This window comes from Gossypium raimondii, chromosome 9 (assembly GCF_025698545.1).
Source record: "Gossypium raimondii isolate GPD5lz chromosome 9, ASM2569854v1, whole genome shotgun sequence".
Lineage (NCBI taxonomy): Eukaryota > Viridiplantae > Streptophyta > Magnoliopsida > Malvales > Malvaceae > Gossypium > Gossypium raimondii.
Window position 1 is genome coordinate 32,905,785 of NC_068573.1, and position 70,706 is coordinate 32,976,490.

At 32.2% G+C, this 70,706-nt stretch overlaps 8 protein-coding genes, 1 long non-coding RNA gene, 2 other non-coding genes and 1 pseudogene across 18 annotated transcripts; 7 read left to right on the top strand and 5 right to left on the bottom strand.

The window, feature by feature from the left end:
- Positions 1–392: 392 nt before the first annotated feature.
- On the bottom strand, positions 393–3,491 carry LOC105799101 (probable histone H2A variant 3). The gene is made up of 2 exons (XM_012629472.2): positions 3,271–3,491; positions 393–865 (listed from the first exon to the last, which is right to left on the bottom strand). The coding sequence occupies exons 1-2, from the start codon at positions 3,376–3,378 to the stop codon at positions 569–571; spliced, it is 405 nt and encodes a 134-aa protein (XP_012484926.1). The 5' UTR covers positions 3,379–3,491; the 3' UTR covers positions 393–568.
- Positions 3,492–5,175: 1,684 nt separating this feature from the next.
- On the bottom strand, positions 5,176–9,352 carry LOC105799102 (cytochrome c1-2, heme protein, mitochondrial). 2 transcript variants are annotated; one of them, XM_012629474.2, is made up of 9 exons: positions 9,215–9,345; positions 9,088–9,111; positions 8,936–8,991; positions 7,447–7,643; positions 6,959–7,238; positions 6,803–6,874; positions 6,316–6,432; positions 6,154–6,219; positions 5,176–5,549 (listed from the first exon to the last, which is right to left on the bottom strand). In XM_012629474.2, exons 1-9 carry the CDS (start codon positions 9,216–9,218, stop codon positions 5,433–5,435), a joined length of 933 nt encoding a protein of 310 aa, XP_012484928.1. In that variant the 5' UTR covers positions 9,219–9,345; the 3' UTR covers positions 5,176–5,432. The 2 variants fall into 2 exon arrangements, with proteins under 2 accessions (XP_012484928.1, XP_012484929.1); XM_012629475.2 differs by having other exon boundaries at positions 5,478–5,618; positions 9,215–9,352.
- Positions 9,353–18,682: 9,330 nt separating this feature from the next.
- On the top strand, positions 18,683–23,086 carry LOC105799103 (periodic tryptophan protein 2). Its single transcript, XM_012629476.2, has 7 exons — positions 18,683–19,974; positions 20,170–20,421; positions 20,507–20,599; positions 20,776–21,147; positions 21,846–22,190; positions 22,276–22,503; positions 22,586–23,086. The coding sequence occupies exons 1-7, from the start codon at positions 18,763–18,765 to the stop codon at positions 22,754–22,756; spliced, it is 2,673 nt and encodes an 890-aa protein (XP_012484930.1). The 5' UTR covers positions 18,683–18,762; the 3' UTR covers positions 22,757–23,086.
- Positions 23,087–23,889: 803 nt separating this feature from the next.
- Positions 23,890–24,547, bottom strand: LOC105799104 (late embryogenesis abundant protein D-7). 2 transcript variants are annotated; one of them, XM_052621414.1, is made up of 2 exons: positions 24,457–24,547; positions 23,890–24,363 (listed from the first exon to the last, which is right to left on the bottom strand). In XM_052621414.1, exons 1-2 carry the CDS (start codon positions 24,508–24,510, stop codon positions 24,046–24,048), a joined length of 372 nt encoding a protein of 123 aa, XP_052477374.1. In that variant the 5' UTR covers positions 24,511–24,547; the 3' UTR covers positions 23,890–24,045. The 2 variants fall into 2 exon arrangements, with proteins under 2 accessions (XP_052477374.1, XP_012484931.1); XM_012629477.2 differs by having other exon boundaries at positions 23,890–24,369.
- A 16,058-nt stretch (positions 24,548–40,605) lies between these two features.
- Positions 40,606–41,559, top strand: LOC105797910 (uncharacterized). Its single transcript, XR_001134851.2, has 2 exons — positions 40,606–40,726; positions 41,226–41,559. It is a non-coding gene; the product is annotated as an uncharacterized LOC105797910 (long non-coding RNA).
- A 2,561-nt stretch (positions 41,560–44,120) lies between these two features.
- LOC105799105 (uncharacterized) lies at positions 44,121–46,430 on the top strand. Of its 6 annotated transcripts, none has more exons than XM_012629478.2 (6): positions 44,121–44,320; positions 44,456–44,528; positions 44,883–45,130; positions 45,289–45,379; positions 45,892–46,000; positions 46,073–46,430. In XM_012629478.2, exons 2-6 carry the CDS (start codon positions 44,524–44,526, stop codon positions 46,124–46,126), a joined length of 507 nt encoding a protein of 168 aa, XP_012484932.1. In that variant the 5' UTR covers positions 44,121–44,320; positions 44,456–44,523; the 3' UTR covers positions 46,127–46,430. The 6 variants fall into 6 exon arrangements, with proteins under 6 accessions (XP_012484932.1, XP_012484933.1, XP_052476479.1 ...); XM_012629479.2 differs by having other exon boundaries at positions 44,459–44,528; XM_012629483.2 differs by having other exon boundaries at positions 44,126–44,320; positions 44,878–45,130.
- A 3,231-nt stretch (positions 46,431–49,661) lies between these two features.
- Positions 49,662–52,669, top strand: LOC105799106 (methyl-CpG-binding domain-containing protein 11). The gene is made up of 3 exons (XM_012629485.2): positions 49,662–49,817; positions 49,902–49,976; positions 51,591–52,669. Exons 2-3 carry the CDS (start codon positions 49,914–49,916, stop codon positions 52,374–52,376), a joined length of 849 nt encoding a protein of 282 aa, XP_012484939.1. The 5' UTR covers positions 49,662–49,817; positions 49,902–49,913; the 3' UTR covers positions 52,377–52,669.
- A 26-nt stretch (positions 52,670–52,695) lies between these two features.
- LOC128032590 (NAD(P)H-quinone oxidoreductase subunit H, chloroplastic-like) lies at positions 52,696–54,433 on the top strand (annotated as a pseudogene).
- A 173-nt stretch (positions 54,434–54,606) lies between these two features.
- Positions 54,607–56,376, bottom strand: LOC105797911 (pseudo histidine-containing phosphotransfer protein 6). The gene is made up of 5 exons (XM_012627788.2): positions 56,184–56,376; positions 55,977–56,107; positions 55,733–55,876; positions 54,951–55,023; positions 54,607–54,865 (listed from the first exon to the last, which is right to left on the bottom strand). The coding sequence occupies exons 1-5, from the start codon at positions 56,250–56,252 to the stop codon at positions 54,812–54,814; spliced, it is 471 nt and encodes a 156-aa protein (XP_012483242.1). The 5' UTR covers positions 56,253–56,376; the 3' UTR covers positions 54,607–54,811.
- A 6,652-nt stretch (positions 56,377–63,028) lies between these two features.
- Positions 63,029–63,841, bottom strand: LOC105799107 (uncharacterized). The gene is made up of 2 exons (XM_012629486.2): positions 63,520–63,841; positions 63,029–63,392 (listed from the first exon to the last, which is right to left on the bottom strand). The coding sequence occupies exons 1-2, from the start codon at positions 63,754–63,756 to the stop codon at positions 63,207–63,209; spliced, it is 423 nt and encodes a 140-aa protein (XP_012484940.1). The 5' UTR covers positions 63,757–63,841; the 3' UTR covers positions 63,029–63,206.
- A 6,574-nt stretch (positions 63,842–70,415) lies between these two features.
- On the top strand, positions 70,416–70,486 carry TRNAG-GCC (transfer RNA glycine (anticodon GCC)). The gene has a single exon. It is a non-coding gene; the product is annotated as a tRNA-Gly (tRNA).
- Positions 70,487–70,492: 6 nt separating this feature from the next.
- LOC128033018 (small nucleolar RNA snoR114) lies at positions 70,493–70,584 on the top strand. The gene has a single exon (XR_008189354.1). It is a non-coding gene; the product is annotated as a small nucleolar RNA snoR114 (small nucleolar RNA).
- The last annotated feature ends 122 nt before the right edge of the window (positions 70,585–70,706 follow it).

The following is a 70,706-nucleotide window of genomic DNA, read 5'->3' on the forward strand; positions in this document are numbered from 1 at the left end:
TTTAAATTCGCTAACGTGATATTTTGATAATTATGTAACAAAAATGACATTGCAATAGACTTAAATTTAACAAATAATTTTAATAGTATTAATAATTCTATAAAAATCATGATATCATTTTAATCAAAATAAAATATTTAAACTAACTAATGATATTATCAAAGTTGAGATACCAAATTATATAAAAATTAAAGTATAAAGATTAAATCTTAAATATACCAAAAGTGGAAATTCATCATTGATATATAGAAAAACTGTTGATAGGTGTTACGATAAGGATATTTAATTTGTAATTTGCTGTCAGTGAATATACAAGCAAATTACAGTATAATTTAAGTTCATGCAAATAAAACTTACTATTAGATATTAAAATATATTATTAACACAGGGTATTAGAAGAAAAAGCATATCAGGGAGCACTTTGTAATTCAAAATATCAGCTGTTTGAATCCATCTTTATAATTTAAATCCTGAATCTCCATGATTATCTACTGAAACAAGCAAGGACTTGAAACATTTTACTGACGTTTATGGGTACAGATTAAAACAAACAGATAACTTACATGAACTACTCCTTCGAAGATTTGTTGATAAGTGATTTGTGAATGTGCGGGATAACACCGCCGCCTGCTATTGTTCCCTTAATCAAGGTGTCAAGTTCTTCATCACCCCGGATAGCTAGTTGCAAATGTCTTGGTGTGATTCGCTTAACCTTCAGATCCTTGCTTGCGTTACCTGCCAGTTCTAGCACTTCTGCAGTCAAGTACTCGAGAATTGCAGCTGTGTATACAGCAGCTGTTGCTCCGACCCTTCCATTTGCACTAACCCTTGTTTTCAGCAGTCGATGGACACGACCCACCGGGAACTATAGGAGAACATACAAAAATAAGAAAAGTAACTGATTATGATTTAGAAGAACCAACTGGCATTCTACTTGTATACAAAGTATAATAAAATGTTCAGTCTATCATGTATCCTACAGAAGATGATGCTAATATGCCGTGATAGCATGCAAACCGCAAAACAATTTAGGATGCAGTGAATACACTCTTAATTCAAACACGGAAAAGGAAGCTGATTTCAAGATTCCAGAAACCCATTGGCAATAACCAAGTCAAGTTCCAGATACCACAAGAACCATTAATAAGCTTGTAACTGAGGAAACCTATCCCAACTGGCTGAAGAATATAACCAATTCAACCATCATATCCACCAAAAGCTACCAAATGGAAAAAGATCAGGGTAGTAGGCTATTCCTATGGTGGCCATAATGAGCCTAAGAAGATGCAGAACCAAGATTGAGGAGGTGCAGTATGTTGACAGCATATGGGAATAGACCAACTCATACATACCTTTTGATTCATAAATTAATGAAGCCTGCCCCCCTTCCTTTTTCCTTTCTCTCTATCTCTAACACATGATGGCAAATGTTGTTGTGTGTAGACTTTACCAGACCAGAAAAAAATTGGTTTATAATTGACAATACTATGAGCCATCTTTTTAGATGAAACTAAAAGACCTGCTTTGTATATAAAAGTAACACGCATAGCATTTATCACAATCAACAAGACCTTAATAGACATCCACATCGCTTTATTCGAAAACTCAGTTATCTTCCAAATTGGTAAAGACTTCAGATAACAAAATGTCAATGTCTACTAATGACATGGCAAGTAGCTGTAGCAGGAAAATTGCAAGCAAGTCATATGCAGATAAATTTCAATTCAATTAGATCAACCAAAACAGAGAAATTCAACCGATATTTAATAATCAAAACAATTGTAAGAGACAAATACTGCTGAAGTGTCAATGCTTTATCAAATGAAGCATATCCTGAAATGTTGGCATTTGACAGGGAGCAAGGTTACTATCCAATCATTTCTCACAGACCAGATCCTCCTTCACTTTAAATTTCAACAGCTCCTTGGCATAAGGAAATTACATTCAAATCTAAGATGCTATAAAACTAATCCACTAGATGTAAAAGCCTGAACCAGAGTAATCAACAGGAGCATATTGTCCAAACTCCAATTGTGTTGCTCTGGCTCTTCATTTTTTTCAAAGTACCTATGTCGACATCCATATCAGACATCGGTATAGGGGTATGATCCTCCAAATACAAGGAAAGCTTAAAAAGATTGCCGTGCTGCACCCATTCCTGTATCCAACACTTATGCCCAGTCCAAGTAACATAGAACCCTACACCCCATCATTCCCCCCTTTCTTTGCCCTACTCATGGAAATAGTAATTAATAAGGCAGAACTCTAGACCATAATTGTTCATAGAATACATAAGGTAACCAACAAAGAGCGTAAAACGTAATTGTTCCAGTATTGTCAAAAGTGCAAAGGTGCACTCTGGGTGCTGGAACCCTTAAATTACTTCAGGTGCAAGGCACAAAAAAAGTGCTAGCCTGAGTGAAATAAAGAGCAATATGCGTATGTGTGAGTTTTTGCAAGTCTGTGTGTATATATAATATATAAAGCTTAAGATATATAGTAAACTCCAAAGTGTGATCTAGTTTATCTACAAAACATGCAATTTTTTTATTGGTTAATATGCATAATTTCCTTATGGTCAATGTTTGTTGTTGAATGTTCAAATGTTGAGAAGTATAGAGTTTGATATTATCTTTTTCTTACTAGTAAAGGCTTGCACCTGATCAAATGGGCTCACTTGGAGGGTCTGAGGCGTTTTTGTTGAATAATGCAAGGCGTGCCTAGGCACACGCCTTGACAACACTGAATTGTTCATAATAACAATTCAACCATCAAGGGAACCAAAGTACTACCGTTGGTAAAATCTTTCACAACAAAGCTACAAGGTTCATTTATAAGGCCCATATTACCGTTGGAGAAAACAATAAGCATATACAGTGCAAAAATGTCCACAAACACAAGTCAAATAGAACAGAAACAAGCTAAAACGATTGGACATGCATAAGAAGCCAATAGCCAGCTTATCTACAGAAAACACTTTAACATAGCAATTTTTTTTACTTCGATTTGAAGCAAAAGAAATAGCTAACTACTAATGTAAATTCCTACTTAAATAATTCCACTGCAATTTCAGAAGCACTTTTATCTAAAAACAAACTAACTAAAACACCATTTTCTTTGATCTGAAACTATACTTTTTGCCCAGAATTAAAGAATAATTCATAAATTAAGATTAAAAAAAATTCTAAACCACGCAAATCATCAGAATATGAGTTAATTCAAGCAGAAAATTAACGGCCGGAGAGAAAAGAAAGAGAAACGATAAAGGACCTGGAGACCAGCGCGAGAAGAGCGAGAGACGGGTTTCTTCTTGTCCTTGTCCTTGTCCTTTGTGGATTTGCCAGCCGTTGTCAACCCTTTCGCACCTTTTCCCGACATTTTCCCGCAAAATTACTTAGGGTTTTCCCGCCGGAAAAAAATATCGATGGATTGCTTGGGAGGGAAAGCTAGATATGGATAACCTTTTGAGAAGTAAAACAGCGAAAATGAAACGAACGGTTTTTTACTTTTTGGACCTTCTAGTACGTGGCTTCTTTCTTTAGTTGACGATATTACCCTCCAATATCTTCCCAAACTACTGTTTTGGATTCTATGAGAAAATTAAAACGTGGGAAATACAGTACTTTTGTTTGCTATTTGAGATAAACAGTCACTATTATTAAATTATTTATAAATTTACATTTTGGTTATTTAATTTTAAAAGTTATTAAATTGTTAAAATTGTTATTTTATGAAATTTTCTATTTCTATTTACCTGCTTTAATCGAAAATTCACTTCTCTTTCTCTTTTACAATTCAATTTGTTTTCTTAAAATAACTTTAAATGTCATGAATCTACGAACCGATATTCAAATAGCTTTCTTCTCCAATCTTCGATACTGAGTATCAGATCAGCTTGGATCTAAGGTATGCTCTTCTACTTGTCGATAGATATTGATCCACTGTACTGGTCGTTGAATTGTTGCTTGGAGCTCGCTAGTCGAACTTTATTTTTTTGAAGAAAAACTTAATAGCCCAATGACTTAAATAAAAACTTTCAAATAGTTCAATTACTTAAATGTAAACATTCGAATAATTCAATTATCATTTTGTAACTTTTTGAAGTTAAATAATCAAAACGTAAATTTACTATAATTTAGTGATATTAGATGTAATTGAGTTACCTTTTAATTAAGAAGTAATTATATATATATATATATATTAGTTTTTTGGCTTTATTGTTATATAGACCTTTGAAGTATACCCAAATTTCAAATTGATTTTTAAATTTTTATTTGATTAGAAGCAGTCTGTATACTATTCCGTCTCAATTTATTAAAAAGAAAGAAAGATATCAAACATGATTCTTGACACATTTTTATTGACTGTCGTATATTTTTGAGTAAAATGAGACAAAATTAATAGTCAGTTGTTAAATAAAATCCAAAGATGTTATAATTGCAAGCAATCTTTTCTTTTCTTTTCCTATATTAAGAAATAAATTTTCAGAAACTAAAATAAATTTTAAACATATACATGCTAAATATATATTTAAATCCAGCACTCATTCAAATATGAGAGACTGAAGTTTATATTTGATATAGAAAAGAAGCAAGAACCTAGATGGTGTAATGAATTGAATATTACCGATCTATGTCTTCTCAAGTGCATACTTCCATAACTGAATAATACATTTCTCCATCATTCACAAATGAATAAGATCATTATTTCTTTACGTTGCTTCGACTTTTTACTTTGCTCAAGATATTTCTACTTGATGCTTATTGATATAAAGTTGGGATTGTAAGTGATTGTTAGTAATAAGAGTTAGAAGGGAGGAAAAGTTTTTGCAGGTGTGCGTGTGAGAGAGAAGATCCCGTTCCTTGAAGGCCTTAAAGAGGGGCACTGCCAGTCCTTATTGAGGTGCCAAGTGTCACTCTTGTGCAGGCTTTGTAGTTGATCTACTGACTTTTTCCCTTTTCCTCGTAGGTATGAGTTGTCAAGTCATCACAACGGATCAATGTGGTGTTCAGATGGCAAATGTTCCATCCATGTCAAGGATGCGGAAGCCCACGTCATGGGTTCGCGGTGGCCTTTAGCTCAAGGTGTTGATTTACAAGATCGGTTGCAAACGGGGTGAGCTTACGAGGTGTAGATATAACAATGTTCTTGTCCAACACATTTGAGACGTAGGTATTGGGAAATAATCTCCTAAGAACCCTCTAAATACATTCACGTATTTTAAATAAATTAAACATACATACTCAAATCCGATATTCACACCCAAATCCGAGTAACTTCGGTTTCTGATCCTAATACAATTCAATGCAGCTTATTCTTTAGCTAAGTAAACAAATAGTACAAGGAAAAGGAGATCAATCTGTCCAACTGTATTAGCAGTTTAATGAATTAATTATTACCAATCTATCTCTTCTCAAATAAACAGAAGGGAATCAATTGACAACATCAAGCACCAGTTTTCGGGATTTCAAAACTGACCATTTCAAACGCCGGTAATAAGCTGCTTGGAGAAGTGCAAGTGATAGCACAAATATCCACTTAAACCCCATCTGTATCAAAATTTCACACCAAATTCAATGTCTTAAGTAGAGCTACCTCAGCTCCCATCTCAAACTGTGCTGAAATGGAAAATAAAACAAAACAATAGGGAAGTCTCACATACTTCAAGTTGAGATATTCTAAGCTATGTTACTTTTTAATTTTCTTTAAGTACTCATGTCTGATACATATCCAAACAAGGATATAGCCGTACAAGGATAGGACTGTTTAAATATATAAAATGACATTAGAAGTCATTGAGACACATCCACTAATCAGGCACTCACCCCTATATCCGAGTAATATGACCACTAACTTCTTTTACTAGTATTGCATCTGAAAACACTAAACTCAAAAGTTTGTTTGGTTCTATGAGCATGCTCAAGCATACAGATTTCCTATTGCAAGAACCATAAAAGTGATTAATTAGGCCAAAAATCAATCATCATTGATTCATTTCACATGATTTTAGCCAGGAGATGGGATGATTTTCACTTTTTAAGTAGATATATCTATGTAAGAGGATCAAAGGTCAACAGTCAAGGACCTAGTTTAACTGTACCAACTTATTTCCTATGGAACATAAAGCTCTATGCAGGGGCAAAAAATACTAACCAGTTTTCTCTCTTCCATTTCCGGTTCAGCCGCCCATGATAAAAATGTCACCACATCTTTCCCCATCTGCACCAAGATTGCCAAAAGAACATGAGATGAGACATTTTCTTGAGCCAATGAAGCTTGCACGATGATCTAGAACTGGATGGTTAAGAAGATTACTTGGGCCTCTGTAGCTGGAGTACCATCTTCATATTCAATAGCATCATCGTTAAGCATTTTCGGCATAGCTATTGCACCGCCGGGAAAGTAAGGGTTATAATGCAGACCTTCTCGAATCTAGGATAGAGGAGTATCATACAACAGATGTTATAAAATCATTGAAAAGTGAAAGACAAGAAAATGTTACTTTATAATGTTTCCCATCATCAGAGTAAGAGAGCCATATTTTACATAAATTTGCTTTATATGTACTATCTTAGCAACACATACTGTCATCTACATCTCTAACCACCATCAAATTATAACACACACACACCAGAAGGGCTAGCCATAATGAAAGAAACCGCACTAATGAAAGTACAAGGTTTAAAACCTGAGCTGTATCTTTGAAGTTGAACATGATGAGACGATTGTACACTTGCCATGAGACAGATCATAGATTTCCATATTCATTAAAATTTTATATGCAAGTGGAAGAAGAAATTACCGAGATACCAGCAGGAGGATCACGATAACCGGTTAGAAGACCAAACACATAGTTCTGGCCATTATGACGAGCCTGAAAGGACAAAGAGTTAGACATTGAAATTACAAGGAACTCGATTTGATGCTTATTTTCATGAAATCAAGATGCTAGAGACACCTTGGTGATAAGGCTTAAGTCTGGGGGATATGCACCTCCATTGGCAAACCTAGCTGCTTGTTCATTTGCATATGGCTGTGGGAAACGATCACTTAGCTTACCAGGTCGGGTGAACATCTCACCCTCATCATTAGGGCCATCAACCACTTCAATCTCAGCTGCCATAGCCTTTGTTTCTTCTTCGGTGTACGCCACACCAACGAGATCTCGAAATGAGATTAGAGACATTGAATGACAAGAAGCACAGACTTGTTGGTAGACCTGGTGACCCCTACGGATACTGCTCATGTACAATTGATCCATATTAATCAAACATACAAAAATAATAGACAGCATCCATCAATTATAGGTATATGTTTGACATTATACAAAGGCACTAAAACATGACAGAAAATTAGGAAAACTAAAGCAGTGGAACACTCTCTTACAAGAACATTCAATTTTTGCTGCAAAGAGATGGTGTAAAGAAATGAAAAAAAAAAACTTACGAAGCATGGTCATATGAGCTTAGTATGCCTTGATGAGGCCAAGGATAGTTAGGAACTGCCAAACCATGCTCAGCCTCATCAGAATAAGCTATGGTGGCACAACCCAAAAGCCCTGAGACCCCTGCCCCAAAGAGTGCAAGGGATCCTAGTCTATCTCCATCTTGCTTCATGATTTGGCAGGGCAATGCTGGAAGAGTCTGCAAAAAGTGTTTTACAACCTTGTAAGGGAATAAAAAGCTTTCATCCCAAAGTAAGAAAAAAATTATAAAATTTCATATTGGCATAAACTAATTTCGTATTCCATGTTTTATAATATATTTTATGCGTTTAGCACAAAGTGCTAGTCCTATCCTGTCTTTCCAAACTTCTTCAGAAAATTTGCCACATGAACTATACCAAGTGTTAAAACCAATTCCAAAAACATTTTGTCCGTTCAAACATATTTGAGTCTGCAACACTAAAAGCGCTAAACAGATGGTGGTGACTTGGTTAATGAAAGCCTCATGATGACTATGGATATTCTAAAACTTAACAAGGCATTAACCAAGTAAAAGATAATCTTGACAAAACAACTGCAATATTTCAGGCCGGCTACAAGAACCAAGACATGAATCATTTATGCAGGACATACAAATCATCTTCCTCCAATTATTCTTTTTCACCACAATCCTCTCTTCAAGTTCTTATAGCGTCATATCATTATTTATCACCTCCAACCATGTCGTTTTGATCACTCCTTCAACCTTTTACCCTATGCAACGTCAATTTGCTCCATCCTTCTAACAAGTACACCCTTTAAAGTTTAATCTATAACATATGTGGCCAAACCATTATAAACAATTTTCTCTCAACTTATCCTCTATAGGAGCTATCCTAATTTCTAGACGAATATCCTTATTTCTTTGTCATTCCTAGTCTTTACTGCATATATATCTTAACATCGCATCCTTTGTATATGTCAGATTCTTGTTAGACCAACATTTGTGTATCATATAGCAAGCAGTCTAGTAGTTGTACTGTAGCACTTCACCCTCTAACTCAAAGATGTATTGTAATCAGACAAAATTCTTGTTGCATTTCTCCACTCTAGCCACTCAACTGTGATCTATGCTTGACAACTCCATCAATCTCCTTGTCTTTCACAATTATCCCTCTAGGTACATGAAGCCCCTGTTATTGGCATCACTTAACCATCGAATATAATTACATCTTAATCAAATATAACCATATACTTAGTCTTCATAATCAACGCGCTTCTAGTGTTTATCTCCAAATTTTTATACAGAACATTTTGTTTTGTCAAGCTAGCTAAACCTTTTTAGTTTTGAAGCAATCCTGCTATACTCTCCCTTCTGTTACCCGAAATGTTTCATAAATTACAGACATTGATGATAAACATAACAAAACACTCATGCATGGATCATTAAACTTAACAAATTAAGCTTCAATTTTTGTATAGGTAAAAAAATGATGATGAAGGGAATCGTACCTTAGCATCATGAGACTGACGAGCCAGTCTCGAAAGAAAGCTGAGCTTCGCATATCCTGATTCGAAATTCAAAAAAATTCAAAATTAAAAAAAAAAGAGATGAATTCATATTTAAATAAAGAAACAAAGATGAATGAATTAAGCATGGATACCGGTCCTGATTTTATGGCCTAAACCTGTAAAAAACATGAAAGAAGACAAGAATTCATAAAGAAGCAGAAGTAAATGCATTCATAGCAGAAAAAATTAAAAGGAAAAAAGGGGATTAAGAAAAAATACCCATGCTTGTTCAAAGAGAGAAAAAAAGGAGAACAGTGTCAATGGACAGTTTCTGGTTGCAGTTGCAGGCAGAGAGATTAACAAAAAGGAGATAGAGAGAGAACGAATGAAGTGGCGACGCGTGTATTTGAGATTATGGTGAAAATTTGAACACCTCTCGTATTTTCTCCTTAGTTGAAACAATACGCGGTCGTATTAAAAGAATAGATGAAGATTTGGTAAATTAATGGTGGGTTTGGATGGGGTATTGGGTGTGGTACGTTTAGTTTACTTTTTGTCTCACGCTATAGTATTCCTATAGTATCTAATCTCACTACTATCGTTGTTTTTACACTAACAGCAGGTTAACGCACCGCCTATCCAAACTCAACCTAAGATTGATTAGAAAGCGAATAATGGTTCGTATGTTGGAAATTTGGGTCTTGGAGGGTGCATGTGTCATCATACGCAATTACGAGGCGTAATGGAATAGAGGCGTAATGGAATAGAGGCGTAATAGGTAATTCTTTTGTTTGGTTGAATGTAATGGAATAGAGGCGTAATGGTATTCTTGTGTTTGGTTGAATGGAATAGAGGTGTAATAGCATAAGGAAAAAAGTTAAAATGACTAGAATACCCTTAGCAGAACTTTTTTAAAGTAGATGATTATTGTTATTGTTATTAAATTTTAATAAGATTATTAATATAAATAATAAATAATTTAATCATATTTTAACATAATTGTTATAAAATATAATTTAATAAAATATATAATTTAATAAAATTGTTAATAAATATTCTTATATAAATTTACTAATAAAACCATAATATATAATACTAAAATATAATTTAAAATAATTATTATTAAATATAATTTAATAATAATAAATAATTAAATAAAATTCTTATTCTTATATGAATTTACTAAAATCATAATATATAATACTATAAAATATAATTTAAATAATTATTATTAAATATAATTTATAATATACTTTATTATTATTAAACGCAATACATATTTAATGTGCTAAAATATCATTTGTGGAACAAATAAGTTAATTATTCTACAATAAAAAATATTAGCAGTAATAAATAACTTTAGAATTGTATTTTGCATAAACATAATAACAATGAATATTAACAAAAGGTTAAATGAGATTCATGAAATTTTATGTCACAATCCAAATGTTATACAATTTTGCCACATCAAAAAGTTATATGATATACCATCCCAAATATTACAAACAGAAAAAGTTACGAAAATGTCATCAACAAAACCATAAATTTTAATGGTTAGCAATAAATCTTCTGACCCATTCCAACCGTACATCAGAAGGTAAACTAAAGAAACTACCATTTGAGTTGGATGATCTGGAATTTTAGTCAATGCTTGAAACCGTTCATCCACAGTTAAACCTTCTATTTCACATAAGATTGGATATAAATTTACCGCTTTTTCTTGGATGCCCTGGTGAACTACCACATCAGAGGCAATACTCCTACTAATTTGTTCGCCAATGGCCCGCATGTTTTCAGCCAATAAAGTGGCAGCATCAGTAACTGAAGAAGAAAATTGACCAATTGCATCAGAATTTTTTTTTTTCCTCTTTGAAGATGAGGAACCCCCTTGGTTTTTGTCTGTTTGCGGCTCCGTGGCAGAAACATCCATGTCATCCAAAGAGACATTAGCATCGCAATCATAGTATTCGTTTCTGTCTTCATTAATATCTGCAGAAGGTACATCCTCAGCATTTATTTCTTCAAGAACGTCAGCGGCTGTTTGAGCGTATTTTCCAGTCGCTCGATCTTTTGCGTATATGGCAGTAAGTTGGTCGTAGTAGGGGAAACTACGATGTCTGAACTGACCGGCTTCTTTATGACTCTATAAAAACGAGGAAATCATATTAGTTATAAGTTTGGTAAGAATAGGATAATCAAGAGTTGAACTCATTCTTACCTTTAAATAAGAGTCCCAAACCGCATCTTCAGCAACAACGACCGCTTATGGTCGTCCCAACCAAAACCGCTATTGTTTTGGCCATTAAGCATGTCATACACTATTGACCAATCTCTTTTCAATAACCTAATCCTTGACTCGATATTAGGTCTTGCCTTCAACATCGCATTGGGTAAAGCCTTCTCTAACATTTTTCTAACTCGTTTAAGTAACCGGCTTTGAACCCGTCGACGTTAAATGTCCCAACATTGTCCAAGTCCACCATGCAGAAACCGGTCTGCATCTTCTTTCGAACCCATTTCCTTTTGGATCCTCGAGATGATTGGGAAGGAACATTTGATTCAAACACGACATAATTATCTTAAGAAAAAAACAAATTAAAATTAAGTTTAATATCATGAATCAAAAGGTGAACACTTTATAAAATTAAAATTGAGTTCAATATCATGAATAAAAAACTCAACATCAGTATAAAATTATAACACATGATGAATGAAAAGAAATCAAATTATATTTCAACAAGTTTGGTACAATACAAAAAACTCAAAAACACCACCAAAGTTTCACAAACTAGATACATAAAATAACATAAACAAATGAACTCAAACTAATTTTCTCCCTAAACCTAACTAGTTTCTAGATGCTTGTCATTCATCGAACATTTGGTTGGCTAGCTCCATCCTCCAAGTAGCCCAAGCATCCGATGGATGAATATTGACGATATTCGGTTCATCGTCATCTACCACATTAGTAGGTAATCCTTCTCCCACCTCCGCCTCAATAGGATCAATACTCATATGGGTTCGAATAAAATTATGGAGCAAACAACATGCAATAATTATCCTATTGTGCACCCTCACAGGATAGAATGATGGACTCCTAAGTATTCCCCATCTCATTTTTAATAACCCAAAGCATCTTTCAATAACATTACGTGCTGAGGCATGTTTCATATTAAAAAATTCTTACGGAGTACTTGGCTGATAACCCTGACGCCAATCATTCAAATGATAATGTTGTCCTCTAAAAGGTGCAAGAAATCCCTCACAATTTGTGTATCCAGCATCAACTAGATAATAACAACCTATAAAAAAAATTCTTAATTATTAATTCCCCAAGAAAGTTTAATCTTAATGAATAATTCAAAGTCCTCTAACTATCCACTTTACCGTGAGGAACTTTTAGTCCATGCCTCCTACTAATGGCATCTCGAAGAACTCATCCATCAGCAACAGAACCTTCCCAACCAGGAAGAACATAAACAAATTGCATTTCAGGTGTACAAACACCTAGCATATTTGTTGCTATGTCACCTTTTCGCGTTCGATATCTAGGTTTATCAACTGCTGGAACCCTAATCTTTATGTGGGTTCCATCAAGAGCACCTAAGCAATTCTATATCACATGTTATAAAACCTTAAGTTAGGATACTAAATTTAAATCTAAATAAACTAAATTATGTACAAGCTATATATAAAACTTATTCCAATACCTTAAACCATTTCCACCTTGTGTCTGAAGAATCTGTTGTAATTGGCTCTGGCTTTTTAAATAACACATCTTGTAAGCGTATGACAGCATTTAAAACACTATGAAATGATCTGCTAACAGTTTCCCCGGACCTATTGAAGTGATGCTTGATAACTCGATTTTTAAGGTGATGGGAAATGATATGTAAAAACATTGCAACTTGCTCATCAACAAGCATGTGCCTTGACGACTTCAATCCCCCTAACGTTTGTAACATCTCACATAGTTTGAAAAAGGCAAATCTATTCATCCTAACTTGTTCAATCTGAGTCTCGTCACTAGCATGTACAAGCCTTTTCACATAATCCCGTTGTGCATAAAATCTAAAATATAGGACCTAATCCTTGGTCTATAAGTATGAAGGCTATCGATGGCACCTAATGTAAGTATAAACCAACCGACAATGTTACAAATTTCCAACCATATTGTCACCGCAATTCCAATTCTTTTACGCCTCACAGTTTGTGCAATTAAAGGCGATTTGAGCCATTCTTGCAAGATATTAATGTGTTTCATATTGTCAAATTTATTTAAAAGGGTCACATTTCTCCAATCATAATTTCAATAACGATAAACTAAAATTAAATAATTTAATTGCCAAAGAACTTACAGTGATTGCGTGAAAAGAAGACGCTTAAGCGTGGGTGGAGGAAGCAATCAAACAAGCCGCTTCAATAGAAAGCAATATCACACTATCAAAGAAAAATGAACAATACTAGTTTAGAATCTTAACCGTATTTTTGACAACAATGTTACAAATTTAACATTAACAAACCACATTTTTCTTTAAAGAATTTTTAGAAGCTTTGTCAATCATAATAACAATGAATATTTGTTTTTCTTTCAATCATAATTTTAGAAGCACTTTCAAGCATTCAACCCTTCATTTAATTACGATTTTAACGGATTCACCTTTAAGTTGGTAATAGTTTAAAATTATGGATTAATTAACGTAATTAGATTTTCGGAAAAAGTTATAATTTAAGTTATAAATTTTGTTTAGTATTTAATTAAAACTACATAGTGAATATAATTAGATTATTTGATAAGATAATATAATCTTAAATGAAATATAATAAAGAAATGGAATTTACTCTCTATTAAATACCTATAAAATTATCCAAAATAAAATATTCTTTCATTTAACACATAGAACTTAATTAATGAAATATCTTATTTCAAAGATATAGACGAGAAACATGCAGGTATGTCCAATGATATGATGTTAACTCAAATATATGTCATTGTTGTGAAATATTGAGAGTTGAGAAAAGATTTTCCAATGAGGGTATATAAATGGGAATCATATTGGATCTTCTGAACCAACGGTCATGTTTTTGACACTAGAGATTGAGAATTGTTTCAAATGTAGATTACTCGAAAACCAAAACTCTATTACCACATTTGGGTGTTGGATAAATAAATACGAATAAAAATAAATAATAATTTATATTATAATTAAATTAATTTTAAAATTTATAAATAATTAGAAATTATTTATTTGTATTAATTCTATAAAAAGATTATTTCATTTTTACTTGATATAAATAATAATACTTTTATACTAATTTAAAATTTTTAGTAAATAATTTATTAAAGTATATTCATTTTGTAAAATTCTTTTTATTTTAATAATTTCCTAAAAAACAATTCTATAAAACATAAATTATTTATGGAATATAAAAGCTTGTTGACCTTACTTAATTAAGCAAATATAGAATCTTATTTTAATAAGGAAATTATTGCAAATAAATGTTATCATTTGTTTATATTTATGTATAAATAGGTAACACAAGAAGAAGAAGAAGAAGAGGAGTTTTTATTATTAAGAAAGGAAGTTACGCGGCAAACCTCTCATTAAAAGAAATACATCACTTTTTTCACAAAACATTACTATCGAGTAAACCATAAAAAACAGTCAATTCATGGAATTGCAACTATAAAATACCTCTTGAAATGCAACTAGAGATTCAGCTTGCCAACGATTTATGTCTCGAGCAAATCGGTAGGTAACAGTCCAATACCTACAAAGGAATCACAGTCAATCAGCCAATCCACCTAGTGACAGACAGCCGCATTTTAAGCAAAAGAACGAGTAAAAGAAAATAAATAACAAATAACAAGGGCATAAGCATGCAATTCATTCAACAATATGAGGTCCAATTTTTACATGGAACGAATTTTAAGTACAGTTTTACAACTAAATAGAAATTGATGAAGGTAATACATGGATTTCATAACATAGACAATGCCAAAGCACATTGATATATACCAAGCCACAAGCAGAATAAAATAATTAAGAAAGGAAGTTCGAGTGAGTTTGAGAGAATAAATGGACTCCATTTTCTTTTCATATGACTCCTGCCGAAACCACGCTAGCAATAATTATTTGAAGGAAGATCTTCCTACATTTTAAGGATGTTATTAATTATTATCTCACATCGGTATTAGATTGAATCAACTATTACTATAGTATGGCATTTAAAACTATATATGCTAGTCTGTCTCAATTGTAGTCGTAATTCATATTAGTAAATTCATAGTTAACAAGAAGGAAAGAAATGTTAGAAGCTCGAACATTCGTTGTCACCATTCGCACCAAAATAACCACACTAAAGCAACTTAAACGTAATCATCGAATGGCATGTAAATATTTGTTCAAGACATCAAGTAGAACTAAAGAATCACATGCAGTAAATACACTTTAATTATATTCATAATTAGAGAGCGAAAATGACCTAATCAAAGCTAATAATTTAAGCAGTGGTCATTTGCTGCACTAAAGGACAAGTTATTTTTGTCTCACTTCAAATTAAAATGCAAATAGACCATGAAAGGAAGAAGATTCCTATAACATTTCAAACCACCGAAGACCTATAACCAAAATATATTATACCCTCTAAGTTTAGAAATCAGTATGCCAGAGAATATTTATCATCAACTACATGCACATATACATAGACATAAGGAAGCAACAGAATCCAATTGTTGCATCTAAAAACTAAAAAAGAACAATCTAATCATCTTCTTATGAAAGAATTAAGTTCACCTATAGAAACCACACAAACTGAACAGTTTATTAACTTTCTCAGAAAAAAACCTGGCTCATTAACTTTCTCAGAAACCAAATGGAAAATAACTAAATTTTAAGGATAAAAAATCTATTTAAAAAAAGGTCTAATTTTATTTAAAATAAAGGAAATATTTCCACTTTGACAAGCATGGAGTTGGAAATTAGTAAACATACATTTCTCATCGTTTTTTCCTCCGTTTTCTTTGAAAACAAACAGAAAACACTAAAAAGAAAGCTAGAATTCAAGCATAACACAAGAAACCTTTGATGCCAATTGAGCTTTTAAAAGTGAATCATGATACTGCAGCAATTGAGTTTTCCAAACAGAAACTCAATGCTCCAATAGCAGACAAAGAAAAAGCAAACATACCTCTCATTCTTGCCAAATGAAAATCGTGCACCAAAATAGAAAGCAACTTGGTTGACATTGCCAGTGAGATTGACATAGTTCATAAGATAAATGAAACTAAAGACCCATACACAATTTGGTTGAGATTATACAATTATTCGATAGCATTACAACTCCATACTGCACTGGAGTTACTAAGGGCCAATTAACAGCCAAAAATACAACCCCATTGCAGAAAACCGCTAATAACAATGCATTCACTAAGGGTGCATGAGTATAATCAAGATGCAAATCACATGAGAAAAAAAGCAGAATGATAATCCTTCAATCAAAATGTTCAACAAAGCCCTCGGATCTCATAGCTATATCCGTGTCAATAAGAAGATAAATATAATTATAGATAGAAAGAATAGAGAAAGAGAACAGGAAAGAGAGAGAGTTATCGACAGGAACCGAAAGGATAGAAAGCAGATGGTGAGGAAGAGGAAGAGGAGAAAGAATTGAAAAGCAGATGATGATAGTAAATGCTCTAAAGCGAAAATTGGGCAAAATCCAATAAACCAAATCAGTTCTAAAAATAAACAACATTCGGCCGGTGGGAATAATCAGTGCGAATAAACAAATAAAAAAGAAAATCATGAGGAAGAAAATAAAAATCCGAGATGAAAAAAAGAAAAGAACAACTTACCAAAGCAGTTTAATGGAGATCCGAGACGATGGAGTGAAAGCGGAGCGGCGATTTCGGAAGGGACGGAGAGGAGAGGTGGAGGTGATTTTGCGAAACAACTTACATTGATGTTGGTCGATTTCAGCGATTTCGGAAGGGAGGGAGAGGGAGAGGCTGCAGGTCGATTTTGGTGAGGGTAAAACAGAGAAGGTTTTCGGGAATGCGTCCGTAATAGGCTAATCAGCGTTTTTGGAAGGGAATGCAAATCGGCCAGGAAGCGGAGAATATTGCGTTTACATCCGTAACCGCATAAGCCCGTAATAGGGCTTTACAGTGAACCAAACGCAGGAATGGGTGGGGAGCGCGTAATAGAGGCGTAATCGCATACCCAACACGGTGAACCAAACAAGCAGTTGGTAAATTAATGGTGGGTTTGGATGGGGTATTGGGTGTGGTACGTTTAGTTTACTTTTTGTCTCACGCTATAGTATCTCTATAGTATCTAATCTCACTACTATCGCTGTTTTTACACTAACAGCAGGTTAACGCACCGCCTATCCAAACTCAACCTAAGATTGATTAGAAAGCGAATAATGGTTCGTATGTTGGAAATTTGGGTCTTGGAGGGTGCATGTGTCATCATACGCAATTACGAGGGAAGTTAGATCATTGGTTCTCATAAGTTCTTTGGCTACACCACCAATATGGTGAGAAAGTTTGGGATTTTCGACATAGTGTTTTGCTTGCAACATATTTTAATATCTCTCGTCTAATTGTTGAAGTTAGAAGTGATTCGATTTAAAAAAATTGAAAAAGAAAATTTAAATTTTAAGTTAATCAAATTGAATTATTTAATTTTTTCGAGTCAACTTAAATATGTAATTCGAGTTGAGTTTTATAATTTTAATAACTTGAATAATTCTAATAAAAATTGATGTAAATATCTTTTTGTCTCTATCGATTTTAAAATGAATAAATTGATCTCTCTCAATAAAAATTCAAAATATTTATAAAAATTTATATTTTATATTTTTAAAATTATAAATTTTTAAAAGAATCTAAAGAATATATAAAGAAAGATAAATTTTAAAATTTTCTAAAATAATAATTGTAGGACCTAAATAAATAAATTAATTATTTAAGTTTATCATACCAAAATATTTTTGAGCCCACAATAAATACGTAAATATTCTCATTCGAAGGAGAAGTGACTCAAAATTTCCCATGTGTAAATTACTTTTATTCAAAATTTATTTTATTTCTAAAAACTATTACTTAACATACTTCCTATTGATATTTAAATCGTAAAGTATTTCCTATTGATATTTTGCCTTCATTATTCAAAATATGAGTAAATTAGTTTCTGTACATTAGATAAAAAAGTTGTTGTTTTGTTATTTTCTCATTATTTTGTTACCATTTCACTATTATGTTGCTACTATTTAGTTGTTATTATTTGAATATCATATAACTTTTGTTTTATTGTTAATTTTGCTATTATTTTAGAGACATTTACTTGCTAAGTTGCACATATCTTATCGTTATTTAAGTATAAAGAATTTTTAAATTTATTTTAAATTTATTGAGAAACATTTATTTTAATGTTTTTAATATATTATATATTTTAATTTTTATATAAAAATAAAATAAAATATTTTTAATACGATCCGAGTCGGGCCTAAATTTAGCATCTATAACTCAAATTTTGACAAAAATTTAAATCCACTTTTCGAATTGAGCCAAGCTCTAACCTAAAATTTTGTTAGGCTTAAACAACTTATGAACAAGTTTATACCGGATGCATTTAGTAATGTTTTGGGTTGGTAGTTGGCTCATAGTATATATTACGGGTCGGATCAGAAAGCCCAATAAGGCTTCTCTTTGTTTCTGCATTCTCTTTTAAAGTTTAAACCCTACACAAAACCCCTTTTGTCACCGCTCCATAACTTCTCCTTCACTTTCCCACCTCCCAAACGGACGTCACCATCCAATGAATTACCGATTCCAAAACCTCTTAGGCGCCCCTTACCGCGGCGGAAACGCCGTGGTAACACAAAACACCAACCTAATCTCCCCCGTAGGTAACCGCGTCTCCGTCACCGACCTCGTCAAATCCCAAACCATTACCCTACCCATCCAATCCTCCAGCAATATCCGCCGCATCGCTGCTTCACCTGACGGCGTTTTTCTCCTCACCGTTGACGACAACAACCGTTGCCTCTTCATCAACCTCCCTCGTAGAGTGGTGTTGCATCGCATAACGTTCAAACATCCAGTAAACGCCGTCAAGTTTAGCCCCAATGGGAAATACATAGCTGTTGCAGCGGGTAAGTTGTTGCAAATATGGAAATCTCCTGGGTTTAAGAGGGAAGTTTTTGCGTTTGAGTTGGTTAGAACATTCGCTGATTGCAATGATAAGATATTGTCAATGGATTGGGATAATGAATCGAAATATTTGATTGTTGGGTCTAAAGATTTGACTGGGAGGTTGTTTTTTGTGGATAAAAAAAGGGGTAATTATAAAAAACCATTTTTGTTTCTTGGTCATAGGGATTCTGTTGTTGGTTGCTTCTTTGGTGTTGATAAGAAGAAGAATAGAGTTGATAAAGCATATACTATTGCTCGTGATGGTTTTATTTTTAGTTGGGGTTATAGTGGAAATGATGTTAATCGTGATGCCAGAGATGACGATCTGATGGATGTGGAGCCACCCTCTCCAGGAACGCCGGAGAGGGAAGGTGAAGATGGGGAAAGAATTGGTAAGAAAAGGAAGGATTCTGATGGGAAAGAAAGTGGATTTAGTGAAGGTGAGGGGTATTTGAATGGAGGCAAATGGGAATTGTTGAGGAAAGATTGTTTTATGCAAGCTCCTGCCAAAGTGACCGCATGTGATTATCATAAGGGACTTGATCTTGTTGTGGTGGGATTCTCGAATGGGGTTTTTGGATTATATCAGATGCCGGATTTTGTTTGCATACATTTGTTGTCGATATCAAGAGAGAAGCTTACAACAGCTGTGTTCAATGACCTTGGAAATTGGTTGACTTTCGGCTGTGCAAAGTTGGGGCAGTTGTTGGTTTGGGAGTGGCGGTCAGAGAGTTATATATTGAAGCAACAGGGACACTACTTTGATGTGAATACTCTGGCATATTCGCCGGATTCACAGCTCTTGGCTACTGGAGCCGATGATAATAAAGTGAAGGTAAATGAAAGTTTGAGAGGTGTTTTAAGGGTTTGAAACTTACCTGGTTGATATGCATTATATAGGCCTTTTATTTTCATGGTTATAGCGTCGGTTTTCAACTTTTAAGAATCTTGTGCAATATATATGCCTCACACAGCTTTTCAGCATGTATTTCACTTGAATACCTGAAACTTTAAAATTTTCTTGCCACAGGTATGGACCGTATCGTCAGGCTTTTGCTTCGTAACATTCAGTGAGCATACTAATGCGGTTACTGCACTCCATTTTATGGCTAATAACCATTGCCTCTTAAGTGCATCTCTGGATGGGACTGTTCGTGCATGGGACCTGTTGCGTTATCGAAATTTTAGAACATTTACTGCCCCTTCTCATAAGCAGTTTGTTTCTTTGGCAGCTGATCAAAGTGGTGAAGTGATTTGTGCGGGAACTCTAGATTCTTTCGAGGTAAATTGGTTAATGCTGTTTGATTTTTATGTTCCCATGCAAACCACATTTCATGATTTTGTTTTCTTCGTCATCATGTTTACAGATTTTTGTTTGGTCAATGAGGAGAAACCTTCTATTGGAGGTTCTTAGTGGTCATGAAGGTCCGGTTCATGGGCTGATGTTTTCTCCTACAGATGTGAGCTGACTTTTCTTCACTTGTTTTCTGCGGATTCAGTTTGTTTTAAGTTTCCATTTATATCCATCGTTTCTATTCTTTATTCCAAAGGTGTCTTCTAACATTATCTATCAACTGTTCACCTATCTTTATCTGGCGTTATATAAGCTGTGCACCTCTGGTTTCTTTATTTTTAGGCAATATTAGCTTCATCATCATGGGACAAAACTGTCCGGTTATGGAATGTATTTAAAGAAAAAGGCGCTGTTGAAACATTCCGACACACACATGATGTTCTGACCCTTACTTACCGACCGGATGGGAAGCAACTAGCATGCAGCACATTAGATGGACAGATTCACTTTTGGGACCCTATTGATGGCGAGTCAATGCGCTCCATTGAAGGCCGTAGGGATATAGCTGGAGGACGACTCATGAGTGATAGACGATCTGCAGCTAACTCAAGTTCAGGAAAGTGTTTCACAAGCTTATGTTACTCTGCTGATGGGAGTTACATCTTAGCTGGAGGAAATAGCAGATATATCTGTATGTATGATGTTTCTGATCAGGTAAAGTTTAAATACATATAAGTTATCCACATAGTAGATAATATACTTTAATTTGAACATTGAAGCCTATTTTCACCTGGTTAAATGTTATTTTCAGATTGACCCCCCAAAAATTTCATTTTTGGATTATTTTAGGTGCCATTCAAACCATTGCTTCTTTTGGCATTTTAGATGTATGTATATATGAGTGCCATAACATGCCCTTCTTTAGTTTACTTATGTCTAACACCTGAAAAAAAAGTGATCATGACATGCTCCTCTTCTTTTTGGAGATATTTGTTTTCAACCGGTACTTATTTGGCTCAATCATTGTTGAGCCGAGTTTGAGCTGCAGCAACTCGAGTTATTGAGCAAGCTGAATTTCAGTATCATGTGAGCTTAATCAAACTTTTTAATTTATATATGTTTTAGTATGGAGAAGCCTTGGTTCGAACTTGAGTTTGAGCATAAATAATTGACTTTGCAAATGATTATGAAAATAGCGCTTAGTTTTTACTAGGTAAATGAGCTGAATCAAGTGAGCTTGAATAGATTAAATTTTAATCTTGAATCAAGTTTCTTACAACTTGAGCTCAGCTCGGCTTGATTCCCTTAGTCAGTAGTCAGCACCCATGTTCCCGTTCCTATGTTCTTTTTTCATTAGTTCAAGCTCTACAACATGCTTTCCACTCATTTTTTTTTGTTCCATTTGAAACCAGGTTCTACTTCGACGATTTCAAATAACTCATAACCTCTCTTTGGATGGAGTTCTTGACTTCTTAAACTCGAAGCATATGACAGAAGCTGGTCCATTGAATTTAATCGATGATGATAACAGTGACACAGAAGAAGGTATTGACAAGCAAACCCGGGGAAATGTGGGATATAATCTACCAGGATCCATGCCTAATAATGGAAGGCCTGTCATCCGAACAAAATCCCTTAAAATTGCTCCAACAGGACGAAGCTTCTCAGCAGCAACAACAGAGGGTGTTCTTGTTTATTCAATCGATGACTCATTTATCTTCGATCCCACAGATCTCGACATCGATGTTACACCGGAGGTACTTTCTTTTTTTTTTCTTCTCTTAATTTTTGAGTTTCACTAAATTTACTAATGTGAATTAATTAATCATAATTGTTATGTAGGCCATAGATGCAGCACTTAATGAAGAACAGCCAAGCCGAGCTTTAATTCTTAGCTTGCGTTTAAATGAAGATTCACTAATTAAAAAGTGTATTTTCTCTGTCAATCCCACTGATGTTCCAGCCGTTGCTTCATCAATCCCTTATCGGTACTTGCAAAGATTAGTTGAGGCTTTAACCAACCTTCTTGAAAGGTGCCCGCACTTAGAGTTCGTCCTTCAATGGTGTCAGGTAGCCTTCTGGTCATTTTATCAAATACCTTGATGTTCGTTTGTGTTTTGCTTTTGACATGGTTCGAATCATTTTACCGCAGGAACTCTGCAAACTTCATGGCAACTCTATTCAGCAGAATTCCAGAAATCTTCAACCCGTTCTAAAATCATTGCAGAAGGCAATCACCAGAATTCACCAGGATTTAGCAGATACATGTGCTCTGAATGAATATATGCTTCGATATTTATGCTCTGTTAGTGTCAAGAAATGAATCTCGAGCGTCTTTAATCAGTCAAAATTGTCAAATATCTTTAGAAGAAAGGTATTTACGGCTCATTACGTCCTAACCAGGACCCTGATAGCATTAATTACATGAAGAACACACATGCTACTGTTGTTATAGGCATCATCATGAGCATAAGTCGGAGAATATTGCAGGCATCTGACGTCAATGGGGGTATGTTGTAGAGTCGCGGATGACATTCCGATGGGAGGTGCTGATTCATTGTTGTTTTTATATATGCTTAGAAATATGGAAAGTATATTCACCTGTTTTTCAAATTTCATTTGATCGGTAGCTGCCGATTGTTTTGTTGGCGTATATTTAATATTTCAGTATCTGTTTCCCAATTTGCTCCTTACAGGAAATATCAATCCAATCCTTCAAAAAGTCAAATGGATTGATTTAAGCTTGCGGATGAAGAAAAAATGTTATAAAAATGGATAACTGGAGTGGAATACACGAAAAAGATTATACAAATTATCAACTTTCCTACTGTTTTTAATGTAATTTTACCATACATCATTGGACCTAACCTCTTAACCTTATTTTAGGATATCTTCTTTTCCAACTAAATTCAAGGGAGGAAAAACATAGTCTAGATAGAAGAGAAATGAATTGGGTTATATCAAGAATCCAATTACAAACCCTAATTCCCTCCAACAAATTTGGGTCGAAATTATTAAATTGTATTAAATTAAAATATATATTTATATTAATAAAAATACACTTTTACCAGTTTAATAGTTTATATCTTTTAATTCTTAAAAATTAAATAAAACTTGTCAATTTTATTATTATTACTAATTTAAAATTATAAATTATAAATTTTATAAATCATAAAAGCTAAAAAGAAAAATTGGTAGATAACCGTCACTTCAATCACTATGTCTTGTTTGAAGTAGCACAAATAGCGTCACTTTAACCCATCAATAATAACCGGATATATGGCATCTTGGGACAAACAACTAATGATATATAATACCCAGAAGGAAGCTCCTGCTCCCGCTCTCCTACTCTCTCTCTCACCTGTCCTCCCTACCGCATCTCCACACTGTCAAACGGATTGAGAAAAAATCAAATAGTAAAAAGACAATTTCTATTAAAATTGTTTTTAAAAAAAGTGAAAAAGTAAAATTTTTATTATTAAAAAAAAAGCTAAAACAACAAAGTAACACAACACACACTCATAACAACGAAGCGTTTGCAACCGTACGTTATCTAAAACCACTCACGTACATATTGCAACTATTATTATTATCTTAACCCTACATGCTACCCTAATCCTTCCTAGTAACAGTAGCCGGATAATTATGTTCATCCTCATCGGCATCAGCCATTCCAAAGGTATGTTTCACCGCATCAGTCGCACCTTGTGCCGCGTTCCTCACTTTCTCCCCCGCCTGCTGCAGTATCCCCCCGCTTGTCTCCTTGGTTTCCTCCGCCTTCCCTCTAGCAGCTCCCGCTGTCTGTTTTGTCTTGTCGTTGGTTGTCTCGGCGGCTCCTCTGGTCTTCTGCTTCGCTGCTTCTGCTGTCTCCATTGTCTTTTGCTTCGCTGCTTCTGCTTTCTCCTTCATGCTCTCCTTCATTTGCTCACCCTTTTCCTACCAAAAAAGAACATAATGTTAAAGAAAATCTGGTAATGAAAAAGAAAATGGAAGGACGAAAGTGGTAATTAATAATATTATTACATGAGCTCGGCCTTCAGCTCGACCAGCTTTGTAACTCTGTTCATGAGACGCCATTTTCTTTTCTTTTCGCTTCGAATTGTGTAACTGTTTGTTGGGGAGTTTACTATTGCATGTGTGGTTTCTATTTATAGGGAACTTTGGGACATTACGGATGAAACACGTATCTTGTTTATGACACGTGTGTTGGACGTGCTTGCCATGCAGTGCTATACACTTGTAGTATGGATAAATAAAATGTGTTTTTGTTTTTGCAGGATTTTGTTTGATTACCCAGCCTATGGTGCTTCGACGCGTGGCAGATGTAGCTATATGACAACCACGTATTGGTTCTGGAAAGCTTTCACATTTATAAGGATTAGATATTTAATTATATTAAAAAATGTTAAGATTTTGGATCAAATTTGTTTGAAAATTATAGAACTTTAATTTATGACTAATATTATATATAAATTATATATATTTTTGTACTTTTCATGTTTAATTTAATATTCAGTGGTTATTTTTTTAATAATATTGTTTTTAAATTTTATTATCTACAATCAAATTTCATACATTATCCAAATTTATAAATAATTCTAGGATTTATTTTTAAAAAATATATTATAAAGAGAATGAATTCATTTTAATTTTGTACATAAAATGAAGTAAGAGGTAAAGCATTACCCTAATCGGGTTTGAGTAGTTCATTTCTTTTATTATAAATTAGATTTAATTGATTCAAGTTAAATATCTAACAAATTTGAAATTCTAAATTTAACCCTTTCCAACTTTTTTTTATTCTTACTTAACTATTGAAAAAATAACTAATATTCATGTCATAATGATAAATTTAGTCTTTAATGTTTATTAATTTTATTATTTTGATCTTATCATTTTTGGTCATTTTGACCACGGCCTTTAAATTTTAGTTAAATTATTTATTTTTGGGTGGAAATTTGATTGAACAATTAAAACTTTAACGGCATTGATGTGATCACCTGCATGATAGTCCATGTATAATTTATAAAATTTTTAAAAAAAATTAAAAATCAATAAAATTCATTAAAACTTTTAGAAATTTGTTCCATATTAGAAGAAAAGTATATGTAAAATGACATGTAAGCAAAAGCCCTGAAGCCATAAAAATCAAGTGAGCACAGAGCTTGACAAGTTCAAAACAGGACAAAGTAAAAGATTCAGCCAATCTCGAGACACCTTGGGCTTCAAGTGTTGGAAAATAAGGGTAATTGTATGTTATTATTTACTATCATGATAAGTTAGCCCAAATTAAAAGTGATCTAATTTGGTTAAGGTTTATTGAGATTTAATTATTAAATAAAGTATGGGTCAAATATGTGTAGATACTCTAGTAACTAATTTCTAATTGATGATGGGCTGATTAGAAATTAGGGCTAATGTGCCAAAGTTATATATATTAGGGTTATGATCCCCAAATTACACATAAGATGACTTTTCTAATATCCTATGTTTAGAAAAGAAAGAGTCACATTCTCTAGATTACTTGTGTGTTAATTGGAAGATCAAAACCAATGATCCGTAGATTTCAAGAAATCAATGAATTCAAGTACGCTTCCGCATTTAGTTTTGTTTTTTATTTGTTCTTAATGATTTGACATTATAGATCCTGATTTACAATTTTTAAGTTTATATCAGATTTTGTTTTACAGTTTTAACACCAAGACTTAAGGAACTGTCACATGAAAGGCAGGAGGGATTTAAACACAAAAGGACCTATAAAACCCCTTCCTTAAGCTAAATCATTCGCTTAAGCATTGAAGATCGATTGGAGTGTCAACTCTAACGTCCTCATAGCTTACTCTTCTTTCCTTATTGTAGGACCCCTCATCTCCATAACCCAAATCCACATCACTCAAATGTACATTAACAATTTACATATGCGACAATTACATTTGGATCCAAATATTATTTAATTAAGTTAATTGACATAGGAATATTATATTAAAATGGAGAAAAAAGCATATACATATATGTTTACCACATATGGAAGATACATAGGAGGGGATTTGAGGAACTTAAATATCCTTTTTAACAAGGTAAGAATATTTAAATGAGATGGGAAAATGAGGAAGGTCTTTGCACTAAGCTATGAAAACCTTACCATTTCCCATTTTATTCACCCCAAACACTTTTCTTCCATCTAATAGCTTATTCATATAATTTACTTGAAAATTATACTAAGATGGAGTTGTACCCAATTAAAACAACTTGTTTATTAATCCAGGTCTAATCTAATTGCTTCATGCAATCTATTAACATGGAAAACTTAAGTCTTACCTGTTATAAATATGAAAACCTATTAGCATGGGAAACCATCACCTTATCCACACACACAAAAGAAGGCAGCTTAGAATTGCAATGAAGAACGACTCAGATTCAATCCAAACCCCCAAAATTCCACAACAAAATGTTGATAAATCGAAAGATAATAAAGGCATGGTGAAGATGGAGGAAAAGGCAGCGAAGAAGTGGAGCGTGGAGGAGGTGAACCAAAGTGCCGAAGCATTCATCCAAAAACTCAGCCACCGGCTTTTGCTGCAGAGGTTACAATATCCATTGAGAATCCCCACCAAATGTTAGAGAAAGGCCTCTGACATGACATCTTCAATTGCTTTCATCAATATGTTCTTTTTAGCTTTATATTCTCTCTATTATACATATACGACATGGAAGGGTTGAACTGAAATGTAAATCAATAATATATTCCTCATATTACACTAAATAAATACAAGGCTTTTGCTTTGTTTTATTATTAAAGGTTTTTTTTTTTTGAATTTAGATAATATTTAGATTTGAATATTTTAATTATTAGTCGCAACAGATTCAGACCATTTACAAATTGGGGATGTTCAAATGGTTAAATCGGTTAATTTTTTTAACTAAATCAATCAACTTTTATTATCTTAATTGATCCAACTAAGCTAACTTAACGTGGTTCGATTTGATCGGTTAAATTGATTAATTAATATATAGTTTTGGTAGAGAAAAATAAAAATTAATTACAAGTTTATTCCAATGTTATTACACACGAACTGATCATCCATCCGAATTTGCTCAACTATCAATGTCGGAATCTCTTGGAAAACTGTAAGGCCATAAGGGAGAGCTCTCATTATCCCAACCAATATGTGTGCCGCTACATTGGCCTCTCTTGAGACCTTCTGTATGTCCACTCGCCATTCTCTTCTACAAAGCTCTTGAATTTTTAGAACCAAGTCTCTATTCAATTGCCCATTAGACTTATCCAAAATGGCCTCAATAGCTTGAGCGCAGTCCGTTTCAACAATAATATTAGCCCATTTAGCATTCCAAGCCAGAAGGAGTCCATCATAAATCGCCCAAATCTCAATCTACTCGACATTACATCTGTCAATATTTCTCCCAACTCCCCCAAGCCATCTACCAAGATCATCTCTTGCCACTGCTATACCATAAAACATCCGTATCAGCATCAACAAATAAACTTGAGCATCTTGAATAATAAATTAAACTAGAATGTCATTTTAATTATGTAACTTTCCATGTTAGATCAAAATTCAAAGATGTAGAATTTGAAATTTAATAATTCTTGTGATTGATTATCTATGTCAAAAACTTTTTTGCATCATTAACAAGGAAAAAAGATTTCTCTCTAAAATAACAAGATTTTTAGAATCAAATAGTTGGTTGAATTTGTTAAGTTATTGATTTGATCAGTTCAGGTGATTCGATTGAGTAAGTCATTAGAAACGAATTCAACAGATTTTAAAACTCAATTGACTATCATCGATCTGAAATTTTCCGTGAGTTTAATTTTTGAAAACCTCAATGTCCTAGACTCCTAGGTTCAAATCTCTCCGTAGGTTTCCTTTCTACAATTATTCTAGATTGAAATTGTTTTTTTATATATTTTATATAAAATATTAAAATAACATCATTGTATAACTACTTTTAAATAATTAAGTATTTTCATAATTAAATTGATGTTTGATTAATCAACTATTATCAGTTTTTTATTCTCTTTTTAACTACTATATTTTAAAAAATTACTCTATTCCAAAATCATTTAAAAGTTCAAATTAAAATAAATAAATAAATAAATAAGAGAAAGGGTATTGAAGTCCTTTAATTTTAATAAATAAACTTTTATATTTTTAATTGAACTTTAAAAGGTAAAAGAAAATTGCTTTTGTAATAATTTGATTTTCGGTGATATCGAAATTACGATTTGAATCTCATTTCGTAATGGCGAGCCTGTAAATATTAAATATTAATATTTATGAAGATAACATATTATTATATTAAAGTTTGGTCCGATAATTTTTTGAATTAATAGTTAATTAAGGTCTAGGATTAAATTGTAAAAGTCCAATCGCTATAGAGTTTTAATTGTTAAAAGACTTGAGGACTTAATTAGCAATTGGCCAAAGTTTCAAAATGAAAATTAAACCATTTTTCATAGAGAGTTAGTAGTGGAGGATGACATTAACTATTATAAATGTTTAAGACATGATTAGATTAATTAAACTAACTTAATTAGAAATTAATCAAAATATAAATATAGAGTTAGTGGATCAAAATTTTCATCTCTCTTAGCCGAAAGTTGAAGAAGAAAAACCCCAAGCTATTATTTTTCATTCGGCCACAAAATTGGTATGTGTTTTAAGTCATTTTCTTGTATTTTTTATGAACTTGAGTTCATGAGAGCGTGATTTAGTTAGCTTATGTACCAATTCGTAAAACTGCTAAAATTTTAAAAAGTTATCATTATTGATTTCTTTAAGAATTAGGTTTGGAATTATAGATTTTAAGTTTAGAATATGAAAAGGACTAGATTGTAAAGTTAATTTATCTTATTGTTAACTTTGTTACATTAAGAACCAAATTGAATAAATATAAAACTTGTTATGAAATTGCTTAGAAATAGAAAGTATAAGGTCCCTAGTGAGAATAATTGAAATCAAATTTTAATTGAGGCTTGGAATTGAAAATTATAACTATCTCATGTTTAAGGACTAAATTGAATAAAACGTAAAATTTTAGAAACATCAAAAATCAAATTATATAGGTTCATGCATATCATAACATAGAATAGAAATATTTAGTATTGATTGATAATATAAAATAATCGTTTAAATCAATAATTGGAACGAAGTGAAATTGATCAGGGAAAAGCTAAAATTTTAGATTAGTCATTGCAGTACCCACTTTACGTACTTTGAATAGGTAAATTCTTATGGAACTTACTATTTTATTTTATGCATTGTTTCATTTATGTGTTTATACTGAAGTGCATTTAGTGAATTTCACATATTGGGCTTAAAATGGATTGAATTAAAAATCATCAGAACATTGGCTATTACGAAAAGGTATGGAGTGCAATTTTGAATATTGAATGTTTACAAGACTTGTAATGAAATATGTCAATTGGTACAGATTTAATAATTATATGCAAACCATCGCTTGGTACAAATCAATACATTTTATTATTTTTTATTTTTAGCTTATAATGTTTCACGGTATTTATTTGTAACATAAAATTCCTTCTTTTGAAACTATAATATTTGAGCTTAAGTCTTAATTACATTAGGATAAATATTAAATATATAATACTATTATTATATAAAATAAAATATTAAATATCTATCTGTATTTGGGCTGAAATGAGTCAAGCTTGAGTTTGAAAACTTTTGTCTAAAGCTCGACCTGTGCTTTAAATGGCATTTTTTCCCAAGCACATATTTTAGGCATCATACTTTTGTACAAACCTTTTTTATATTTCAAATAAGCTTTAAGGTTTGGGCAGGTAGCCCGACTTTTAAACAAGTCTAATCTAAATCCATCCATATTTATAAATGATTAACTCAAACTTATTAGGTTTTGTTCATATTATTTTTATTTTAAAAAATATAATTATTTATTTAACAATTATTAATTATATATATCTTTTACTACAATTATATATTATTTCTTCAATTAAAATTTTAAACATAAATGATTTAAGTATATTTAAATTTTATATAATATAATTTACATAATATATTATAAATTTGAATTTTCTTCTTATGAACTACGAAGGGAGGGCAGAGCCCTAATAGCAACGCGATTAGCACGACTCGAACTCAGGTTATACCTGGGATGGTGACCGCCCTGACCATCAGGCCAACACGGGGTTTTAAATTTGAAATTATTTAATATATAGTCAAGGATAAGATTGATTTCAGTGGAAAGTGTCATCCAAATTGTAATAATAGTGAGGGATCTTTGGAACACCTTTTGATGTAATGTGATTTTGCAAAAGCAGTCTAGTTTCAGAATAAGTCCCTTTTAAAGATTCAATTATAAAATTTGGACCCCCTGAGAATTGGATCTTCTTGTGGCTCAAGATCAACGAATAAATTGCCTTGAAGCAAGAGAAGTTCTATATAATGTTATCTTGTATGCTTTAGGGTATTTGAAAAGCTATAAACACGATAGACTTAGAGAAAGCTATCCTTAACCCACTCATATTTCTTCACCTTATTAAAACTAGTTTTCCTCTTTTATGAGTGCAAATTTTGGGATTATTAATCAGGGAAGACAAGGGATATTGAAAACTCAAAGTTCATCTATAAACATGCTATAGATAGATGTTGAGGATAGATAAAAATTGATCTTCAAATTAACAAGGAGCGGTGTCATGTGTTACTATGGTTGTGCATCCATTCTCAAAGACAACGAATAATGTAATATGTGTTTGTAAGAGAATTCAAGCCCAATCACAAATTCAAGCAAAGATTCTGCTCATCTTTCCAACTTTTCTCATAATGGTGGAATTAGGAATAGGGAGACTAAGAGTTTTCAATAAAGAGAAATCTAGGACCAATATTACTAATGAAAGATCAAAAATGAATTTGATGACTTAAATCGATTTTAACTAATGTATGAAACTTAGTGCAAAACTTTGATATTGTAATCGCAAGACAAGGAGATAAAAGCATGCAAAAAAAAAAAACTAGACTAAAGCGGTCGCATCTATTGATATATCCTTATGTTATCTGTAACTATTTTTAATTCTCTACCTATTTTGTGAAAATTGGCAAGTCACCCCTTCAAAAAAAATAACAAAGTGCAAAATAGATAAGTAATAGTGTAACAGCCCGATTTTTAGGTCTAGTCGGAACAGTGGTTTTGAGACCACAAATCCGACGAGGAAAATTTCGAGGACGAAAATTATTTTAAGGGGGAGAGAAATGTAATACCCCGAAAATTTTTACAGTAAGATATAATCTTTGATATAGTAAGGAAATAAAGTGACAAAAAGGAGAATTTTGAGTTATGACAACATTGGGAAGTATATTATGACATATTAATTAAAGAAAGGATTAAATTGCAAAAGTGAGAAAAGTTTTGTTATCCAAGAGTAAATACTTAAAATTTGAGGGGTTAAAGTGTAAATATGAAAAAGTTGAAGGACCAATAGTGTAAATATTTTAAGGGTGGAATAATATAGAAACTAAGGAAAATGGATGAATTGGGACCAAATTGAATAGATGAAGAATTATGAGGGACTAAATCGTAATTTTACCAAATTAAATGATGACTCAAGGATGGAATTTTAAAAGATCTAAAGGGAAAAATGGTCAATTAGAAGAAAGATAAATCTAGAAAATAATGATGATGTTGGAGATATTTTAGATTAAATAAATATTAGTTTATTAATATTTTAATTTGATTTTTAAATGACATTTTATCATTTTATTATTATTTTATTTAGTATATATATATGTGGAAGAAAAGATGAAGAATCATCTTCCTTTCCCATGCATTTCACGTTAGAAGAGAAGAGAAAAAAAGAAAGTTTTGCTTTCTTTACAATTTGGTCCTTCCACCAAAAATTTACCATTTTCACCTAGAAATCAAAAGAATTTCCATAGCTACCAAGAGAGAAAATTGTTAAGGAGACTCAAGTTAGATTTGAGAAATAGAAGCTGGAGGAGAGAGAAAATTAAGTTAAGGATTGAAATATATAGAGTAAGGTAAGAACATCAAGATTTCATTATATTTTTAAGTTTGATATTATTGAAAAAGTATGAAATTGATGTTAATGTAGGGTTTTATTATATAAGGTTCTATGTTATTGATATGTTAGTGAAGGGAAACAAGAGGGATTGATAGAAAATATTGTAGAGAAAGGAAAGGAGGGTGTTATAAATTTGATTATCAACATCTTGCACTAAAACAATTTTGGACAGCAGCAGTAGGTTAACTTTGAAAAATTACCATAAATCGTAGAAATTGAATTAGAGGATGAAAAAAATATGGAATTAAATATTATTGAGTCTAGTTTCTCATAGAAGAAATGATGTAAGTAATGGAATTGTAAATCATGAGATATAATGAATTTTGTTAGATAAGGTCAAAATGAATTCGGGTTCCCTGTTCGACTTGGAAAAATCATTAAAAATTGTATAAAAATAATTATGGGTTATAATTTATATATTTAAAATATCTAATGAGTCTATTTTAAATAGAAACAAACGGGTACATCATATAAATTCTATACAAAGAGATAATTAATTTTTAGTGAAGAGGGTCAGAACTATCGAATAGTGAAATAGGGAACTTTAAAGAATAAAATATACTTATTAGCTGAACCAAAAATTTTGAAAATTTTATGGTAAGAATATATGTGAGTCTAGTTTCAGGGAAAATTAACAGATCTTAATTTGGAGCTCTATAGCTCAAGATATAAATAAATTAGTGACTCTGACTTAGAGCAGACAGCTTGAATTTACATACAAGAAAATAGTGATAGTATGTATAATGTTGTTTAAATGTGTTATACACATTAATGATGTGGAATGGAGAGGAGGAGGAGGAGGAAAATTGGGAAATATATGAATGATTTGTGTATAATTGGTCATATTCTTGATTATAATTGATAAACAATGAAATAAAAATGATGCTTATATTTGTGCATTATTGGTCATGGTCTAAGCTCATGTGTGAAAATAAAGTTTCATAGTATGTGTGTATGGTATATTTGGTATATGATTTGGCACGAAGTAAAGTCATTAATGGTTTATGAATTAACACATGTTGGTAAGTGTGATACATGAATAAATGTTGTGTTCATCCATGTTTATAATGTTTATGCTATATGTGTATATTTGGCGTACATGCTTAGGCTTTGGGCAAGTATTGGTTGGATTATGCCACGTTAAATTTATAAGTTATGCATTGAAATGGTAAGTGCCTAATTGGAAATATGCTTGTGATCATGAAAAGGGTGGTAAAGTTTAAATTATGTAATCTCTAGAGAAATGGTTTATCATGTGGTTAGTTCCAAAAAGAGTTATTTTTAAATACACTAGCTTGCGACTATGGTTGAATGATATGTTTATATCTTGTGTGATGTGCATAGGAAACGAGTGTGGAAAGATAATGAAATAGTAAGTTCATATGGCTGAAATTTAATGATTACATGTTAATTTCATGAATTATATAATGTATGATGAGATATATTTTTTAATGAATTGAGAATAAAATAACAATACAAAAACCGAATAAATGGTCAAATTGAGTGGAACGTCAGATTTGAGTACTTCTAATCAGTGACAAGTGATAAGTGGTAGCTTTAGCTACACTGATCTGATCAGTGACAAGTGACAAGTGACAAGTGATAAGTGGTAGCTTTAGCTACCACTTATCTGATCAGTGACAAGTGATAAATGTGATCCATGTAAGACCATGGCAGGGCTATGGCTTCAAAAAGTGCTAAGTGATCATACGCAAGACCATAGTTATACTATGGCAAAGTGGAAATGAAGTACTCAATTTTCTGTAACTGTTCCCTAATTTGATTAAGGATGGTAAGTGACAAACGGGCCCAAAAGAATTATAGTAAATGGATAAGTGGTAGTGAATTTATACCAGGATGATGAGTTGAATTGATGTTGTTATATAAGCTAAAGTGATATTTTCATTGCAAAAATTGAGAATTTCATAAATGTGTTAATGAATGGTATAATCAATAAACGTTAAGTTAAATGATAAATACGTATTAGTATTGAACTTAATGATTTGAATTGTGAACATGAGAAATTTGTGAATTGAATGAAATGGAAATGAAGCATTGAATTATTAAGACTTGTGAATTGCATGAATATGTATCGGGTCTTGTAGGTCCTATTTATTATGAATATAATATTTTGAGGATATATTATGAAGAATTATAAAATCATGTTAATAATTTGAAGGTTTTAATTTAGATAAAGTTTTATAACTCGGTTAAATACGTTTACAAGTGTATGTGTTCTGGTAATGCCTTGTAGCCTATTCTGGTGTCGAATACGAGTAAGGGGTGTTACAAACAGAGTGCGAATTTGGTAGCTAAATAGTTTAAGGAGCCTCATGTTATTTTACAAAAATGTTAAGGGTATTGTAGTCAAGTTCCGGCAAAAATATTGAAGAACCTTTAACGGTTGAATTGAGATTCGAGTGTCAGCCATTGGATTATCTTTAATCCAACGATTAATATAGAAACCCTAGTTAAAACAAGGTCAATATTGTAGCTACTTAGGCTAAATAAAGCAACTATTCTTTTCCTCTTTTGCTTCCTCTTTACGCTCTCTTCTACTCTAATGAAGGGAGCTTTGAGGTCAAGCTAATCTCAAATAGCAAGTATTATTATGAGCTATGTATGTGGCAAATGAATAGCCAACTTGAAATGTGACTTATTTGAGCCGATGTATGTATAATGGCCAATTTTGATTATGGTTCGTATGTGCTAAAATGTTACGAAAGACATAACGAAATTAGCATTGTTGTAAGCTATGTTTGAGACAAGTAAATGGCTAAGTATTAATGTTTCGTAGGTTGTCATAACATGTTTGGATTGATAGGTTTGTTTGGCTTTGAATGTGAAATAGCAGTATAAATTTTGGTATATGAAAATGGTATTGAATGGCTAGTATTTGATTGCATCATGGTTGATTTTAGATGTCAATTTTGGATTGAAACTCATGCTTGAATGGTCTGTAATGATTCAAGTGGTTTAGTTGTGTTTGAGGTGCCAGTTGTAGCATATTGGTTAGGTATTTAGGGAGGATTTATAAATTGTATTTTTTAGCATGGAAAGTGTATGTTTGAACAGATATTTGTGTTGGCTAAATGTGCATTTTTGGTCATTTTTTAATGGTTGAATTGAACTATGCATTTAGTGACTTATTTTTTTGCACCACACGGTAGTTTATCATGCACGGGCTAGTGATACTGCCATGTGTTCTTTAGAAATTGGAAAGTATATGTATCACACAATTTTAGTTTGTCACACAACTGTGTGATATTTTATGAAATTTGCAATTTGGACCACACGACTTCAGTGAGTTACACAGCCTAAACACATGGTCATGTGACCCTTGTTTTGCATAATTTTCTTTATCTTTTGAAAATGTTACGACTTGATCCTTGTGTGTTTCCGAATCAATTTTAGAGCTTTCATAAGCTCGATTAAGACTTAAATTTAATTGTATATCATAACATTTGAACATTTATGACATGATTGATTATTAGAAGATTTTATTTATGATATAATTTATCTATAATTTCAGAACTGTTGCAAATTAGTCCTAGTTAATTTTTAGGTTGATACTAGTGAATACGCAAGCTCGTATAAGGCCCGAGAAAGATTTATATTGGGTGATTATGCATTGAGTTGATTATGATTGTATGATTCATGTATAATTTGAATATTAATTGTGTATTTATGAAGAAATTTCATGTTTATTTGAAATAATTGATAATGTGTTCTGTTTCGGCTTTAACTGTAGCACTCCGTAGCTCGGGTTCGGCAATCGGACTGGGTAAGGGGTGTTATAGTTTTAATCAATATTTTTGTTAGAAAAATAATAATTCGACTCTTTTTGAAAGGTTGATTTTCAATTTAGCTAAAAAAAATACAGGTCAAATTTATTAAAGGTGTAAATTTGCTTCTTTACCTTATTAACAACTGGATTTTCTCTGAGTGCAAATTTTGAGATTATTAATCAGGAAGAACAAGGGAGATTGACAACCCAAAGTGTAATACCCCCTACCCGTTTTCGTCGCCTGAATAGGATACGAGGCATTACCAGATTTTACTAAATTAATTTTTCTGTTATTACGAGTTTAATTACTATTCATTTATCGAATCATGTCATGACGTCCCTTGGATGGGCCTCCGAAGCCCAAAACATACATCGGGACTAAGCTGATATTAGATCGAAGCCATAAGAAATTTTTCGCAAAATCTCAAAGTTATACTTACTCTAGCCATACCAACAGCTAAGTTACAAACATTCATTTCTATGTAATATTGGTATTTAGTCTGTACATGTCATTCTTTCAAAATAAGTCATTTTCAAATACCAAAAGATATGGGTTGATAGTGTGATAAAGCCCCGACTAATCTCCAACCTTCGAGCTCCCGAGCACTACAAAATAGGGAAAAAGAGAACGAGGTAAGCACCTTGTGCTTAGTAAGTTCATGCAACAAGAATTATACTTACCATATTATACACCTATCACTTAATAACACAAGCATAGATCCAATTCACATAAACATATACCTATCACATACAAACTCAACTTTTGCATTAGTTAAGTAAACATCATATAAATTCATTACAAAGACAAATGATTGATGAGCTCATCAATTTCATATTTTTCATTCCCTTATTATTTTATTTTTCATATTTATCTCGTTGAATTTCTCGGAATTTCGATGGATTTTCAGAGGTACACTTTAGTGTACAAATCTGGGTCCGTCAATTCATATTCATGTGTGCACATTTCCATTTCAGAGAGCACACTCCCGCGAACCTCATCCTTACAGCGGGATTACCAGTCCAGGCTAAATCCCCTGTAATATAAACTCATAGAGTATTGTCGGGATTACCAGTCCAGGCTAAATCCCCTGCAACGACAATTACTCTAATGAGCTTGGATCTCAATTACCAGTCCAGGCTAAATTCAGACTCTAATTCGGATTACCCATCCGGGCTAAATCCATTTTCCACATATTCTTCGGGAGGGCTATATCAGGATAGGATCACCCATCCGGGCTAGATCCTTTTTACCGTCAATTCCTTTTCAGAGATCCATCGAATTTTCCTTCCATTCAACCGGGATTTATTTTCTCTTTTCATCAAGAATATCAATACTTCATCAATTATCATACAATAAACATCCAACTCATTCTCACATCAATAACAAACATTTCAAGCATTTAAGAATATAATTCAAGTTACACGAACTTACCTCGACACTTGTTCGTAACCAAAAATCTACTAATCCCGAACTTTTTATTTTCCTCTATCTTGCTTCGTATTTGAATTTTCCGGATCTAAATAAATAAATTTAATCATTAATCTAATATTTTTCATGTTCATATGTAACATTCTCTATAATTCCATTATTATTTATAGTGCATTCAAAGCTGTCTCACTAAGTCACAGTCGCTAAATTATTTATATCTTGAGCTACGGAACTCCAAATTAAGATCCGCTAATTTTCCCCGAAACTAGACTCAAATATCTTCTTACCATAAAATTTTCAGAATTTTTGGTTTAGCCAATAAGTACAATTTATTCTTTAAAATTTCCCCTGTTTCACTGTTCGACAGTTCCAACCTCTCTTCACTAAAATTTAATTATCTCATTGTAAAGAATTCGGATGATGTTTCCATTTGTTTCTTCTGAAAATAGACTCATTAAGGATTCTAAAAATATAAATTATAACTCATAATTATTTTTGTACAATTTTTAATGATTTTCCAAAGTCAGAACAGGGGAACCCGAATTCATTCTGACCTTGTCTCACAAAATCTATTATATCTCATGATTTACAATTTCATTGCTTACATAGACTCAATAAGATTTAATTTCATATTTTATTCATCCTCTAATTAGATCTCTAAAATTTTTGGTGATTTTTCAAATTTAGAGTACTGCTGCTGCCCAAAACTGTTTTAGTGTATGATGTTAATTACCATTTTTCCCTAAACTTTCAATAAATGATAATTTCATCCCTGCTCAATTAACCTCTCAATTGAGCTGATTTTTCTCAATTAAAACTTTATCCCGTCACTTTAAACTACTTTATAAGCTTTGGAAATCAGAATTTTAGCACTAGACTTTAATTCCAAACTTTTTCACAATTAAGTCCTACAAATCAATTTCTATTGAAATTACCTAATAAAATCATCTCATAAACAAATTAAAGCTTCAATTTCATCCTATTTCATCATAAAATTCCATCACATATTCATAGCAACTTTCAAATTCATTCATAAAATCAAAAACTAATGAATTTAGTAATAGGACCTAGTTGTAAAAGAATTAGAAACACAAAAATTACAAGAAAAATGCAAGGATTAACTCACTTGGTGCAAAAATTATGAAAAACCAGCTTGAAGAAACCCTTAGGACGTTTTTTGGCTGATGAGAATGCAGAAAAATAAAGAGGAATCTAGATAATTCCACTTTAGTCCTAACCTTTAAAGCAAATTTTGCAATATTCCAATTTTACCCTTAATTCTTCAATTCTCCTGATTTTTCTCAGTGTATGCCGCCCAAAGTATCTCCTTTTGGGGTTATTTTCAATTTATGTCCCTCTTCATTTAACAATTGAGCTATTTAACCATTCTAGTAACTTTTATACCTTTTTCAATTTAGTCCTTTTCACTTAATTGACTACCCAAACATTAAAATTTTCTAACAAAATTTTAATACCATATTACTAACACTTCATAAATATTTATAAAAATATTTTTGACTCGGTTTTACGAGATTGAAGTCTCGATACCTTATTTTACCCAATTTCTTCAATAATTTCTTTTTCTAACTAACCACTAAATCGGTAAAATTTTTCTATTGATATTTTCATACGATTTTCCTATCATACCAATATTCATGCAAAAATATTAAAATAAATTTATCTTTAAATCAAATTTGTGGTTACGAAACCACTATTCCGATAACCTTGAATTTGGGCCATTACACAAAGTTCATCTACAAATAAGCTATAGAAAAAGAATGATGTTGAGGATAGATGAAAATTGATCTTCAAATTAATAATGAGCAATGACATGTGTTATTATGGTTGTGCATCCATTCTCAAATACATAACAAATAATGTAATAGGTGTTTGTTGTAACACCCCTAAATTTTTACTTTTATTCAATTTAGTCCCTGAGCCTAAAACATGCAAATTAATCATTTTTATTGAAATTTCCCACTAGCCAAATATTCATAGTCTCCATTTCAGCCCATTTTTTGTAATAATTTCACAAAAAATCCTTGTACTTTTATTATTTTAGCAATTTAGTCCCTAATCGATAAATTCATCAAAAATCACTTAACAAAATACTTTTAAATAACAAATAGTATTTCAAAATCATCATTTAACATCAAAAATCACTAGATTCATCAATGGAAACTTTAAAAATATTTAACAGTTTCAAAATTGAAGATACGAGCTAGCTAAACCTAGTTGCAACGATCTCCAAAAATATAAAAATTACTTAAAACGGGCAAAGTTTGCTTACTAAATCACCAAACCAAAGTTGGACGAATGTTTTCTTCTCCTTTAAGGTTTCGGTGGTGGCTTTTAAAATGAAGAAGATGATAATGAATTTTTATCATGTTTTTGTTGTATTATACATATTTAATAATTTACTATTTTACCCGTATAAATATAATCAAACTTTAACAATTTACGTCCACCAACCCTTGAACGGTCTAATTACCATTTAAGTCTATTTTCCTTTATTCAATTAACCATTTAATCACTCAAATCAAATAGTGATTAAATTTTACATCTTTACAATTTAGTTCTTTTAATTAATTAACCATCGAAACGTTAAATTTAAGGAACCTAGTGTTATTTAATTAATTAACCATCAAAAAAACATAGCAAAGTACAACATAGATAAATAATAGAGGGCAAAATTGGTAGCTAAATAATTTAAGGAACCTAGTGTTATTTTATAAAAATGTTAAGGGTATTGCAGTCAAGCTCGGGCAAAAATATTGAAAAACCTTTAACGGATGAATTTAGATTCGAGCGTTAGCCATTGGATTATCTTTAATCCAACGGTTAAGATAAAAACCCTAATTAAAACAAAGTCGAGACTGTAGCTCCTTAAGCTAAAGCAAGCAACTATTCTCTTCCTCTTTATGCTCTCTTCTACTATGATGAAGGGAACTTTGAAGTCAAACGAATCTGGAAGAGTGCATTTTATAACTTACAGGTACCAATCCTTTATATTAATCATTATCTTCTTTGATTTGTTGCTTCAATTAGAAGGACAATTTAATCTTCATATTTGCTAGCTAAAATATTAGTTCTTTTTTTTTATATGATTTGGTTATAGTTTATATGAATTTATTTTGATTCCTTCCATTTGAATCTCTATTTTTAGACTTCTTTTATTTTAAAAGTATAAAATATATTTTCCAAGAAAATAGTTCAAGGGAAATTTATTGGCAAAAATAATCAAAATGGTCAACAACCATTTTTACGTAGGCTTATTTGTTTAAAATACAAAAAAAAGATTTATTGTAGATTTAGTGGAAAGAACTCCATGTTGGTGGTGGACAAAAATGTTGAATCTTTAAGCTTTGGATTGTTCCTTTTCTCTAAATTAAGTTTAACCAATTTACCTTTCTAGAAGTGTATGTTAGATTTATTGGATTTTAGTGTGTCAAGTTCTTATTTGCTTCATGAATATGTTTCTTGTTTGCTTTTAGCTTCTCTCTAAAGTTTTATGATGGGTAAAGAGAAGACTCACATCAGCATTGTGGTCATCTTTGACAAATCTACCACCACTGCTCATTTGATCTACAAATTTAGTGGCATTGACAAGCATGTGATTGAGAGATTTGAGAAAGAAAACAAAACATCCTTCAAACATGCATCCTAATAAGCTTAAGGCAGAGCGTGAACATGGTGTTACTCTATTTTGCATAAAATGTTTGACTTTGAAACAAACGTAACCTTATTCAACTCACGCTTCCAACCATCCAAAGTCAAATTCTGTAATTGAAGAGAAAAAAAAATATCAAATTAAAGAATACCTTCCTACTTTTATGTTTTCCCATGATTTTAAGAATGTATTTTTTTTTATTAATTTGGTATATTTAAACCTCCTAAGCTTTGCTTTTACATTTTTAGTGTTAAGAAAATATGTTTTTATATGTATTTTGATATCAATATTAAACAAAAATCTAAATCGAACGATCAATTTTTTTTCTTTAATTATCTAATGCTTGAATCCATCGAGTAACTAAAATTTTCGAGTGGTCCCTTGTAGATTTTATTAAAAATTAATTAATCCGAGATAAAATGATTAAATAAATGGTGGGTTAGTAGTTGACTGTTTCTAGTCAAATTAAGGTTCTAATTTAGCGGTTATGGGATTTCTTGTTTTTTAAATGAAACGATTGCATGGATGACACGTTAGCAAAATTAATAGACGTTGATTTTTTCATCTATTTTAAGGTGATTTAACAAACAATGTAAGCTCAAGGGCTAAAAAAGGATAAAAATTAAATGAAGAGCTAAAATGATTTTTTTATAAAATTGGAGGCCAAATAAATATTATATATTTTTAAATTAACTTTATAAGAGTAATATTTTATTTGATATTTTCTATAGTTTCTCTTATTTGAGGTTAAGCCTCTCAAGTTGAGATGTACTAAAATACCTTGGGTTTTTTTCTCTATAATTGCAATTTATTAAATATTTACTACTCTTGCATCTAAAAATTGATTTGATGATAAGCAAAGAGCTTTTAAGAAATTTGGGATTTCAAAATATAGATATTTGGATTTCACTCAAATTTATTTTCTTATTTGACTATGATATATATTAATTGTAATGATTGACAAAATTACAACTCGGAAATTTGAAGAAAAATAAATAAAAGAATTATATTTTAATTTGAATAGAGCGATGGTTAAAGTTTTTCTCATACATCCATTTAATCTGAGTTTGAACTGTGGTATTCCCATTCATTATCCTTAATATTGTATAAACAAAATGAACTATCTATCGTCTAGAACATGTATAATTACATGAATACCCTTCGTGGCAATTTACTATTTACAATAATTACATAAACTTCCACTTTCAGAATTTATCTTACCTCATATAAAGTATATGAAGAGTCCATAGATACATCTTTTGTTCAAAACTCCCCTAATTTCTTTTTGTTAATCTTTATTCACCAGACCCGAAAATTTGGAAAATTCAAACTAAAATTAAATTTTGAATAAGAGCCAAGAAGAAGAAAGCTATTTTAAGAACAATGTCAATGTCAACCATAATTTAAGAGAAACACAAAATGATTTGTTTAGATTTTCTATGAAGATAGTATAGTGAATGAAGAAGGAAGCAATGATTCAAATAAAACATTTGAAGATTTCACGGGATGGTGTTATAGAGGTGCTCATGGGCCGGGCCGGGCTTATAAAAAATTTCAGCCCAGGTCCTAGGCCCTGGCCCGGCCCGGCTCGAAATATGGGCCTAAGATTTTGCCCAGCCCTACCGAAAAATCATGTCTGCCCGGCCGCCCATTTTATTTTAAAATTTTTAAAATTAAAACATATTTTAAAATATTTTAAAATTAAAAAAAATTTAAAAAAGTATTTTAAAAATATTTTAAAATTAAAAAAATTAAAAAAAGTATTTTAAAATTTAAAAAAATTAAAAAAGTATCTAAAAAATATTTTAAAATTTTAAAAAATAAATATATTTATTAAATCAGGCCTGGGCGGGCCAGGCCCGGGCCAAAAAAGTAGTGCCTAGAGGCCCGGCCCGTTTTCTAAATGGGCCTCATTTTTTTTACCCAAGCCCATATTTCGGGCCTATATTTTTAATCAACCCTCCCATATTTCGGGAGGGCCGTCGGGCAAAATACATATTTCAACTATTGATGCATTATTGAGTATCGACTTTTATGAAAAGCATGTCTAAGTTGAAAGATTAGTTTCTTGTGGTAAAGATAAAAAAAAAAAAACTCATGGCAATAGGAGTAACTCTTTATTGGTAATTTAATTTCAATTTTGATTTTTATATTATATTTAAATTTGAGATTTAATCTTTATATTTTAATTTTTAAACATAATTTGGCACCTCAATATTTATAATGCTATTAGTTAGTCTAGATTTTTGTTCTAATTAAAATGACTACGTAAATTTGGAGAATTGTTAACATCGTTAAAATACTTCCATCTTGACGTTGAACCAATTACTTAAATTTTTTTTCCCAATTTAGTACTTAAGTTTGGTTTCAATGCTCCATCTTAACGTGTTTCAACACACTCAAACTCACTCACGTGTTCCTGCATTGAATATTAAATTTTATATTTGAATTAAAATAAATAAATAAATTCATATCACATACTCATATTATATAATAAGTTAATATAATCTCATAATTTAATTATTATTCTTAAAAATATCACATTTTTATATGTTTTGAGTAATTTGGTTAATTCGATCCTTTCTAATTAATTCAACATTTAACTTATTTTTATCACCAATTTGAACTTATTAATTCAATTAAAACCAAATACTAATAAAAATGGGAGAAAAAAAACTAACAACTTGAAATGAAACAACTTCACTAACTCATATTGAATATTTATAGAGCATTTGTTAGGTTATAGATAAACAAGTAGGGCTTTAACATTAATCCCTAAACAATTACCCTCAATTCCATATAACCTACTATTTACTCCACAAATTTTTTTCCTCATTTTTTATTTCCCCTTTCTTTCTTCAATTTGCCCCAAAATCAAAGAAGATTGAAGGAAGGTCAAATTCCAAGATTCAGTTTCAGGTAAATTTACGTTCTTTCTGTTTTACGGGTAAATTTGGGTTTTTTTTTGTTTTTATGTTTTTGTTTGTTTGTTTTCAGTTCCATAAATTTTAATTAATTTATGGTTCCTCAAAATTTATCTTTGATCTATCATAGCAGGCAATCAGAATCCATTTGATTTGCAGATCTGTTCTTGCTTCCTCTAGTTCTTGATTTTTGTATATATGGGGTAAGTTATCTGGGGTTTTTTTCCCTCTTGTATTTTTTTGTTATTTTATGGGTCTCTTAATTGATTATTTTTTTAAAATGTGTTTGTATTGTAGAGGATAGCTAGAAAATCTTGGGTTCTTAAACATCCACGTAAATGCATAAATATATAGCTTACGCTGTGTAGTTATAAAAGGCCTTGTTCTTGTTGTTTGTTTAAGGTGATCGCTTTGTTTTCATATGGCCATTTGAGTTCATGTAATTATCATTTGGCATCTTAATGATGAACTTGTTTTTGATTTATTAGTGTTGGCTAGAGTTTTTGGTGGCTGGTGCTAATCATTTATACGATTTCGGGTGATTTATAACAGAGCAGTGGTTGTCTAGGATGTTATAAGGAGCCTAAATTCGATCCTTTGATGAATGATACATCAAAAGGATTAGAAGTTCCAGGTCAGACGGTGAGGAAAACCAGTATATCCGAAGATTTCTGGACCACTAGCGCTTGCGATATGGATAACAGTGCAGTGCAGTCACAAGGAAGCATCTCGTCAATCAGCGTGAGCAATCAGTCTCTAGATCCCCATGGCAATGCCAATAGCCCCTCTGAATTCGTAAATCATGGTAAGTTCCTGGTTCTTAAGTTACTTCGGTTGGATTAACATCTGCACGTTACAGCTCGATACAGGGTAAAATTTTGGAACGGTTTACCTTCCTATCTGGATAGTCTGCTCGGAGACCCCTTTTAGCTTGCATGAGATGACGATTCTTCTTGGTTTCAGGCCTTCTTCTCTGGAATCGAACTAGGCAGCAGTGGATTGGAAACAAGAAGTCTGAAAATCGGCCTCAAAAGGTTCGGGAACCCAAACTGAGGTAAGTTCTTCACAGTTCATTTCTTTTATCAACGCTTTCCGAAGGTACAATTGAATTTTCAGCTTTAGATCTTGTGGAGAAGGGAGTAGATTTAGTTGTTCCACTTTTGATCTCGAAGGGATTGATTTGTAGTATGGACCTCAAAAGTTTACCTATGTGGGGTTGGGTACATGAACCATATAACCATGCTTTATTTACGGTCCTATTGTCTATTAGCTCAGTAAAGTTTCTGTAGTTGCTCTGCACCTCTCAACTTGGCCTTCATTAAGTCACTTCACGTCTTAATTCTCTTTGGGTGTTGATCTTTCGATTTTCGGCAAGCACAAGTGATACATGCAGCAATGCATTCTGGTTTCAGCACAATTGTGATGCTAGCCATTATTGAACCCATATCTTAGGTTAATAATAAACTTTGAAAATATCATTTTGTGTGTTCCGGGGGTCGGGAAAACCACGTCTGGAATATACCTCGATTCATCATTTATGATTTCATTTTCCTTCATCTTTGTCAGCATTTACGGTCTCTCCATGGTTAATCCATTCTGGCCTTGCAGTTGGAATGCGACTTACGAAAGTTTACTCGGAAACAACAAACCATTCCCTCAACCTATTCCTCTCCCTGTAAGTCTCAGCTCCGACAAGCTCATTTAATCGTGAATTGCATGTTTACCTGATACATGTTTTTCATGACAGGAAATGATCGATTTTCTGGTCGACATCTGGGAACAGGAAGGATTATATGACTGAGCAAACAGTACAGCGAAGCACATTCGGAAAAAAAAAGAAAACGGTTAGATATTAATACCCTTATTGTTGTAACATTTTACTAGCTTCATTATGAAAAAGGCATTAGAGCATAATAAACTGGCATGTATGTCGACCGGAATGGTCTCGGTCTTGTCTGTCCTTGGCTTTCTCATTTTCCACTTTTTTTCTTTCTCTCTCTAAATTCAGCTGCCTTTTAGGCATGCCATTGTATTACATCGGAACTAATCCAAAAAAAGAAAAAAAAAGAACACCGTCTGCCTCCGGTTTTCGATTTGGCAAACCATTTTTTGCAAAATTTATTTCATTTCTTGCTGTTAATCTTACTCTGAGAAGTGTTAGTTTGGTTTCATTAATTCCAGTACAGAATAGAAGTGATGATATCCATTAACCGAGAACGAAGTTGTAATGTTGTGATTCGAACTTCCGCATCGCTCGAGTTCAAAGGCAAACAGTAATGACCTCAAAATTTTGGAAATTCTTGCTAAATCTCGATAAATTCAAAGTTTTTGAAAATTTTAATTATATACTCTAAGATTTAACGTCTTTGTGAGCTTTAGTCACTAACTTGGGATTCTATTACCACTTAAATTCATGTCTTTTAGATGGGAATGAGTTTGTTGAGATGGTAGCAGGTGAAATATTTCTGCATTCCTAAATTTCAAAATAATTAATTTTCTGTCTGTATTAATTAAATATTTGCATTTAATAAGTATAAAAATATTTTTAAATAAAAATTTGACAAGTATTATTATTTTAATCCACATCAGATAATTACCATATTTGTTTTGAATCAGCTTTAAATAATAATTATAATATTTGAACTCAAATATAATTTTTTACCTTTGAATTTGGCATTTTAACTTGACAACTAATTCTATTTTTATCCATAAACTTGAAATTTATAAAATTTGATGATATGACACTTTGATATTGTAGAATTAAAATTTTTATATAAAGTTTAGATGATGATGTGGTACAATCTTGAAGTGTCCCATTTCGTGTTTTAATAATCGAACTAGTGGTTGAACAGGTTAGACTACAGTTTTTCGTTCGACCAATTTAATTGGTTTGATTGTCGGATAAACAATATTAATCAAATTTTATTAAAACAGTTTAACATGTTCAACTATCGATTCTTGTCTTGGTTTTTTATTTTTATCAAATTTGAAGTAGTTTTCGAGTTAATCAGTTCAACCCTTTTATTCAACCGTTTTATCGACCACTTCTCCATCCAAACTATCATGTTCCAGTAACACCAATCGCATCTTAACAAAATTCAAAGTTTATAGATTAAAATGGATCTAGTAGACAAATTAAAGGACTAAAGTGGACCAAAAAAAATACAAGTACTAAAGTGGACCTAATTGCCAAGTGACTAAAAATTATATTACATGTTCAAATATTATCAAAGCTTGCAATATCTATATTCTTAAAAATAACAAATAAAATTGAACTGAGTCTTATATCGGTTGGCTTTAACATTGTTGCCAGAATAGAAAGATGTGGGTTCAAGCATGTTGAAGCGTGATTATCCTCCTATTTAATGATAGAAGAGGTTATGGATAGTTGAATAGGTATTGTGTAAAATAATAACAATAACAAATTAAATATTCACAATGCGCACTACATGAGTATGCCAAATTAACAAAATTAGGAGTTGTTGGGAATTTTACTCTTGGCTCAATTGTATTTATTTATTTTTAGATTAATTTAGTTTTTGCTCGATTCTTCATCCGTTGTGTATTATATTGTTTGATTTTACATTGTTGATCAAATATTTATTTATATTTGTACTTACAATTTGTATTTGTATTAGTGAAATTAAAAAAAAAAAAGTAGAAGGAAATTTGTGGAGTATGCCTCGTATTTCAAGCCAAAACAGAGAGTGACATCACAATGAGGGAAGACACGATGTTGCAACGAGAAGTTGTTATCACGACAAGAAGAAAATATTCGTCCTGACGACGCGACAAGAAATGGAAATATGCAGCTAATTCTTTGGGTAGCAATTTTAGGATTATTTCCTAATTAAACCCTAAGTATTTAATAGTATATTACATTAATTAGTATTTAAAGTGTATTTATGGTAGGTAGGCACCAAGTAACATGTACCCTATATAGGTCACTTTAGAGCCACCAGGATTAGTGTGTGAGTTAGACCTAGATATAGAAAATAACATAGTTAAGAGAGAATTCTGTGTTTTAGTTTTAAGGTTTTTTTTCTTTTGAAGTTTCGGGTTTTTTCTTTCTTTTGATTCTCTTCATCTTGTATTTTTGTCTTATTAGTAAAATCTTTTTTTACCCGTGGTCTTTATTCTCTTTGAGGAGTTTTTCCACATAAAAATTGTGTGTTAGATCTTTTAAATTTCTTCGTTATTTTACTTGTTCGTTGCTTACACAAGCTTATCCCCAACCAGCGGCATATCTAGGGGGCTAGTAGGGGTTCCGCCCCTCTTAAAATGAAAATTTTTTCATTTAGAGCCCTTTAAAATTTTAAATTAGTAAATGTAAAATATTGTACTTTGCCCTCCATAAAAATAATAAAAATTTAATTTAATCCTTTAAAAATTATAAAAATATAAATTATTTAAATGATAAAATTATATTTTTACTGTCGTAAAAATTATAATTTAAAATTTCTGCTTTCCCCTATCCCCAACGTTATTGCTTTTGTTAAATTTGTATACAAATCATGAAAAATTCACTTAACTTATGGAGTTATGTTTTAAAATTTTTAATATAAACTATGAATATATTGAAAATTTTATAAAATAAAAACACTTTAAACATTTTCATACAAAATAAAGTATATACCGATCATTAGATCTACGTATAACTATGGATTATTAGTCGGAAGAAATTGAATTTAGAAATAAAACTCGATTGAATTTTTAAGCTTTAAAAATAAAATTTGATCAAATTTTAAATCGAAATTCAAACTTTTAATGACTTCAACTTGGTCTAATCCAAGTTATACCATAATAAAAGCATAATAATAATAATAATAAATTTAGTTGCTAATGTGTATCATATTTATTATTATTTTCGTCTAATTTTTAATCACTTTAAAATTTAAATTTTAGTAAAAAAATTAAACAAAAAGTTGCCCCATGATACTGACATGACATTTTCCATAACAATTCATATCTATTTTATTGTTTTTTTAATTTTAAATACTTTTATGATGTTTTTGAAATTTTCTCTTTATAATTATCCAAATAATAATAAATTTAACTAAAAATATATATATTAAAGGCAAAATTGATTAAAAAATTAGGGTTTCATCATGGCTGAAATGTTTATTATGTTAATAATAAAACTGAGACGGTCTTTTTGAGTTAAATCACATGTAAAATAATAATAATAATTCTCAACGTTGGCGTGCAAATCAAATTGATAAATCCGGATTCACGAATCACAGCGTAAAACATTTAAAGCATTCGAAGACGTGGCAACTTATCATTGGAAATAATTTCAACTCTTCACACAACTCTCCCTACCTCTATTTGTAACTTTAATCCCTTTCCTTTTATTTTTACTTTTATTTTTTATTTTATAAAGAGCATATTCCTCCCTAACTCTCAACGGTTTTTGAGCTCCTCTTCTTACCACACAACACAACACAACACAAGAAATAAATTTCAGACAGCAAAAAAAATCCCTTCTTCAGGTAAAGAAGGAGAATTTCTTTGCAGCCAAATTTTTTTCTTTTTGTTTGTTTTGAGAGAAAATTGTTTGTTAATTTTCTTTGCAGGTGAGAAAAAAAATGGAGAGTAAAGAGGAAGTTATTTCTGTTGAGCTTCCAGCACCTGCTTCTTGGAAGAAAATGGTACTTTTTTTTTCTTTCTTTTTTATTTTTTTAAAAGTGTAATTAATTTGATTCTATGTTTGTATGTATCAATTTCCTTGTTCCTTTAAGTTTTTTAAAATTTTAATTTGCTTTAGCAGTTTTTTTTCCCCTTTTTTTGGTCTTTGAAAATTTGGGTTTTCTTTTTTGTTTATTTGGGAATTTACTGATTATTTTGTGTTTTTATGGGTGTATTGTGATGATGTAGTTTAATTTGTTTATGGTGACAATTTTTATCTCTAGGGTTTAGCTTTGAAGGTTGAACCTTTGTTTTAATGGTGATAGTTGGAAGTTAGGGTTTTTGTGGAACTTTTAATCTTTTCAGTTTTCAACAATGTTTAAGTTAACTTTATTCTAACATATTGACTAAGTATATTACATAACAGAATCAGGAAAACAAAAATTTTTCTTGACATGTTTTTCCCAATGTTTTGTTTTTTTTTTTTTTGAAGAAAGGGGAAATCCTCTTTATGCTGTTTTCCCCATATGAACTCTGCTGCGTTCTCTTTTATGGTACTTGAAACCTAACACTTATGTTACTCAAACTCGGGTCTGAGTGTCGGATACATGTTTGTGTTTGATACTGGTATGTTCAAGTTTCTCCTAAGTTTTCTCATATATTCGGAGGATTTTGGAGGGTCATATCCGTATACTCCATGTCTAGAGATGTATCAGACCCTGGGTACTTAAAGAAAAAATGAACATGGCATGTTTCGTCTCAGTTAAAATGGGATTTTGATTGTTGCACCAAATGAATAAAGGTATAAAATGATGCTTTATTGATTCTTCTGCACCAGTCTTTTACAGTGCGGTGTAGACACTGTCGTTCTCATGCAAAATCTATTCCCTAAGTCGATATATGGTTATAAGCAAGAAAAGGTTAGCTTCTGATGACTGGGTAGTAAACTTATCAAAATTGAATGCCTGAGATCTATATTGCTCCAAATCTTCGTTTTTCCTTTTAAGCATCCATGTCTAACACCTAGACATGAGGTAATCTTTCAAGGTCCTCCTTTATCTTAGAGAAAAACGAACATACACTCACACCCAAGTTTGAGACATAGCTGGAGATAACCATGAGTTCTTATGAGAATGTGATGAATTGCTGTTTCATGGGTCAGAGGTCTCGAGTTTAAGTGGTGAAACAGCTTTATTATTAAATTGAACTATCTAATCTTGTTTGTGCAAAGAGGATTGCAGCTCTATCTGGCTTTCGAGTGCTGGATTGTTTTCTAGATAATGTTTGTTTCATGTATTAATGGATGATCCCATGAAAATAAACGTTCTAGGGAGTATGTTGCTCCGGTTCTTCATGCTGCTGGAAGTACCCCTTTTTTATTGCATATCACTTGATTTTATAAAATATTTACTGAGAGAAAAATCTTCAATAATTTTTTTATGGTAACAAATCAGCCTTTGATCTGTGTGCTACTAATTTGTGCCTTTAACTTGTTCCGTATGATTGAAAACAGGGATGTCCTATAACATTTTTATTTGAATATTTCGGTGTTCGAGTTAATGTGCTTCTTATCTTACTTGATATTGATGGCTTTAGTGCTACTTTTATAACATGTATTTACTGTTCATTGCTTACAGTTTTTTCCTAAGAAAGTTGGTTCGCCAAGGAAGACAGAGGTCATGTTCATTGCACCAACTGGAGAGGAGATTAATAACCGAAAACAATTGGAGCAGTATCTAAAATCGCATAGAGGTAATCCTCCAATAACGGAGTTCGATTGGGGTACCGGTGAGACCCCTAGAAGATCAGCAAGGATCAGTGGAAAGGCCAAGGCTACACCGACCCCAGAGAAGGAACCCCTGAAGAAGCGAGGCCGAAAATCATCCAGTGCAAAGAAGGAAGACGAGGAAGCCGAGGCTGCTCCTGAAAAATCTGAGGGTGAGAAAGAGAGCGAAAAGGAAGATACACAAGCCACCGAGAAGGAAACCACAGAAGGTGAAAAAGGAAAAGATGTTTCCGTTGATAATCAGGTTGAGAACGGAAGTGAAATGCTATCAGCTGATCAAACTGCAACCACGGATGCCAAGATCGAGGAAGCCAAGCAAGAAGAAGCTGTTGTTGTTGAAGAAACCTCGACTCAAATGGAAGTTCAAGAGAAACCTGTAGCAGCTAGTTGTATTGATGCCCCTATAGAAAAGCCAGAAACTATGTCATTGGAAGCTAATGGGGATGTAGAGAAAGAGAATTTGAATCAAACAATCCCTGTTCCCGAGGGAGAGGTGAAAGAGAAAAGCGTCCAAGAGGCTGCTGGAAAGTGTAACGTTGAGGTAGAGGATGTGGGGGTGAATGAAAATGGTAAGCTTGAACCAAGCGTTCAGACTGATGCCCCACAACAACCCGGACCGGCTTCCGTAAGCTGTTAAACATAGAAACTATATCTCCGAGCTATCCCGTAGTACTGTCATTTTGTATGTTGTTATCCGTGTAACGTCATTGGATGACTGTAAAATGTATGGTGTTAGGAAGTAGGTTTTGAACATTGGAAACTTTAGATCATAAGCAGCTGGAAACTCATGACTTAAAATGGTTAGTGACTCAAGTTTCAAATTGGACATAAAAACATGTTATGTGACATAGATTAACTGCTTTGTTGTGTATGTTTTAATGTGTTACTGCTAAGACGATGAATAGATTTGGTTTGCATAATTTAGCATTATGTTATTCCCACTTTTTTATTTAGACATGAGCTTTGTGATTCTGTTTTTCTCAGACGCCCTTGCAATGCATGCATTTCCATTGTATAAATGGGTGAAACAGGCCCTTTACGGCACTGGCTCTCCCCTTGTCCTAGTTGGTTTGGTGTTTTATCATTTAAGTCATATAACCAAGGCTCGAGAGCTATTTTAAAATTCCTTCTTTTTTGCATTTTATTATTATAATAACGGAAGACTGACAATGAAATACATTATATTTTAAATGTGTTTGGTAATTATTTTAATTTTTGTTTAATATAAAAGTTCAATAAAAAATCTTGAATAAGATAGCTAGGCAGCTAGTTACTTATCACAGAAAATATTAAGTCGATTTTGTTTTCTTAAAAAATAAATAAATTATCATTTTTAAAAAAATTGAGATATTTAAATTACTATATTTATTTTTATTCAAAAGTATTCAAAATAATATAAAATATCATATTAGTAAAATTAAAATTTAAAATAAATAATCTTTTAAAAATCAATATTTACTTTTATCAAACAACATAATTAGATATTGTACTTATATTTACTAATTTATCAAATAATTTTCTAATATAAATTCAACACTTATAAAATTTAGCAGTAAAAATTCAATTCTTAATTTTTCAACACTTAAAATTTTAATTTATCAAAGTGTCTTCACTTTACTTTGGTATAACTTAGTGTCTCTATTTTTTAATATTATTAATTAATTCAAATAATTAATATTGTTAATTACTTTTATTAAAATATTGGCATATATTTTTCTTCAACACACTCCTTTCAACACAAAAAGTCTAATTGTGAATCCATCACCTATAGAAAAATACCTTATGATAGTTAATATGGGGCCTCACCACCTATCAATGCATGGTGTTTTTCGTCTCATCGTTACTCTAGATGCTGAATATATTGTTGACTGTGAACTGATATTAAGTTATTTACATAGAGAAATGGAAAAAATTGCTAAAAACCGAACAATTATATCATATTTGTCTTATGTAATGCATTGAAATTATTTAGCCACTATGTTCATGGAAGCAATAACCGTAAATGGACCAGAACAATTGGGGAATATTCAAGCCCCTAAAAAGGCCAACTATATCAGAGTAATTATGTTGGAGTTGAGTCGTATAGCTTCTCATCTATTATGGTTTGGATCATTTTCTATATTTTCAAAGAAAGAGAATTAGTAAATGATTTATTTGAAGCTATCATCGGTATGAGAATGATACATAATTATTTTCGTACAGAATGGTGCTAGTCGATCTACCTTACGGTTGGATAGATAAATGTTTAGATTTCTGTGATTATTTTTTAACAGGAATTGTTGAATATCAAAAACTTATTACACAAATATTATTTTTTTAGAACGAATTGAAGGGATGGGCATTATTGGTGGAGAAGAAGCAATAAATTGGGGTTTACCAGACCCAATGCTACGAGCATCTGAAATTAAATTGGATCTTCGAAATTTTGATCATTATGAGTGTTACGACAAATTTGATTGGGAAATCCAATGGCAAAAAGAAAGAGATTCATTAGCTCGTTATTTAGCCCGAATCAGTGAAATGACGGAATCTATAAAAATGATTCAACAAGCCTTGGAAAGAATTCCGAAGAGTCCCTATGAGAATTTAGAAATCCGATGCTTTGATCGAGAAAGGGATCCAGAAAAAAAATTCAATAAATGTACTAGTAATTGTATGTTTAGAATGAGCAATATCCAACTTGAATTAAAATAAAAAATCATGACTACATTTTAACCAAAATTATTAATAATAATATTTATCTCGACTGACTGGCTAATGTCATTTTTTTAAATTAAAAAAAAATTATGTGAAATTAAATTACATACATAAATCCGAAATTGAGGATAAAAGATAGAGATAAACCAGATATCACCAGCTTTGCACTATAATTTCATTTCATAATATTGGATTCAAAAGTGACAAACTCAAACAAAGTAAGAATCAATGACAAAGGTTGCAATGAAAACAACCCTTTTTCTTTCCCAATTTTTTTTTCTTCTCTCTCTACAGATATTACAAAACCCAGCTCTGGGACTTGTCTGGTTTTTCTTTTAGTGAAACATGAAAGCTGCATGCTTTTTGGGGGTTTAGTTAATTAAGCATTGGGTATCGAACTCCAGCTGCTAGTAGCCTTTGCTGCTCTATCTACATTATATATATATAGTTTTTCATAAATGTTAGTACGTTGAAACTGATACATTAATATTGCAGAAAATAATGAAAAGTTTACCTGGAAAAGCTCATGCAATTTATTCTTGAGGATACAATACTCATGTTCTAAGAGCTCTAAAGCTCTCAAGCACCTGCAATATTTCAATTGCTAATTACATGCTTTAGATAAGTACGATATGTCCAACCCTGATAAAGAAACGGAAAACTCCGCTAGTAATCACCTAATTATTGGTAAATTTATTTTTTGGTCATTTAACTATTCAATTATTTTTTTTTGTCATGAGTGGTAGCTTTTAAAATTGGTATAATAGTAACTACAACCCTCAACATTTATAAATTATGTCAATTTAGTCTTGATTCTAAAGAAAATTAATCCTCAGTATTTACATGTTGTGTAATTTGATTTTTTTTGCAGTTTTGCTTTTCTTTATTACATTGAGGAGAAAAGATGGAAATTTATTATTTTGGATTTTGGTTGTTTTCATTTTTGTTATATATTCGATCAAATTTAGTTGATAAATTTGTTATTTTAGCTTTTTGGTGAAAGGGTCATAAAGAAAATGAAAATATACAATGAGTAAATGTTGAGGCTTGGACTTTTAGAATCAAGATTAAATTGACATAATATATAAATATTAAGGGCTAAAGTTGCTATTATGCCAACTTTAAGAACTTCATTCTGATACCTGCTGCCTGCTGGTGACAAAATTAAATAGTTAAGTGACTATTTTGTAAATTTTCATAATTAAGTGACTAAAAGTAAAATTTACTAATAGTTGAATGATTACTAGTATAGTTTACCCATAAAGAAAATACAATGCATGCATGTATATACTATACCCAGCACGGTTGTTCTGATCGGAAGCGGCACGGAAGGCGACACAAACATTTCTAACCCTTTTAGCACCTATGCTTGAGCTGCTTCCTATGAACTGATTCAAATGGATTCCCATTTTGTCGTAATCCGAGAACTCTCTATCCATCCTGCATTGCCCCCATTGAAATTAATGATTTTAAGAGAAATGACTGATGAAAACAGAAGAAGAAGAAGATTGATGGATGGATGGATGGATGGGTGGATTACAGTAAAGATCTGAGGTTCCTCAAGAGCTTCTCGGATTCATGGAAATAGATGTTGACAACTTCTGATACGAAGTTAGGTGAGCTTTCATCTTGAAGCTGTTGAAGTTGTAGGTATTGCTCGTCTAATATCCCCTGTTTCAAAAACACCATAACAGTGTTTTCAACTTGATGGAGCTAAATGAGAGGAAAAGAGTAATGTAATGTATACCTGGTGAAAGAGGAAAGCGAGCAAACGGTTCAGGTCGGCTCGCAAACGGTCGGCATCTAAACCCAACATCCACAATGGCAGACCCGTTTTGGCTACTGGATATTTGAACCCCGGGAGAAAGGCAAATTTGAGTAAAAGAAAATGGGGTCTTAAATTAACCTTTTTTGGTTTCGATATTTGCAGGGATTTAGGGTTTGAAGCGGGAATTTCGCACTCAAGAAGCCTTGGTTTCCACTGCTATTTATACTGTGGGAGTTGGCTAAGCTTCGACCTTAGATATTATAATGGTGTAATAATATTATCATATAACACAAGCATTACTAAATTATACACATTCCTAATCCCAATGATAGCGCGTGCAAATACCCGGTTAATTTGGACATATACGAGGGTATTCTAGTCTCATCATGAGTTGTTTACTTCTATTAATTTTGTTGTGATAATTTGATTATTTGTTTCTATTTTTATTCTGTTTATATTATAATAATTTGATTTTACATTATATGTATTTATATTTTAATTATATTTATTTATAAATTTTAAAAAAATAAACTTTGTTGAGAGACTTAGTGAGACAAAATTATAGAAAGATTTAATGCACACTTCAATCCCTGAAGTATATCGCTTTTTTTACTTTGGTCCTTAAAGTTTTTTTTGCTCAATTCAGTCCATCAAATGTTTTCAATTTAATTCCTAATATAATTAGACATTCTCAGTGTAGTCCCTTGGATGCTAAAAAACCCAGTGGGGATATCAGGCAAATCATATGCTACCCTATCATCATGCAACGACATCATTGTGACATAATCATCAGGAAAATGTCTTTAAAATCTTTAAAAATGAAAAAATTACAGAATACAAAATTATTAAAAAGTAGGAAAATAAAGTTTAAAGAATTTAAAAATATTTTAGAAATTTAATATTTCTAAATTTTTATAAATCACATTTACTAGAGTTTGAGCGTGAGAATATTATTTCTTTAGGTGATTAATTTGGATAATTTTTATAAACCATATTTTTATAATTGGTAGATCTTTTAGGTGATAAATTTGGATCATTTTTTCAAATAATTTATAATTTAATAATAAATAACATCTAAAATTTTAATAATAATGTTTTATAAATCACATTATATTTCATCATCTAAATATTAAAGAAAATTATCCAAATTTACCACCTAAAAGATTTACCAATTACAAATTTCGATTAATTGAATTATAAAACAAATGTTGTTGGTGATATCCTTCCAAGAGAACTACCTCATGTTTAAGCTCTAGTAAACATGATTTATAAAATTTTAAAAATACTAAAATTTCTCTTTTTATTTTAGTAAATTTTATTTTTATATTTTATAAGTTTTTGTTTTAATAATTTTAATAATTTGGAATTTTAATAACTTTTGTAATTTCACTTTCATTTTTAAATATTTTTGTGATTTTAGATGATGATATCATTATATGACATGTGGTAATGTATGATTGGTTTAATATTCCAATCATTAGCTTTTAACTTTCAAATGACTAAACTGGAAGGTCTAATAACGTTAAGGGTTAAAGTAGGTCAACAAAATTTTAAGGATCAAAGTGAAAAAACGGTATATATCTAAAATCAAAATGTATATTATAAAAATTAGAAAATGTGAACTCGACTCCATAATTTATGGAATCGAGTTGATACGTGAAAATTTTTCGATTTTCATAATTCCACCTGTTTTTCACTTTATAAATTCACTAGAGCTGTCGATGGAATTGGAAGATAAAATCATTACCAATGACACCACCAATTCGACCCCTCGATAAAATGGGTATAGTGAAGGAGTGTGAAGTAGACGTGCAGGAAAGGAGAGTGGGGGAAAAGGGGAGGGGAGGGCGTGCGAAATGGAGCCAAATCGAGGTGAATGTAGGATATAAACCTGACCAAGCAACCACACAAGCATTTACAGACTATTAAAAAAGAGAGTGACCTGCTGCCCCCGTAACCAGTCACCTCGCGTGCTGTCTGTTTTGCAGGTTAGTGCGGCGTTCACCCCTCCTTCCCGCCCGACAACTGCCTGCAGCCGGTAACTTGTCAGTCACCTCTCCTCTTACATAGAACCAAATAAAATATGTTAAAATTTACCATATTAATTATCCTGTAAAAATTTACATAAATATATTATTATAGTAAAGATATTGTTGAGCAATGTTCTAAATTATTACATGCAGTAAACATTATTAATTAACTAAATTTAAAAAGTTGTTTATAATAATATAAAGATAACATAAAATAATATATGAAATTATAAAATATAGTATAGTAACCAATAAAACAAACAAACTAATAAATTATTTACCCACCTCCATCTTCCCACATGCCACTGTCAAAACAAACAGACATCCTGCCCTGACCACCTTTTCTTTCTGTTTTCTGTTTGGTTCTCGAGAAAATTGCTGAATTTTACGGTCAGTTCATAGAAGTTTGGGGAGAATGGACAAAGAAAATAAGCTCCCACTAAACCGGTCCATGATAAGGTGACAATTTGAAGCTTGTTGTTGGTGGAGACGTGGCAATATCGGAGCGCTTGATTTTCATTTTGTTAGTGTTTTTCTCATGCACGATGAAAATCATATTGAAAAATGAACCAAGACGTGGGCTGTTGATCTAATATTAAAAAATTAATATAATACTAAATTTAAAAAAAATCAAATCACTTATTTATAATGAGAATATTAATTAAAACATTAATTTTTTATCAATATTAGTGTGATAATTCATGTGTATTTTATGTTAACATGACGTTATTTATCTTTTATGTCACATCGAAAAATAATTTAAAATTTATAAAAATAAAATTCATAAAAATAGTTTGAAGTATATGTAAATTCTCATGCAAACTGTCATGTTTAAAATTTTAACATCTTAGTCAGTACTTCCGTTAAAAAAATTAGGGTAAACTATACCATTAGTCACTAAACTATGGATATGTTTTCTTTTTAGTCACTTAACTAAAAAAAAGTTATAATTTAGTCATTGAACTATTTGAAAGTTTTTATTTAAGTCATTGGACTGTTAAAATAGATGTTATATGGCTTTCTCTGTTCGTACTGCTTACACTAATCGAAAGCTCTCTTTCCCTTCTCCTCTACAATTCAAATTTTTTTCATGATATATCTTTGGACGTCAAGAACTCGCAAACTAAAATTCAAACAAATTTTTTCTTCGATCTTTTACACTGATCATCAGATCGACTTGGATCTAAGGTCATCGATAGGTACTAATCCACTATACCAATTGTCGAATTGTCACTTAGAGCTCACTAACGAAACTTGTCAGTGACTTTAATGAAATTTATCAAATAGCCCAATGACCAAAATTGTAACTTTTTGTAGTTAAATGATCAAATTCGGCTTCTTCGTTTTTAAGATTAAAGCCAAATTTAACTTTAAAAAAAACAAATATCAAATTGACGAAAAAATGTAAACGTTGATTTTTAGTAAGCTTGATTGATACGGGTAAATTAAAGTTGTTTTTTTTTTTTAATCATAAAAAAGAACTGGGTAAAAATTTTGTGTTGTATGTATGTGTATATGACAAATTGTGGGAACAATAGCAGTCCATTAACATTGGAAGAAGTGAATTGATGTATATAATGTACATATTATCGTATTAAATCATATTTAAATGTAAATATATTTGCATATGGTAATTTTAAAATGAGTAAATGTATGGATTATGAAATTGTGCATCAAGGTCGAGGCCTGCACATAAGACTCAGGCGGATGATGGGTTTAAGCATTATTTGAACTTAATTTTAATTTGATTATTATAAACATGAAACCTCGACATTCTAACTTGTAAAGCATGCTTCTTTGACGTAAGCCAAAAGGCTCTTGTACTATGTTTCTGTTTAATTTGTCTGACTAATTCTTATTCTTCTATAATATCCTTTGCAGTTAAAAAATTCATGTAGGAGGTCGGTCCAAAATGCATTGTATTAATGAAACCCCAAAGAAACCTTAGTTTAAAGGACACACACTTTCGATGGCGATTCTACCAATGTCTCCTAACCTTTGCATAGACTTCATAATCATGCTTTTATGCTCCCATGCTTATTTACCATACCCATTACCCATTTAAAACCATATTTTTTTAATGATAAATTGCACCCAAGTTATTAAATTATTATTACTAAGTTTATGTTTTGGTTACTCAGCTTTAAAACATTACTATTAGAAGGTTTTTATTTAAGTTACTAGGTTGTGCACTAATCAACAATTCAATTTTTTTTCACAAAACGGCTTTGAACGTCATGAATCTACAAACCAAAATCTAAACAACTTTCTTCTCCATTCTTTGACACTGACTGATAATTTGCTAGCCGTAATTTAATAAAAAAAATGAAAACTTAATAGCCCAATGACCTAAACAAAAAGTTTCGAATAGTTCATTCACTGTTTTGTAATTTTTTAAAGTTGAGTGACCAAAACATAAACTCACTAATAGTTTAGTGACCTTAAGTACAATTTACCCCTTTTTAACTTATATAGTTTTAATTCGAATAAATTATTACAAGTATTAATTTAGTTTAACTGAAAGATTTAACTAACCAGAATAAATTTGGATGAAAAATGCAAAATTGGGATATAGACAATTTACAAGTCTGTGGCTAATTTACGAAAATCTTATTGGTAACTACTATTAATACATAATTATGAATGTTCCAAAAATTGGGGGAATGGTGTCCTTAAAGTTGAAATGATGTCTTTTATTATTCTGCTTCTATTGGGTTCGATTTTCAATTCATTGGAAAAGCTATGAGGTCATTGTTTTAGTAATTGTGAAACGACTCATTGCTCGAGATCTGTACTGAACAATTACATTTCTTTCTTTCTTTCTTTCTTTATATCAATTTTGATGATAAGGACTTAAATTAATGGAATTCAAAGTAGAGGAATAAAATTTTAAATGTTTAAAGAATAGATCAGCCCTTGAATTGGTGGGTAGATCATCGATTTATTAATTTAATCGTTTTCTTGATTTGATAAATTTAATTAAAATTCTATTCACCTTTTTTAAAAATTTAACTCAAGCGATCCAGATCGTTTTAAATAACCATAATTTTTAAAAGTAGTGTAATTGTGAATGCCTTTCATATTCCAAATTTGGTGTTAACTTGGGAATTCAATTGTGATTTTCAAGATATATTATTGCTTAGATCCCATAATAATTATTTTATTGAGACAAATATATATATATGAATGTATACAGGGGAGAGATTCATTTACGTCGTGGTTTTGTACTTTTCTGTAATTTCTTTATACGATCAATATTTTAATAATTCAACCATTACATTTCATACTCCATTTATATAGATTATGCATGCCAAGTTTAACACAAATCAGAAATTTTTAACTATTTGTTTCATGCAAAAAAACTGCAAACCGTTAAATATATTGTGAAATTTGAACGTCGATGATGACAATGAATTGCAAAGAAAAGGGAGAAAATAGAACATACAGAGGAAAAAAAAAACCACGGGCAGAAAAGAAGAAAATTCACTATGTCGAATTCGAATGATACAAGAAGAGTATAGACTATGTCTATTTATAAGTTTGTAAAACCATAGTTTAAACAAAATCTAATAGAAGTAATGCAGTAATGTTAAAACACCTTATTCTAATCAAATATCAAATAGAGGAAGTAAACTTCTATACAGATTTCACTTGTGTAGCATGTAACGTACATTTGCTCTCGCAGATCCCCCTATCTTGCTACTTGTATTTTATTTTAACAGAAATTTAGGTCACTCAACACTAACATATATATTAATATATACAACATTTTATATCAATATTATAAAGATATCAAATAGATTCAAAATTTTACATGTATGACAAGTACAAGTATCTTGATAAATTCAATGGTTGGATCATTAAAATTTTAACCCAAATTATTTGATACATCATCAATGGAATTTTTAGACTCCACAAGTAGAGTAATGGTTTGACAAGTGTATTATAGGGTGTAATAAAAATAAAAATAAATTACATAAAAAAATATGACACTTGTCACACCTCAACCCACTTGTGAAGTCTAAAAACTCTACTGATAATATATCAAATAATAATTCAAATACTAATAGTATAAAGAGTTACGAAAATATGTAAAACTACTTAAGTTTGGGTTTCTTCTTATGGAATCTCATCAAATTTCTTTTTAACGATTTCTTCTCTCTTTTTTCTTTATCTTGTTGGTTAATATTTTCCTATAGTGTAAAAATTCAAAGTAATTCATGAAAAAGAAAGGGATATTCACATAAGAGTGAAAAAAAGAAAAAAAAGGGCCTAGCAAACCCTAAGGTATCGTCAGGGACCAAAGGATGGACAGCAAAACCATGGCGAGAACCATGGAGCAACAAGACCCACACTACCTGTCATTGCCGGACTAAGGTTGAATAACGAGGAGGAGAGATCTTAAGGCTATTATGCCGAAAGCATAAGAGAAAAGCAAAGCAAATGGGAAAAATAAGCAGAGAGGTGAGCAATGCCAACCCGAAGGTTGGTAGACTAGTCACAAAGAAGGCAGAAGGTTAAATATATTTTCAATCCAATTTTTCATCTTTCATACCAAACATATCAATTATGTTTATTATCCTTCTACTTTTCTTCTCCATATTTAATATTTCCACCACACCAAACATAGCCTTAACTACTCTAATATATTATCAATGTGGGATTATGGTGTTTCTAAGATCACAACATTCTCCCTCATGATAACGAAGCCTCACCGTCTTAGTAGCATATCGCTAATAAGTTTTAGAGATGACTCTAATACCATCACAAGAAAAATTAAACCTCAGAAGAAGCTAGTATAAACACTTATTATGCAATTTATGTGAAATTCAAAATGCTTGCATTGGCATTTTTGGGTTCTTACAGGTATCTATGTGTGTACAAGCTCAACAAGAGAAATTCAATAAATGTTAAATAGAATACACGCAAATTAAAGGACAATCTATATACATACACCTCTATAGCCTAGCCTTCATTGCTTAACACGACTTTGCTTGATCAACAACAAAACAGCAATAACAACGGGTGCTGAAATCATTATCAAAGCCTGTACGATATTTGGTCTGGTAATCTCAGGGAAAAGAATGCTTCCATACTTAATTATGGCCGCACCCACCATTGAACCACCTCCTAATTTCAATACATAACTCAAATCTTCCTGTTTAAAAATCATAATCCAATCAAGTTCTGGGAGCAAACACAAAATCATTTGAATTTACATTGAAATGCATTAAATTTTGGGTTTTTGAAGAATACCCATTTTCCATCAGCCAATACAAACTGACCTGAGGGATGAAGGCAGCATTGGGTTCATCGAATGCTGGAGTTTCTTCATCAGTTTGGGAGTCGAAGGCGCGAATGGGGAATGAGCGTTGAAAGGAAGTAGCTGAGGAGGGGCAGTTGTTGGCGTCGATGAGGAACTTTACGGAGCCCTTTAGCTTTGAAGCGGGATTAAGTCGGCCATGATTTGAGGCAGAGAAGCGGAGCTTGGGGGTTCCGGTTGCCATGGCGGAAGCTGCCATATCTTTTTCAATTAATTTTCTCCCCCCTGTTTTTAACAGCAACCGAGTGTGGCGGAAAGGGTTACAATTGGCTTGTTATCCTTCTTGCTTTAAAAACTAAAGACAAAATATGTTTTATCTTAAATATTTGGTTTTCAAGAAAAATGAAAATTCTAGTTTTTCTTTTTTGTTAGCACTTTTTTAAAAATTGGTATTTTTATTTTTTATAAATTATTCATGAAAATAAAGGGTAAAATACCAAAAAAAGCCAATTTTTTTTAAATTTATCGAAATGGGCCCGGTATTTTATTATTCACCAGAATGAGCCCTTTTCCCCTAAATTGTGTCCACGTCAACGCGATGTCAGGGGACGTGTCAGCAAATCGTGTCCACGTCGGTAGCGATTTGATGGCGTGGCGACAAATCGCGTCCACGTCGGCGCTTTGTGTCCACGTCAAAAAGCGTGTTGACGTGGACGCGATTTCTTCGCCACGCAGCGCCCCTATGGACTCGATTTCGCCGTGTTTCCCAGGTTAAGATTTTTAGGGTTTTTAGGATTTTTAGGGTTTTTGGAGAAAAAAGTAAATAAATAAGAGATTAGGGTTTCGTAATTAAATTAATTAAAATTTATTCAAAATTGGATTACGTTTCGTGTTTATGGATTTTTAAAATAAAATCAAAGCAGGATGATTTATCAGAAGGATTTTTGAAGTCGCGCCCATGTGTACGCGTTTTTGCTACAGTAGGTCCTGGAAAAATAATTTCGAGTTGACGTTTCTCAGCAAATAGTTTAAAAAACACTTCAAGCAGGATGCTTTATGAGAAGAATTTGTGAAATCGCGCCCTCGTGGACGCGCTTTTGCTACAGTTGGTTCTGGAAGAAATAATTTCGAGTTGACGTTTCTGAGCAAATAGTTTAAAAAAAACGCTTCAAGCATGATGCTTTATGAGAAGAATTTGTGAAATCACGGCCACTTGGACGCGCTTTTGCTACAGTAAGTCCTGAAAAAATAATTTCGAGTTGACGTTTCTGAGCAAATAGTATAAAACAACGCTACAAGCAGGATGCTATTTGAGAAGAATTTGTGAAATCGTGTCATCGTGGACGCGCTTTTGCTACAGTAGGTCCTGGAAAAATAATTCTGACTTGACGTTTCTAAGCAAATAGTATAAAATCGCTTCTAGCAGGATGCTTTATGAGAAGAATTTGTGAAATCGCCCACGTGGGACGCGCTTTTACTCTGATAGCATGTTTGAATGAGGCTATAAATGAGGCAAAAAATATTCTCAGAATGCATAAGACACAGCAGAAACAATTTAGAGAGGCTAAGAAGGTTAGAGTTTCAAATATGAGTGAACGTATTAGTGTTGTTATTTATTACGATGGTGAGGTTTGCCACACCGAGACTGGTGTTGTTTTTTGTCGGAGAATATGGTAGTACTGGTTTTTAACCAGAATATAGATTTGACAAAACTTCGTAAAAGAATTAGGCGTAAAATTTTCGGAATGACGCCAATGAAAGTTCTGTCTATTATATATCGATTTTGTTCTTCTGTTGATCCAATGACATATGACTCGTTCGACATAAAAGGTGCTCGTAGCTTGGAGGCAATGGTGCAGACTCATCTTGCTAGTGGAGCACCTTATATTGAGTTATATGTACAATTTACATCGCCAAATAATGTACTTGCCACCGGTGTTCAAGATGTATACACGACCCTGGCCAACATTCGGTTAGCGGGTTACAAAACACGGAACAGCTCATGTTTGGTAGCGGTGTTGAATGCACATCCCTCACAAGACACTCTGTCGGTGGATGGGACATGTACGTCAGTGGCTCGATGTTTTATGCTGGAAATACGTACTGGGGAACGGCATCAAGTTCTAGTGGTTGGTAATCTACATCCAATTAGGGACATTATGAAATTCCCAGAAGAAGGGATGATGTACTCCCTACTACGTCAACCGGTGAGGGGACCTCGTAAACTGCAGATGATTGTGGGTTAGAAGATGACTCCGATGTGGATCCACCTCGAGAGCCCGGGCCCGATGGTGCAGAAGTTGGCTTATTTTCTGAACCGGAGCCTATTCCAATGAACACGAAGATCTTTGAAAGGAGTTCAGATGAAGAAGAAAATCCATGATTCAGAGCATACTCACCTCCAGCCCACATGCATAATATCGATCTATCTGCAGATGATGCGTTAGAGTTTCCAGATCTACCAAACCGGTTGCGTGATCGTACAAGTTCAGGGATAGATTCGGGTGAATTTGAAGTTGGTAATCAGTTTACCAACAAGGATAGTTTTATTGGTGCTTTGAAACAACATAGCATCAAAAACGGCGTTAACTACCACGTCGTTAAATCCAAATCCAAATTTGTCGTTAAATCCACGGCGTTAACGGTCGTCGACGGTAACGCGCTGGATTCCTCTTTTATCCAGCTTCCAGTGGCGGTTGTGGTTCCTCCGGCGGGGATTCTGGTTCTTCTGGTAGGGCATCTGGTTGTCGGAGTTGGGACGATAAGCCACCTTGATAGAATAGTGAATGTAGAGGTGTTTGCATCACCAACGGTGACGGTGTTTGAAACTCATACGGTGGTGGGATTGATAAAAAGAAGAGCTCCCCGACGACCCCTCTGGCGATCCCTCGTGCGTCGCTGGCCTATACATCGGCGGTCCACTCAGCGTAACAGGAAATGGAGTTGAACCAGGCCATTGGCTCCAACCTGCCATAGGACTCGGAAAAGGAAACATATAAGGGTTAGAATACATAAAAGGGCTAGGAATCGCACTTGGCATCATCTAAAAAGGTGGTTGCGTGGGTATCATCGGTTGAACTGCTGGGTCGGGTGACTGTGTCGGTGCTATCGTTGGGCCTGGTGATTGAATGGCCGCTGATGATGGGCCGGGTGAATATCTGGGCCTCGTTGAGGGGTCAGCGTCGTCGTCCTGTCGTCTTGGATTTAATGGCCCGCGTCTTTCCCTTTGGACACGTAATTGCCGCTGCCTCTTCTCTGGCGACAGTAAATACGACTTGCCATGGATCCTAAACCATGGCATGTATTCCGGCACGCACGCTAACTCTGGAACGATGATCGGTTCCTTAGTAGGTATATAATCATATCGATCTTCCCACATTTGGATGTACTCGGACCAGAATCTCGGCCAATCCATATTCAATTGCCGAAGGTCGATTTTGTGGTAATCATTAAACACCTCAGGTTCCACGGGAATCGGTTGTCTACACCCAAATTGTCGTAACACCCTGTCTGACTGGTGCATCTCTACGGTCGCGTAGTTGATAAACGCGACTTTTGCGTGCCAAGCTTTTGGATTTTGTAAGAACTCATCCAGAGTTACTGCCCGAATTGTCGGATCCTTGTATGGTGTCCATTGAAACTATATGAACATGATAGAAATATTAGTTATATACATAATACTAAATACTAAATACCAATCGACTAGCGAATGATGGAAATATCAATTTTATTTAATACTTACATGTGCTTCCAACTGTTGGTCTAATAGAAGCCGTATATCTTCAAGAGAGGTAGGTAATCGAGCATGACTTGTCGGATGGTTCCACCTAATTAAATAAATTTTTAGCATACTTTTATTTTTAAAAATCTACATAATAATTGTAAAATCTAATATAAAATTTACCTCGTTATGAGTGGGAATGTATATGGGTGGTCCACTCGAGGAATAGAAATGGAAAGCGAAACCGTACCCATGACTGCAGTAGTGACAGGCAACCTCCGATTTTTGCTTTCCTCGGTCGCGTCACCCCGCACATTTCCCGATATAACGTTGCCAAGACGGCACACCCCTAACTAAATTTACCAGCTGCTCTAAAATCAACGAGTTTCAATAGCCATCTTAGATGTATGCGGCTCCGTAACGAGTCCGGCATCAGATAACCTCTAATTAACTGAAGAATGTATGCCCAAGCATATCGAATTCTTTCTATTTCGGTTGAATCTTCATCCGGATCCGAGAATGTGTCTCGTAACCAGCCCATCTCGATCTTACCTCCGTCCATTTTCTCCGGAATAGCACCCAAAAGCTCGTAGCACACTGCTCCCCAATCGCTAGATTTTGCAGACCCAGTGACTGGGTACCCATCCACCGGCAATCCCAATTGCAGACTGACATCTCCCAAAGTGATAGTGCACTCTCCACATAGAAGATGGAATGTGTGCGTCTCGGGTCTCCACCTCTTGATCAACGCACTGATTAGTTTTAGGTCCACCTTGCATCCCCGGCCTACCATCGCCACGTGCCAAAAACCCGCTTCCCACAGGTAGTTCTTTACCAACGGTGATGGAGGAGCATGCATATTCCGGATATTGCATTCCAATATCCGATCTACAGACTTTTACAACAAATAATAAATTAATAATTATCTAAAAATGCATAAATAAAAAATTCTTAAATAATATTTAAAAATTAAATTTAACGCTTACCATTTTCATTTGTTCCACCGATATGTGCTGCTTATCAAGACGAGTCAATTCTCCGGTCATTGCTGAAATCGTACAAATTTTTACGGTTTAAAAAAATTTTAATTTTTTTTAAATTATTCAAAAATAGAGATTTAAGATAAATTTAAGAGGAACTTGAGAGCAAATTGAGATTAAATATGGATTTGAGAGAAATTTGGAAGGAATTTGAGAGCAAATTGAGAGGAAATTTGAGAGAGGATTAGTTTGTGAAAAAAAAGGGGTGGGGGTATTTATAGTTTTTTTTGGACCGTTGGGGGGGCAACAGTCAAAAAATGATCGTTGCACTGTTCACGCACAGGGCAAATCGCGTCCCCAGGAGCGCGCTACGCGTCAGCAAATCGCGTCCACGTCAGCGCGCTTTGCTAACGTGGACACAAAGCGCGCTGATGTGGACGCGATTTGCTGACGTGTAGCGCACTCCTGGGGACGCGATTTGCTGACACGTCCCCTGACATCGCGCTTACGTGGACGCAATTTAGGGGAAAAGGGCCCATTCCGGTAAATAATAAAATATCGAGCCCATTTCGATAAATTTAAAAAAAATTAGGCTTTTAATGGTAAATTACCCGAAAATAAAATTTATTCATTAAATTATGCAAATAAGTTATTCTACTTTTAATATTTTATATTTAACTTAAATTAAATATTTAATGATTTTACGTTTGCATATAAACACGCATTAGATTAAGACACATTAACGATATAAGTGGAAATTTTATGTAATAATTTTTAAAAAAATTGAATTGATAACCAAATATGGGTTATGTTATAAAGTTTTTTCATTAAAATCATAATGTTTTGAGTTTGATTTCCATCATGTGCAACTATTTTTCTAGATTTTATATGAAAAGTTAACAATACATTCGAAATAATATCTATTATTTTATAAAAATAAAGGATTTTGGTAAATTCTTCACTGAATTGAGAGTCAATTGAAGGGTCAGAAGAATCTTAAATATTAGTATAGTTTGATAGACCTAAATATTTGTGTGTGTTTGATTAGAGGTGAGTTTAGTTTAGTTCAAATCGGTCGGATTTTTTGAGTCATTCATTATTATTCAGTTCGATTCTTGATTTTTTCATACTAATTTTGAGTTTCGAGTATTTTAACTTTCTTTGACAAAAAACTTTATTTTATTGCTTTTTCAACATTATTTTATAAAGTTTATAACTCTTTTAAAAAGTAATAAATTTGTAAAGTAAATAAAGAAATCATCATTAACTCTTATAAGATATTTTAAAAATATTTTATATAAAATTTGTATGTAATTCTTGTTATGTTAAATATAAAAATATTTAATTTTATATCATAAAAATTTTAATTTAATTATAAATTCAATTAGATTAATTATAATTTTTAACTTATAATCTATTAATCATTTAAACACTTGATTCGAGTTGATTTTCTATTTTCTTAAACTTATATATGATTATTTGATTTTTTTAAAATAACATAATGGAAACTTAAAAAAAAGTAATTTTTAAAAAATTTAAGAAAGTGGGAGTGAGAAGTTTTTTTAAGAGTGGTTTTTTATAAATATATATATATATATATATATATATAAAACACTAACACCTTCCATATATGCTATTATATGTTATTATTTGAGTGAGGTGTTAAATGATTGAATTGGTGTCCCTTAATTTCTGACATCAAATTCAGTCAAATGATTTGTTTATAATATAAATAGCTACATACATGATATCTTTATTATAATAAAGTTCATCATTGAATTGATTCACGAGGTACCAATTTGATTAAGAAATGATTAAAACACCTATATCTAAACAAATATTATAATAAGAGTATTTATATATATTTTAATATCGTATGTAAAACATTTAAAAGAAATTGCTTTCAAATATAATATCTATTTCAACTCTAAACATTATAAAAATATTTCAACTTATGCTCTAAAATGGTCATGTATCATTTTTCACAATATATTTTGAGTGAGTGTCATGTAATCTCTATCGATATATTTAGATACTTTAAATATATGTTTAAAGAAAACTAACTACTATGCAAACCAAAACACAATGAAAACTCGAATTTTAAGTCATGCTTTGAGGTCCAAAGATGGACTAAGCTTGACTGAATATACTTTGTTGGATTAAGCTTGTTTTTTTTACAGTAAAATATAATTTTTATTTTTGCTCTTTGATTAAGGTGCACCAGTGGTCTAGTGGTAGAATACTGCCCTGCCACGGTACAGACCCGGGTTCGATTCCCGGCTGGTGCACTGAAGGAGCTGTGATGAGTATTGCGCTCTCGTAATGAATTGGGTCATCACAACCTTCTGATATTCGGATGTGAAGTGTGATCCGCGCTGCTGAGCTTTCTGAATTTTTTAATTTTCCCTACAAATACAGCCTATATATATATATATGACCTTCCTGTTGACACGTGTAGACCACCCATAATGCTCCATTTCCTCCTCCTCCTTTTTTTCATTTTGTTAA

Coding starts and splice junctions, on each gene's coding strand:
- LOC105797911 (XM_012627788.2), bottom strand. CDS start 56,252: ATGTTGGGTTTAGATGCCGACCGTTTGCGAGCCGACCTGAACCGTTTG. Junction 55,877..55,976: donor AGGAACCTCAGATCTTTACT/GTAATCCACCCA, acceptor GGGGCAATGCAG/GATGGATAGAGAGTTCTCGG. Junction 55,024..55,732: donor GATCAGAACAACCGTGCTGG/GTATAGTATATA, acceptor GAAATATTGCAG/GTGCTTGAGAGCTTTAGAGC.
- LOC105799101 (XM_012629472.2), bottom strand. CDS start 3,378: ATGTCGGGAAAAGGTGCGAAAGGGTTGACAACGGCTGGCAAATCCACA. Junction 866..3,270: donor CTTCTCGCGCTGGTCTCCAG/GTCCTTTATCGT, acceptor GTTCTCCTATAG/TTCCCGGTGGGTCGTGTCCA.
- LOC105799106 (XM_012629485.2), top strand. CDS start 49,914: ATGGAGAGTAAAGAGGAAGTTATTTCTGTTGAGCTTCCAGCACCTGCT. Junction 49,977..51,590: donor CTGCTTCTTGGAAGAAAATG/GTACTTTTTTTT, acceptor CATTGCTTACAG/TTTTTTCCTAAGAAAGTTGG.
- LOC105799107 (XM_012629486.2), bottom strand. CDS start 63,756: ATGGCAGCTTCCGCCATGGCAACCGGAACCCCCAAGCTCCGCTTCTCT. Junction 63,393..63,519: donor ATGCTGCCTTCATCCCTCAG/GTCAGTTTGTAT, acceptor ATTTTTAAACAG/GAAGATTTGAGTTATGTATT.
- LOC105799105 (XM_012629478.2), top strand. Junction 45,131..45,288: donor CTCTGAATTCGTAAATCATG/GTAAGTTCCTGG, acceptor TCTTGGTTTCAG/GCCTTCTTCTCTGGAATCGA. Junction 46,001..46,072: donor CTCAACCTATTCCTCTCCCT/GTAAGTCTCAGC, acceptor TTTTCATGACAG/GAAATGATCGATTTTCTGGT.
- LOC105799104 (XM_012629477.2), bottom strand. CDS start 24,510: ATGGCGTCTCATGAACAGAGTTACAAAGCTGGTCGAGCTGAAGGCCGA. Junction 24,370..24,456: donor GAGCTGAAGGCCGAGCTCAT/GTAATAATATTA, acceptor CTTTTTTGGTAG/GAAAAGGGTGAGCAAATGAA.
- LOC105799102 (XM_012629474.2), bottom strand. Junction 8,992..9,087: donor AGGCCATAAAATCAGGACCG/GTATCCATGCTT, acceptor ATTTCGAATCAG/GATATGCGAAGCTCAGCTTT. Junction 7,644..8,935: donor GTCAGTCTCATGATGCTAAG/GTACGATTCCCT, acceptor CACTTTTTGCAG/ACTCTTCCAGCATTGCCCTG.
- LOC105799103 (XM_012629476.2), top strand. CDS start 18,763: ATGAATTACCGATTCCAAAACCTCTTAGGCGCCCCTTACCGCGGCGGA. Junction 20,422..20,506: donor GAACTCTAGATTCTTTCGAG/GTAAATTGGTTA, acceptor TCATGTTTACAG/ATTTTTGTTTGGTCAATGAG. Junction 22,504..22,585: donor TCGTCCTTCAATGGTGTCAG/GTAGCCTTCTGG, acceptor ATTTTACCGCAG/GAACTCTGCAAACTTCATGG.